Source organism: Etheostoma cragini, chromosome 3, assembly GCF_013103735.1.
Source record: "Etheostoma cragini isolate CJK2018 chromosome 3, CSU_Ecrag_1.0, whole genome shotgun sequence".
NCBI lineage: Eukaryota > Metazoa > Chordata > Actinopteri > Perciformes > Percidae > Etheostoma > Etheostoma cragini.
In genome coordinates, this window is record NC_048409.1 from 6203199 (window position 1) to 6274228 (window position 71030).

General features: G+C 40.4%; 4 protein-coding genes across 8 annotated transcripts; 1 reads left to right on the forward strand and 3 right to left on the reverse strand.

Moving 5' to 3' along the window:
- Positions 1 to 8161: 8161 nt before the first annotated feature.
- On the reverse strand, positions 8162 to 19939 carry apbb1 (amyloid beta (A4) precursor protein-binding, family B, member 1 (Fe65)). Of its 3 annotated transcripts, none has more exons than XM_034867116.1 (15): positions 19752 to 19939; positions 18406 to 19081; positions 16271 to 16476; positions 16131 to 16190; positions 15891 to 15970; positions 15722 to 15788; positions 14769 to 14915; positions 14237 to 14364; positions 13562 to 13567; positions 13288 to 13402; positions 13075 to 13159; positions 11676 to 11756; positions 11401 to 11516; positions 10704 to 10880; positions 8162 to 10486 (listed from the first exon to the last, which is right to left on the reverse strand). In XM_034867116.1, the coding sequence occupies exons 2-15, from the start codon at positions 19052 to 19054 to the stop codon at positions 10331 to 10333; spliced, it is 2073 nt and encodes a 690-aa protein (XP_034723007.1). In that variant the 5' UTR covers positions 19055 to 19081; positions 19752 to 19939; the 3' UTR covers positions 8162 to 10330. The 3 variants fall into 3 exon arrangements, with proteins under 3 accessions (XP_034723007.1, XP_034723009.1, XP_034723010.1); XM_034867118.1 differs by having other exon boundaries at positions 19834 to 19911; XM_034867119.1 differs by lacking the exon at positions 13562 to 13567.
- A 2306-nt stretch (positions 19940 to 22245) lies between these two features.
- LOC117941692 (integrin-linked protein kinase) lies at positions 22246 to 36287 on the reverse strand. 2 transcript variants are annotated; one of them, XM_034866697.1, is made up of 13 exons: positions 36114 to 36287; positions 33896 to 34159; positions 29263 to 29428; positions 26406 to 26501; positions 26194 to 26290; positions 26006 to 26089; positions 25689 to 25774; positions 25469 to 25578; positions 25114 to 25241; positions 24789 to 24910; positions 24531 to 24630; positions 23816 to 23946; positions 22246 to 23672 (listed from the first exon to the last, which is right to left on the reverse strand). In XM_034866697.1, exons 2-13 carry the CDS (start codon positions 33982 to 33984, stop codon positions 23523 to 23525), a joined length of 1359 nt encoding a protein of 452 aa, XP_034722588.1. In that variant the 5' UTR covers positions 33985 to 34159; positions 36114 to 36287; the 3' UTR covers positions 22246 to 23522. The 2 variants fall into 2 exon arrangements, with proteins under 2 accessions (XP_034722588.1, XP_034722589.1); XM_034866698.1 differs by having other exon boundaries at positions 33896 to 34109; positions 36114 to 36250.
- An 854-nt stretch (positions 36288 to 37141) lies between these two features.
- Positions 37142 to 56275, forward strand: rrp8 (ribosomal RNA processing 8). The gene is made up of 10 exons (XM_034866696.1): positions 37142 to 37353; positions 37447 to 37564; positions 38263 to 38521; positions 38669 to 39521; positions 41936 to 42065; positions 42152 to 42258; positions 42351 to 42447; positions 43609 to 43730; positions 47886 to 47892; positions 56263 to 56275. Exons 2-8 carry the CDS (start codon positions 37460 to 37462, stop codon positions 43720 to 43722), a joined length of 1665 nt encoding a protein of 554 aa, XP_034722587.1. The 5' UTR covers positions 37142 to 37353; positions 37447 to 37459; the 3' UTR covers positions 43723 to 43730; positions 47886 to 47892; positions 56263 to 56275.
- si:ch211-149e23.4 lies at positions 45303 to 58587 on the reverse strand. Of its 2 annotated transcripts, XM_034866694.1 has the most exons (14): positions 58372 to 58587; positions 55511 to 55831; positions 55053 to 55361; positions 51647 to 51934; positions 51415 to 51553; positions 50907 to 51079; positions 50514 to 50795; positions 50072 to 50383; positions 49685 to 49969; positions 49399 to 49561; positions 47478 to 47638; positions 46879 to 46954; positions 45609 to 45636; positions 45303 to 45457 (listed from the first exon to the last, which is right to left on the reverse strand). In XM_034866694.1, exons 1-14 carry the CDS (start codon positions 58436 to 58438, stop codon positions 45308 to 45310), a joined length of 2754 nt encoding a protein of 917 aa, XP_034722585.1. In that variant the 5' UTR covers positions 58439 to 58587; the 3' UTR covers positions 45303 to 45307. The 2 variants fall into 2 exon arrangements, with proteins under 2 accessions (XP_034722585.1, XP_034722586.1); XM_034866695.1 differs by lacking the exon at positions 51647 to 51934.
- Positions 58588 to 71030: the final 12443 nt, after the last annotated feature.

Sequence of the window (71030 nt, forward strand, 5' to 3'; positions counted from 1 at the left end):
AACGCAAAAACACTGCAGCTACCGAGTGTTTAAGGCGTTTTTTTTGGTATTTCTCTTGTAACTGTCTGTTTAATGTAAAGCTACAGCCAGCAGGTCATCTAAGCTTGGCTTAAAAACTAGAAACTGGGGGGGGGGGGACCTGGCTGTCCCAAGATGACCAAATCCACCTACTAGCACCAGATGTCCCTCCCCTCTCACTATTGTGGCTATCGGGGCTTAACGTCACCCATGATGATTGCGATTGATATAAAGAAATATGTACAAGCCAGAGCCCTTGCCCTCTATCCCAGAATAGAGAGGTGGTGTAGCCCACCATACTCCATCCATGACACTGCGCTCTGGAAGTCTGGCAAATAAACACATTTCCCAAACTGTATAACTACTCCTTTAAATCTTAAAGTAACAATGGGAGATGTTAATGAGGAAACAAAGCATTTTGTCTGTATCTGTAACAACTAGGGCTGGGATCACCAGACTCCTCTCGATACGATAGCATATGATATTATTGCGATTTTAAATGTAATGCAATATGTTGCAATTCCGTTTTCAAATTATGACCCCAAAAGAAACCGTTGTCAACATCTGTTTTATCTAAAAAAAAATCTGTTTGTTCATCTCACTTCAATTTTATTGTTGCAAAATGCGATTGTCAAGCAGGCAAACTGAATAACACATACTGTATATAATAAAAGATCCATCCTTGGCAACTGTGTATTGATACAGTATTGCTACTGAAAATATCGCGATACCATGATGTATCGATTTTTTCCCCCCGACCCTAGTAACAACCTCTGTAACATTGTTGGAGTGTTTCAACCTTATTTATAATGAGACATGTCATTTTCCACTATGTCCAATCATAGAATATTACAGCTGGGCAAATCCCAATCATCACACAGTATGAATATGAATCGACTGTGTGTCAGCTCAAGTTTAATGATTAAAGATTGCAGTGACATGGTATTGCACCAAATGTAAAGACCATTCATCTCCAGAACGATAGTTACTATTCGTCATAGCAACCACTCTATCATGGAATTTGACACATTTTAATAGAAAGGGCTGATTTGAGGAGAGAGGGAGGGGCCAAGAGGCGCCAAAGAAGTAGATTTGTCTTGGAACAAAAAGGACTTGTTGGTAGACTCATAGGGATTTCCACTGCAAACAGGTCTATGACAAACTCTAAAAAGATGAATTTAGCGGTAACTGGTGGGATGATCCCCCACAATGCATCTCCTTTCTCTTAAAAATTCAATATAACCCACATGTTGTCCTCAGGTCAAATTGACCAGTTTTCCTCTATCAAATGTTCTTATTAATTACCCAAAATAACATGATTGATTCCACCCAACGCTCTCTGGCAAGTACAAATCTCTACATACATTAATTTTGGGGTCTCTTATTTAATGTTATAGCATTTGAATAAAAAAATTGAAGCTGTTTCAAAATAGTATTGGAGTAAAAGTTGACATTCTCCAGTCCGATTATCCATCAACATTCATTCCTTTAATTTTAGTCTATAAGCAATTCCTAATTTCTGCTTTTCTAACTCAAACATAAGGTATCATTTCCTATAAATGAGGTTTATTGACCATAGATTCCAAAGATAACTCTAAAACTAATACTTAGTGTTAAAAAAGGCAAAAAAGTGAAAAAACACTGGAAAAAAAAAGCATCAAAAGTGTTGAAAAAGAAGGGACGAAAACCTAACAAAAAGTTAAAAACATTGATAAAAAGTGTTGATTTTCTATTTTGGTTGGAAGACAACACAAGTGTTGAAAATATGGACTATCCCAAAAACTACAACCAAACGAAACATTACATAGCCAAAGTCAGCATTGTTTACTCTGAATATACAGTATCCCAACACACAAACATTCTCTAGATTCTTTTAGGACATTAGTACAACCTCCAAAGCAGCAGGTAACCAGGAAACCAAGGTTGCACTGTTGTTGATGTTTGCTCAACGGTGTTTTAAGCCCCCAACGCGGACTTCAAGGCACCTAACCATCGCCTAACCCTGGTGCCTGAAATCAAGCATCTTTCTACTTCCTTGTTTTCTTTGGCTTTTTCACTATTTCCTAATACGATTTCATAATCGTGTTTTTGTGCCGTCTCTTTAAATTCCATATTTTCTTTTTGTCATTCTGTAGAGCAATGTGACTCCTGTGTGACCAAAATATGGGTTGGGGGTAGACACTGATAAAAATATCAATTATATTATTAAATATAAAAAAACACTAGGAATTACTAGCGGTGGAATGTTACGATCATTTAGCCGTGTACTGTAAGAACTTATTGATCACAATGTTGAACTACATGTACTTTACTTAAATATTTCCATTTTGTGATTTTATACTTCAACTGTTCTACAGTTTAAAGGTACACATTTTGTCTCCGTTTTACCAGCTATATATTAATGGATTAGTATCAAATAATCCGATTATTTATATATATATATATATATATATATATATATATATATATATATATATATATAAAATACTTACTTTTTCCGGTGTATAAAGAATACATGGTTTAAGATTTCTACATAAGAACTTTTCTCTCCAAGCCATTTTTCAATAAATATTTGGCTTGTTACTTTTTCCAGGTCAGAGGAGCAAGTGGCAATATACACAAATATCAGAAAGATCCAATGGGTATAAATGGAATAAAAAGGTAAATTATGGAATATATGCATAAAATATTGTTGAGATCATATGAATAACCTCTTTCCAAAACTCTTGTATTCTGGCACCCCCCCGGTTCTGTACTTTTACTTACGTAAGTTTGTGAATTCAGGACTTTAACCTGCAATTGAGTATTTCTACACTCTGGTTTTCTCACTCTATCAAATGAGACATACATCTTTCCATTATGGTAATATAATGCTGTCACTATGCACTGCTTTATAAGTGAATATAAAAGATTTTGATGTGTTCAGGGGCCAATGTATGGTCATATTATTAGCAAATATAAATCATTCTACATGTGAAAAACATCAATAGGCTTGCTGGCCTGTAAGAAGAAAATCCCTAAGGTAACCACCCACAGTTCATCCTAAGCATTCACTGGGCTACATGTACGGTTAACGTTAAAACATGATTTATAAAATCATGCATACAATTATTTGTATGGCTTAGTATTCTATGCACTAAAAAACATATAAAGGCTTCAGGCCGTTCTACACATTATTGTGAGCCTGATTTTATATGCAACTTCATTTTATACAATATTTGTAGTAGGTGGCCCCTGTGCATGCTCTGTCTCAGTTAAGGGGTCCACATTGAAGACCCCTGGTCTAAGTTATGGTTTAGATTGTCATGCAGCATCACATCCTGCCTGGCATGCAACAAGACAGCAGAGTCAGTAAAGACAGTGGCGGCTCTCAGATGGCTGTGGGCGCTGATCGGCTACTTAGCTGTCCCTGATCCGCAGGAATGGCTGGAGGACCACTGGAGAAATGATTATGCAAACACCGGTGGGCTGCTGGCTGCTCCCACTGGCAAAGCAATCACTGAGTTATTTGGGGGAGAATGAATTACTGAACATTTTGAGATTAGACCGATTAATCCCTAAATGAATTGCTCAGGGCGTTAATAGAGATTGTACCTACATTTGTGTCTAGAATGGTTTGTCGTTTTTCTCGATCACCTGTCATCTCATGTTTTTTTTTTTTTTTTTTTTTTTTAGGTCTCCCATATGATTATGGCTGTTATAGGACTGTGGAAGCAGGAATTGTTTTTTTGGTAGCATAAAAAAGTATTATCCTCTCCTCTGTAGTCGATCCAACTCAGTGCCTTCACACATGTCCTGTGGCTGCATTTGATTTGCTGTGGTCCTGACCAAAGCTCTGCGCTGAGTTGTGTCGTTTCCGATAACCAAGAAGCTCAGATCTCTGCAGAAATGGGCAAAACAAACAACAAAAAAAGCAGCAGAAACCGTAACGGGTTAGGAGTGTTGAAATAGAGGCTGCAGAGGATATGAGAATCTAGTTCATAGGAGGTGTATTGTTGCAATATGAATCAGTCAGAAAAGCCGGTGCCCTACAGGGATTCCCATCATCCCTCTCAGACCTTGATACCAGCTTGGAGACGGAGCTCTTTTAGCACGCCTGAGATTGGTGATTAGATTGAGCCCAGCAGAGGAGACACAAGTCCTCTCCTCCACACCGAGAGGAAAAGCAATGTTCCACAAGACTACACATTCATTACTCAAAATAAATCTCCATTTAACAAATGCCATATGCATAATTAGGCTATAGGAATAATTATAACTGTAATTAGTTTCTCCATGGGCCGACCTATGTAAATTGTGATTGACAACCGGCAAAAGCGGAGTGCATAAATCTGTCTTCAGAGATACACAGGCACACACTGCAACACAACAGCACGCATCGGAATACAGAAGAGACAAAGGGATTCAGGGCATTTGGGCCTGTAAACATGCCACCACCGCACATTCATAATCCATGTATACAAGACTGTACACAACCATTGTATGTTTTTGTATAAGGAATAAACAGTCAAAGAACAAATTAGATTACACAGTATGTAAACTCAGTTGCAGGATAATAAAGTGCCCATATTATGAAAAAAAAATAAAAAAAATCTTTTGGGATCTGTGACCAGCTCGCAAGCAGCTGCCAGGTCCAAGCAGTGCACTTTGTTCTTCATGCTATTTTACAGTCAAAACAACCAAAGTCTGCTGCCACCAGAAAGGAAGGTCTGGAATAAATGACACAAGTGATGTGTTTACAATTATAGGATGTAAGAACTGAAAGGAGTAGCTCCCCTTTAAAGGAAATGTAAATAAAGACCATGTTAGGTCTCTGGTGCTTCCACACGCATGCAAACTAGCCATGCTGTTTGGACTGAGACTCGGTTTCTGAACGTCCTCTGCCTTCAGTCTCTGGGTGAGCTGTTCAAACTCTGCACGGCTTTCTACGTCACTAGCCGAGACAAGGTGGCTAACCGTAGAATGCTAGCTTGTTCTCAATGGCAAAACACTGCTACAACACACACTAATTCACCATAATCTTCAAAAGATCTACTTCCGGTCCCTGTTCTGCAGGTATTCTACAAGTGTCCCTCGTCTAGAAGAAGTCTCCCAGATAATCCTGCCTTGGACTGACCAAAGTTGGAGAAAGTTATCTAGCTGATGTGATCTTACCTAGCTACTGAGCATGTGCAACCCCAACAAAGATAGTGTAAAAGTGAGATGTCCCACTCTGTAGTTAAAACAGAGACCTAAACACACAGGGTGAAAACAAGATCTGCAGCAATGTGCAGGACAACAACAATATGTTTTTTGAAAATGTAGCCATGTATACATTTTCTGTTACTTCAAAATACAATTATGAACCTGAAAATGCGCAGAATATGGGTGCTTTAAGTACACCTACAATACATTCTAAAACAACAGTCTACCTTGATAAAGATGGTAATCTTCCCTTTTTGCTGAAGCGTTTGTCTCCTCCTATTGATGTAAATGAGATGGGCAGAATATTAGAAACTCAGTATAAATATTAAAAGCGGAGTATAAAACAGCACAAACAAAACTACAGTTTCATAAGGACCCTTAAGATAGATAAACACTCTAAAACAGTGGTAACAAAGCCAAAAAGACCGATGCATTAATGGATCGTAAAGACAGATTTAAACAAGACTAAAGCTGTGTCCCAATTCCATACTACATACAGTAGGAGTACTATACTTCACAGTAGTACATTGTTTTTGCAGTCAGTATATAAGAAATCAACTTACTTACTGAAAACCACAGCTTTGCTCCTGTCTGATAGACCAACATCAAAATGTCCTCCTCAGGTGTCCCTGGAACTCATCACCATCAACAAATAGTTTCCACCTGAGAGCGGCTCCTCCCTTCCTTCATGCATTGCATTGTGGGATAATAATGTCAATCAACAGTAGGCTTGTATTCTTTTTAGTAACAGTACTGACTGTTTTCATTGCACATTTTAGGCAACACAATGCTAATGAAATGTATTTAGTTGAATGTTCGGCGTAACATTTGATTTAACATATTTTATTCCTCTTTTTATTATTATATTTACTGTTTTTTCCCAAGATACATGCTGGAATAATGTTACATAATGTCCTATTTTCAGTGGATTTTTCATTTATTTTGTATTACTTTATTTAATATGATGACAGAAGGTGCAATATGTAGACGCTGCTGTTGAACTGAGGTATAATCAGACATTTCCGTTTACAGGAAAGTAGAGATATCTTTTGTTAATTATAACTTTAGCTTTGGTGATACATGTTCTGTATTTGACTTTTCAATGTCCCATGCTTATTAAAAGAAAAACACTGCTGGAAATTCATATCTATGTTCTCATCCTTGCAATAAGAATATAGAGACAGGTATCGGTTACACAGTGAATATTGAACACACTTGGATACATTTCACCTATACAAACTAAAGTCAATATGTCAGCTAGGACAGACTAGGTCTCGGTCTATCTCTTCAAAAGGAAGCGATTATAGCCCGAGGCTTGATCTGTCCTGCTGCTCCAGGATCCCGGTGGCACGCCGGCAGTCCTGATATTGGCGTGGAGACAGTGGAGCCAATTATTAGCAGTCTGCGGCCACTGTGGATTCCACTTGATGTGCAGCTTTCATCTCCAAAAAGCCATCTCTTAGGAAACAATAACCAGCCCTGCCCATCCTTTTACACTCCCCAGGGGGAGGAGGGCGTTGTAAGGGGGGGGGGGGGGGGGGGGCAACACAACAGTGCTGATATGAACGGAACAGGTGATGGGATCATGCTCTGTGTGGCTGCTCTGTCAGTTCATATGGTAAAACCAGTGTCCAGCAGCTTTAATGCATAGGCAAAAACAGCCAGGCAGGTTGTGTGCAGCTTCTTTTACATTTTAATGGAATGGCAGATAAAGCAGTTGATAGAAAATAATAGCTGGTTCCAATATGCTGGTTCGAGATGAGTCAGGTCTGCGCAGAATCTATTGCCGCCCGTTGCATGCTGGTTAGATTTGTGTCCGACTTGATCTGACGTCATGCACACGCGGGCAACGGTACTCTCACGAGATCAAGGCTGCCGCGGTTCTGAGACGCAGGCAGCGCAGTTGCTTTTCACCGACTGCTAGAAGCAGGCGGACCCAGGGCATGCTGGGAAACGCCGGCCTCTCAGCTGATTTAACAGCTTTAACATTTTTCAGAAGACTCAACATGACGTTTTACAGTATATACACTTTTAAATGTTTTTGGAAACGGCTGGAAACAGTACACTTTACAGGCGAGGTGCAGTTCATGACGATTGAGCATAATAATAATAATAATAATAATTTTAAAAAAAAGTATGCTTCCACAAACAGAAACCAAAGTAGCCATCTTTAGACTATAAGATCCAGACCTGCCCTTTGGAAACAATCTCTTCACTTGGCTTCACACAAACTAAGGAAAAGCTCAGATATTAAAAGACCACAAGAAAACCAGTTCTGATATGTTCACATTTATTGTGCAGTGACTTTTATATACATCCATTTTATACACCTAATTTACATGAACAGAAATAAATTAATCTGCTAATGTTTTTGAACTCATCTGGCTTTAGTGTTGCCACTGACTGGACACAGCAAACTTTAAAAAAGGAAAATAACTCCAAGTGACACATGAGTGACATGGCAGTAATATGAGTCAGTGCAGTCATATTATCATTAGTTTTATATATTACACATATAAAGAAGCAGTTGGTAAGAGTTTTAGTGTTAGTTAGTAGTTTAGGTCAGGCAACAGTGTCACCCTTCTTCTCAAACAGGACTCCTTTAAGATCCATAGGGTTAGAATAGAGATTATGTATTCTGTGGCTAGTACTAAAGTACTAAATTTATCAAGCACTCTATTGAGGATACTTCTGATTTTAGCCTTCTTCTAAACGTAAAAATTAAATTGAATACAAAACATCTAGAGTGATTAAAAAGTTGTGAACAATTCAATGCAGATAACAGGTGAAAGACTTAAAAAAAATTTTTTTTAAATGGCTTTATTTTAGACCATAGATCAATGGTTATGCACCGGTTAGACTCAAACATTTACCACAGACAGTCTCACTGTGACATCAGCGTAATATAGTGGACACGTTTTTTATTGAGAAATCACTGTTTCATAGATGTACTGTTTGACTTTTATTCAAAGTTGTATTTGTTATGCATGTCTATACATTCTTTTTCACAATATTTGCTGTTATTTAGTTCTTATTTGTTGACTTTTTTTTTTTTTTTTTTTTTTAAATTGAGAGCCTGAGGATATCTAGTAAAAAGCTACCAATATCTCCACGTGGCCAAACAAAAGCCCTGCAGAAGTTGGAATTAGGGCTGGGCGATATATCGATGTATTGATATCGCGATATGAGACTGGATATCCTCTTCGATTTTGGATATCATTATACTAAAATATAATAAATTACAGGCTGCATTACAGTAAAGTGGTGTCATTTTTTTTAACTTACCAGACTGTTCTAGTTGATTATTTACCTTTACGCCACTAAGTCATTGAATAAATTCTGGTGATTATTAAGCTAAAATCTGTGATTTAAAAAAAAAAAAAAAAGTATAAATAACATTTTGTTAAAGCACCAATACTCAACCATACATCTTCCGCAACATCGGCATTAAGGTATTTGGTCAACAATACAGTGATATTTGATTTTCTCTATATCGCCCAGCCCTAGTTGAAATTACCAAAGAATCTTACAAACTGCATCTTTAACATTAAAGATGACTATTACTATTGTGCTACATACAGTATTGATCACTGACAGACACAAAGATAAAATACAACTTGGCTAATTAGTGTTTTCTTTAACAAAAGTAAATCTAACCAACTAATGTGAATATAATCTTAATGGTGTACATTGTCAAGTGTGGAAATGATAAAAACATACATTAACTGGAGCGGGAACCCACATAAGTCAAAGTGTGGCAAAAGGGGAGAAAATACAAATGAAAACCCCATTAGAAATCATCTCTGGGTTTCCCCCACCATACAGTACACACACTGTAAAACATCGAGCTGCTCTCATCTTTTCAGTCTGAAGGAACTGACAGGAAGCTAAACTTTCTACTGCTAGCTCATGATAATCACGGACACTAACTAGAGTGACATGCCTATGATACACGGAACAACACATCGACTCCAGCCTCCTCTTACCATACAGAAACACGGAGAAAGAATTTACAGGATACACCGATGGGTCTTAAGCACTAAACCGCTGCAAGCAGCAAGAACTCTAAGCTATCCAAACATGCAGCTTGTGGTGAGTTTCTACAGTACTATTCAGTAGTTGATGGCGGTAAACGGCTGTGTGAAAACCCAGAGTTAGTTGTTTTTTTTGTTATTACTATTATTTCTATCACAAGATAATGATTTGAAACATGGCTCTGTTGTTCCAATAGCCTCGCACCCAATCTAGCCAGACTCTCTCGTTGAAGTGAACAAACAAATCACGAAGGCAGCCGTCGTATCACCACACCATACAGGAACATCTGATTATTGCACACTAGCACTGAACTTGCAAATGTCCATGCAGAATGTATGAGGAACACACTACACTCAAATCAGTGGTTGCTCACTATGTGACAGATGACCATACAGTTCTTTGGAAGACTAAAATACGTTGTTTGGGGAGGGACAGGGACATATGACTACCTGGCACACTACTGTGGCGCCATACAGCGCTTATTGTACAATCTAAAAAGGTGGTGGTGGAAAAAGTGGTGCAATGAGGTGTTAGAAAGTCAATGACACTGACTGACAACCACTGTGTTACATGATCTTAGAGAAACGCTGGGGCGTTAAAGATGATAATTGCACCGCGGACGAAAAGGAAACAAGACCATTTCCGTGAGTGAATCGAGCAACCTCCTTTTTCGAGTAAATTCTAGCATCTTCAGTAAATATATATATATATATATGACATCCATATCCGACATTCATAGCGTTGTTTCTGTTAAAACACAAAAATAGTTAAGACTCACAGAAAGAATCCCAGCAAAGAAAAGAGAGACAGATGCCTGGGTTTCACCTGTTAAGAGATGGAAGTTTAAAATGCTTGTATAAAGTAACAACCCCGACAACAGCAAAAAAAGAAGAGAGAAATTAATGCAATCTTTCCACACACAATCTCCCTCCCCCCAACAAACTACTCCACACACTAGACTAGGGACTAGACAAGTGAAACGGTCGTAAGGCGAAACTGTGGCAGAAGGATGCGAGAGGGAGAAGTGACATAGAGAAGGGGCTGTGGTGATGGACCTTGTGTGTAATGGACCGGGGATCATCTTCACTCAAACTCAAGGGGATTGGGAGCCAGACCTGTAGCTCTTAAAGCTGCCCAGCAGACTCTGCACCCCCTTCTTGACCCGTCGAGCCACAGAGTCGGCGGGGGGTGTGGGCAGGCAGGAGGACAGGCTGGGCGGGCGTGCATCCAAACATTTCTGGTAACGAAGCTGTAAAAAGAAAACACACGCGGCATGAGTGGTGTTTTACAGCCACTAGTCTAAAACTTAAAACACAGGCCTATTAACGAGGATTGACATTTATGCCAAATTAGTCTCAACTTTTGGACTTGACAGAATTAAAGCTTAAAATGTAATAATGTGTAAGTCATTTACGTCTGCACCTCTTCTCTACCGTTCTCATCTTATGTATTTGTTTACGACTCACCATGCATGCCGCCTGCACAGCCTCGCTCAGGCTCGCCGCGTTGGGTTCGCACCAAAACATGTGACAGGTGTAATCCCCGGGACCCTCCGCCATGATGAAAGCAAAGGCGTGGACGTCCCGTCCCACACCCATGAAGGACAGGAAACGCACCCTGCACTCTGACAGCACCTCCTCGGTCTGGGTGACGGAAACAGAAATGACAGAAAAATAATGACGTGTACTTTGAAAAATGCAGTCATCGTTCTCAGGGGATTAAAAGTGTGAAATCTGTGTGATATATGTTCAACTGTTTGGAAATAGCTGGGTAATTGTTCAGAGAAGACTACAGACATGGCTGTTTTATTGGTATTGTTTATTTGTGAACTTGAATGTCATCTTCTGGGAAGAAGACTGCAGTTACAAGAGAAACTAGATGGCAGGTTTATGTCCAATTGATTATAAGTTATTGTAACATTATAATTTATGTTGTTAATAAATGTTTTAAAATTTGACAAAGTAGTGCGGTAAATTGGAAACAAAGGGCAGATGTATTGCATAAATGTCTAGTCTAAAAATTGCATCGCAACTTATGCTTAAAACACAAATAAATGTAAAAATCAAGAATGTAATCGAATCGTGACCTTAGAATGGAAAATCTAATCGAACGGAAACTTTGGAGAGTCGTAACACCCCTGATGTTCAGTTTGTTGTCCGTTACCTGTTTTGAAAGTATTGTGAGGGTGGCTGGTGCGATATTCACTGAGACAGGAGTCCAGGCGTATTTATCTTTGCCATTAATTGCTGCCTCAAGCGTGTCGTTGATTATATCCATACCTGAAAAAAATGAGAAACACGCAAGCACATTATGCAAGACATTAACTTTACCAAAGTCATAATTACAATCAGGAAAGAACAAAGAATACTTCAGGTTTCAAGGCACTACCAGCCAAAGTAATTACATAGACCTTTATATATTTGAAAGGGTTTTCTTACCAACTGGCTTGGCCACAGCCTCACAACCAAGGTAATAAACCTGGAAGCGCTGTAAGGGTTCATTTTTCGGAACAGGAAACTCTGTTGAGAAAGAAGAGAGATTTAAGTGATCCGTTCCCACAGTTATAAGGATTTTTAACACTAGAACAGCCACGACGGTCATTTTGAAATTTATATATGTAATGACTTTGCTGGATAAAAAAAAAAAAATAATAAAAAAAAAAAAAAAAAAAAAAAAAAACTACAATCCTGCTGGTACCTGACTTTGCCTAACAGATTCTATGTTTCCATTTAAAATTGTTTTTATACACATTACACAAAAGGCAAAGAAAATAAAAATCCCTTTTACCTATTTCGGCCATTTTGACCGCTCAGATTTTTGCGGTATTGTTTTAATCTTTCGCGTGGTTGAAGATGTATGTTGGTTGCTTAGTAACTGTCAGTGTCCCTGTCAGGGAAACGTCATAAGCGGTCTCAACGCTGCTATTCAAACAGGCTTTTAGTTAGACGTGGGGTTTTTTATGGTTTTGTTTTTATGTTTTCCATTTGTTTTTAAGTGTCTTATGCATTATATTGTACTTTGCTGGTATTGTATTACATTTTACTGTGAAGCACTTTGTGATTTTTATCTGTGAAAGGTGCTATACAAATACTTACTTGTAAGTACCTTACTTACTTACTCAAGTAACAAGTGTGGGCATCGCCGATAGGCCACAGGCAAAGCCAGAGTCGGTAATGCAGGCTACCGCAATAAATACGGCGGGAATGGACTCAGAAGGCAAGTTCCGGGCGCTAGCTCTGTGAGAGGCGCGGTACATGTAGCTAGATGGCCGGTGGCTACCTACGGTTACATATAACTTTATACATCCTCGGACTGGCTGGAATCATTGCACACATCCTCTCCAATGAGTGCAACCGCAGTAAAATATTCCGGAGGAAGTTTAGGCAGCAACTGGCAGAGGAGCGGAGATTAGAGAGGAGAGAAGGGCAGCGGCGCTCCGTCCGAGCAGCGCAGACACCAATACGGAGGCATTGCCAGGTTAGGTTAGGTTATAGATGTTCAAATAAGATACTTTTAGCTAATATTTGCCTGTTATGAGTAATGTTGAATGAATTTTCATACCATATTTTTAAGATACGAATGTAGCTTATGAAATAATTACATTTTAAAAAGCCATGATATGAATTATTGAAACACCTGCGCTACTCGAGTGTGTAATTAACATTACATTTTTGTGTTATTTTGTTTTTCAAAAGATGTCCTAACACAATCCATGCATTAATATTGAAATTAGGTATTTATCATGTCAAAATGACCGCTCACGGCAGTTCTAGTAGTTATGGAATCCCGGCACTTCTAGTGTTAAAGTGTAAAAGGCCATGAAGGTACTCTGCTTACCTTCAATGGGGATGGCCACAGGGTTACCCGGGTCAGAGCTGAGCCTGCTCACCCCTGGCTTGGTCGCCTTTCTCTCCATCATTATCTAAAGTCAAAAAAAGAGGGAGGAAATATGTGAAATTCCAAGTAAGAAACTATGGTTGATCATAAACTCAAAATACTGCATGGAATTCGTAATGGAGGGAAAAAAACGTAAATCCAATTATGGCTGACCTTTGAACACATCTCATGTAAGCTGGTGGCTATGTTCTTGGCAGGCGAGTCACAGCGGAAAACATGACACTTCAGAACTTGAGTCAGGTTGTCTCGGGCCACATAAGCAAAATCCCTGCAGGTGAAATCAAATGGAAAATGCCACATTTACATGAAGGATAAATACAGCATAGGTGTGGGAGTTTGAACAAATATATGCTTATGAGCACATGAAGCGCACACACATACACAACAGCACAAAACTATAATTGTATAAAGTCTTAGTAATTGTTACCTTTCCCTGTAAATGATGGAAAATGCAGCATGAAAGAAAAAAACACTATTGTTAGAACACAGCGAGCCAGGAAGCAGGAAGAAACAGTCAGTTATCTTTGTCAACAATGCTCTGAACAATCCAGCAGAGGGCAGCAGCTTGCAATAAAAGCGCACAGAGTACAATGTGCTTGTCGTGGCACATTTCTGTAGGAATGCCATGCCTTGGAGGCGGTACATTTTTTTTTTTTTTTTTTTTAAACGGGAATCAACCATTTAATGCAACAGGATAATGGCAGAACATTCAAATGAGTGAGAAAAAGCCGGTCTGTCCCATTTGACAAACATTGCCTGAAGCTAAAATTGAATTTAACTTAAGGTGTAAATTAGCCATAATGCATCTATTATGTGAAAGATCTGACAGTTTAGTTAATTGTTAACAGATCTACTGTAATTGTGTTTTCACTGAGCACCTCCACGCGATTACAAATATAAATATAAACTAGAACATGAACAAAAAAGGATTTCATGTCAAATGAAGAATATATGGTTATTCAAAACAGTACAATCCTAACTAAATGATCAAACAAAGCCTCTGTGAAGCGTGGGTTGTTAAAAGCAAATGTAAGCAGCTAGAGATTACAAATCACGTGTAGTTCTGCCATCTTCATGTTGATCTTGTAGCGTGGGTACTGACCTGCCGTTGTCTCTGCCAACGCCCCAAACACGGATGCTGCCAATGGGCTGAGCGTGAAGCAGAGTCTGGCCCAGTGGGTCGATCAAGTTCATGGTGTCATTCTTCAGGACCATCAGCATGTCCTTACCCTGTCACAACACACACTCTTAGTATGAGCAGCCTGGCTTGGTCCCATTTCAACTACCACAATCATTTGTGGACTGCTTTAAAGTTACAGGTAAGAAATCTACGCATGCATTAGTATACTTTCAGCTGTTACGATTTGAGGCAGTTTGCTACGATTCAAATATGAATTTAGCCATGGAAACTTATCTTAACAGCCCCAAAAATTCAACCATGAAAATGTATTCAGGCCTTCCCAATGGAGGAATTAAAAGTGATCAATCACTTTGGTTGGCAATAATCACCAAATACACCAACGCTCAAAGACATCAGAGTGTGGTTTATTTAGGAAACATTTTTCAACATCAAAGTGGACACAACAGGAATTGGTGTGTGTCCTTGTCTGTGTGACTCAGTAAAATCCCCTCACCTCTCCCCAGATACCGGCAGTGTCATGAAGGTTGTGTTTGTGATAGGAGAGCTGCCTGATGCAGTTGTTGACAGCAACACTGCTCTTGCCGGGAACCATGTCCTCCTCAGACATCTCTACCCAGCCCAGGGAACGCACTGCAAAACACTGACGATACAAATATATGCAGCACATTAGTACAATACAGGACCGCACAAAGAAGGTGAAGAACCATTTAGTTAAATCACGGCGGAATTCGGTGGTGTGGTGGATCCTCTACAGAAGGGGTCTTCAACATGGTTTAAGCCAAGGACCTAAAGACTTTATCCATACCTTTTTTTTTTTACATAGAATACTAAGCTTTTCAGAAAACTGTTTGCATGATTTTGTAAATAATGTTTTAATGTATAAAAATTTTTTGGGGGATTTGGTTTTTTTTTTGTGTCTCACTCTGTAGCTAAAACAGAGAGATAAACATGTAGGGTGAAAACAGGATCTGCAGCAATGTGCAGTACAACAAATACATGGTGTTTTTTGAAAATGAAACCATGTAAACCTATTCTGGTACAACCTCAAAATACAGTTATGAATAGGACAATCAGCATGATATTGGCACTATAAACAAGAATCCTTAGAAAATGTAACTGTATCTGTGAATGGCCTTAGTGACTTGACTATAGGCCAGTAAGTAGGGGGGATTTGTATTTGCTAATATACGTTCAATTAATCTTAAGCCTTTTTCAAATTTTTGAAACACAAAAAATTGGAGAAATCCCTGTGGAAATAGGTCACCCTTTGTATATGATCAATCCTAAATGTTCCATAACAGTTTACAGCCTCAGACAGTGCAGTGCCGAAGAACCAGTTCTGAAGCCAGCCTTTTGTCTCAACAGCTGTGACATTATTCTTCATACTCAATCTGGTAATAAGACACTCAACATATTGGAGTGATCCAACATAAAACGCTGATTTACCTTAGTCTCTAAATCTGTGCAGAGTGGAGCGAGCTTCTCTTCTTCCTCAGACTGGGAGCAATTGTAACTACAATGAGAGAGAGAGAGAGAGATGAGGATAAGCAACAGAAAGCAAATAAGAACAGGTGACAATGTACTAAATAATCACAAAACTTTTAACAGTACACACTTGAGGTTGATGGATGCATAGCGTAGAGTTGCCCCTTCAAACTCCTTCAGACTTTGATCAGATGCAACCTCTCCCTCCTCCTTAAGACACAGCCAAGAAGAAAAACAGTTAACGACGGAAACATTCAGTTTTGTTAACTTGACAAGACAACCCAATCCAAAAGCCAAAATGGGAAATGATGCACAAACCCATCTTCCATGTACTTTGAGTACACCAAATCATTTTCTCGCCACAACTTACATTCCACAGTTCCCCTTCGCCAACTCCTTCATCTGTGCTGGAAAGGTGAGCCCAGGATTCCTGGAAAATGTAAAACAAGATATTAGTGTCTACAGACTCACCTGCCATTTGCCTTTATTCAAGCAAAAGTGTTGCCTTACCTCAGTCTCCTCACAGGGTGTAGTCTCCAGGGACATAGTCGAGGACATCATGGAGTCACCAACTTTCCCCAGGGGTGAAGGAGGCTCCCACTGGGTGGTGCCTGTGGGGATGTGCCAGTAGTATGTGCCTGATGTATCTCGCACCCTCATCCATCCTGAAGGCAGGTCCGTGTCGGTCTCAAAGGCACTGGAATCCCAAAAGGACTCTGAGAGGCAGGGAGCAAAGGAGAAACACACAAATGGAAAAATTGTTTAGTGTGTGGTTAAAAAAAAAAAAAAAAAAAAAAAAAAGGACAAAAGATTCTGTAAAATATATGGTCAGCAGTAAAATAGTTGATTCTTAAAAGTGGCTAGATATGGTAATTGACAATAAGATAAACTGTAATGTAAAAAACGGAATAATGATTTACGGTGGCCAGCAGTTTTTTTTTTTTTTTATAAATTTAAAGTGCCTATATTATGCACATTTTCAGGGCCATAATTGTATTTTGAGGTTGTACCAGAATAGCTTTTCATGGTTTCATTTAAAAAAACAAAGATATTTTAGTTGGTTTACATTGCTGCAGCTCCTCTTTTCACCCTGTGTGCTGAGCTCTCTTTAGCTACAGAGTGAGACATCTCACTTTTATTCCATCTTTGTTGTGAGTTGCACATGCACAGTATCTAGATAAAGACTACTATTCAGTCAGAAGCAGAGTATGAGGGAATGTCCTGACAGTACCTAGGTAAGGACTACTAGCCAGTCAGAAGCAGTGAGGGCGAGCCACGCTAGCAGCTAGGCAAGCATTTCAAAGTGACACATGTTTGTCTCTGAAGTAAAGGCTGGACTACAACAGAGCTGTTTGGAGCAGTTGGTGAACAGTGTTTTCTGTTGGAGATGGTAAGGGGGAAAGTCAAAAAGCATAATATGAGCACTTTAACAACCAACAGCACAGCTGTATCTTGTTAGTTCCAAGCATCGGTGATTGTTTTGACTTAAACAATATTACTAAATAGTAGTACAATACTGATGCAGTTAGATTATTACTATACTTGTACTATATTTAGCTACTATAATATTACTGAACACTGATACTGGTAAAATGAGACTGCACTGACATCACCAACCAAAATATCTAACCTGACTCACCAAATTAACATTGCACAAAAACAGACAATGGAAATTTTCTCCAATGCATAGATTTAAGCCTTTAACTCCACTCAACTACAAGATTATTATAATGAGTATATATTAGTTGGAAGACATTAGAGATTTATCTTTAATTTGTTTTGGGAGCAGTTAATGACTAGAAAAACAATATAGATACAGTTTGTTTTGTATTTCAAACAAACTGAAAGTCTTTAAACTGAAAGAAAAGGGTGCAATCCATGAATTTAACTATTTCACAACAAGTACGGTACAAAATAAAGAAGCAAAAAAAAAGATTAAAAAAAAAGGTAACTTCCAACCAAGCCTGCTTTTACTGGTAACACTTTACTTTGGCTCTCCCTATTTAGCATTTACAAGTAGTATATGAGCATTTAATAAATGGTTTCTAACACACTAAAAGGACATCATAAGCCAATATAAGAACATCTAGTATTTTTAGTAATGAAAAGTCAGCAAATTATAACTTCTCCTGACAAGGTACAGTTGATAGTATTACAAATTTCTTTTTATTGTCATTCTTTAGGCCCTGTTTTTCACCAGGCTCCACTTATGGGGGCTCACTACAAGAGGATTAAAGTTCCTAAGTACATTTAGAATATACACTTACTACATTATAGTGTGTTTTAACTCTTTTACATATTTATATATACACTAATAAATTCTAAAACCGGGTTCAAGTGTTGCCCAGTTAGCAAATCCAAACTCTTTTAAATATTTATATATACTAATAAATACTAAAACTGGGGTTAAGTGTTGCCCTGTTATCCAATCTGCACTTCATTTACTGGATTCTCAGTGTATAAATGAGAATATTAAGACCATATACCAAAGTTTACGCCATGTATTTTCCATCTGTAATGGTATGTGGTTTCCGTGCATCTTGTTGTCTATGAAAGCAGACACCCACCCACTGCTCTTTTAGGCATGTCACATGTTGCACTATGACATAAATGTGTGGCTTCTAACTCCATGCCCGTCCATTTACCTCTGTTGCCATTTGGAGAGCTGTCAGCTGGGTTGTCCTGAGACAGTGCAGGCCAGGTGGACTCTTCATCATTTGGTGTCCCATTCATGTTGGAGAACAGGAGGCAGGCATTTCTCCCCACAACACTGCCCTCTCTCTGAGACTCCACATTACCCTGTTCTTCTGCCACCACCTCTCCTCTGGTATCACCTGATGTTTGTTCTTCTTCCTCCTCCTCTGATGTCTTTTCCTTATCTTTATCATCTTCTTCTCTCTCTTTATCTTTCTCTTCTGTAGACTCCAGAGTGTCGATAAGAAGCGGCTCATTGAGGATGTTCTTGGACTCCTCCTGACTAAGACCAGGGGTCATTACTATTTTGGGAGACTTGGTGTGCTCCTCGTTTCCCTGTTGTTCTTCCTGAGTGCTGTTCTGGTGAGGGAAGTCATCCTTGTTCCCATTTTGGCTGATATTGCAGTTATGGTCCTGGTCCTGTTGGTTCTCTGCTACTTTCCGCAGCTGGTTCTGGCCTTCTTTCACCCACTTGGCATTGTTTCCAGTGGACTCCTGGTCGCACCAGTGACTGCTGTCATTCAGCTTGTTCTTTAGCTCTTCATCTTGTTTTTGTTTGTTCACAACATAAGGCATATCTTCATCATCACGGCCACCCATGTTCACTTTCCATGTACGTTAACAGCGCTGATGGAGGAAGAGGGTGAGATGCATTAGCATTACCGTTAGCTTGCTAGCAAGCAGGCAAGCAATAAGCAAAATGGTGAGATTTAGAAAGAGTGTCTCACAAGTGTTAGTGAAAATGGATTGTGGCTGCTCGCTACGAATAAGTTCAGAAGCATTAACCTTGTCAATCGCTAAAATGTGCTAGCTAGTAACATTGGCAGCTAGCTACAATTTTAGCTAGTAACATTGGCAGTAAAAGCAACTAGCTAGACACATTTCAATCTGGAGATGGAAGTATGTTTCTTGTACGTCTATTCTGGGTTGGCCATTACTGCATTTACTTTCACTGTTGGATTCAGCTGGCGAATATGAAACATACTTCAGAAGCTTCACTTTCCATTGGCCAACACGACGTTAGGCATTGAGTTCAGTGCATCATTTTAGATTAAGTAAGATGATTGTTAACTAACATCCAATTTTAGAAGCAGACTGCGTACTGAAATACACTGATATTAATCGGATGCCGTCGCCTCAGCTGGAAATAACGGAATCTATCCGCCATCACGACCGCCGTCATCTTGGCTAGGCTAATATTAGCTCCTCAGCTAGCTAGCTAACGTTTCCCAGCAGGAATATCAAAGCAAAGCGGTGACAGTGATTTATCATCCTCATATTAAAATGTTTTACTTACCAGCTCCACTAAAGCCCCTGTTTTCGAAATATGCTAAACTGTGCGAGCTAGCTACATATTTCCATCAATCGCGAGGGCTTACTTCGTTTCTAGGTGGTGTTTTCTGTCAGTGGGCTTGACTAGTGATGGAGGGCGAACCTGCGTCACGCAATAACGTCACGGCCAGAGCTCTCTGGTGCCACTCAGGCTCAAAGCAGGAGGAGAACTTCATGAAATAAAATTTTTCAGACTGTGTTTGGACATCAGGTGCTGTACATTAATAGCATAATCAATAAAGCACACCATATCTTCCTTGCCAATAGCAATATCTAACATGTCTGATACTCATAGGCATGAAACCAGAGGTGGAAAGTAGGCCTACATTAACTAGAGTAACGTTACTTCAAGTTCGGGGTAACTCGAGTAGGCCTATTTCCATTTGATGGAAGGCAACTTTATACTTCTATACTCTATTTCAGAGGGAACTATTAAACTTTTTACATCTTAGATTACTAGTTACTAGATTATTAATGAATCAACTAAAATATTTTCATATGTAAAGCAAGTGAAATAAGCTCCAACTGTTCCAGCTCCAACATTAAAGTGAAAGATTGTACTTCATATTCGGAAATGGGCCATTCTGCATAATAAGTACTTTTGATAGGCTACTTTAAGTAAAGTTTGATGCTACTTTTTATTAATGTGAGATTTTGAATGCAGGACTTTTACTTGTGACAGTGTTTTGGCACTGTATTACTACTTTTAAACTCTGAGTACTTTTTCCACAACTGCATGGAACAAATGGACACATATACCTGAGCCTATTTATAGTCCAACTATTATTTAAAAAGCACCCTTAAAGGTCCCACGGCATGAAAATTTCACTTTATGAGTGTTTTTAACATTAGGCTAATATGAATTCCCCCAGCCTGCCTATGGTCCCCCAGTGGCTAGAAATGATGATAGGTGTAAACGAGCCCTGGGTATCCTGCTCTGCCTTTGAGAAAATGAAAGCTAAGATGGGCCGATCTGCAACTTGCCCCTATGAGGTCATAATGGGCAAGGTTACCTCCCTTTTCTCTGCTTTGCCCGACCAGAGAATTTGGCCCATCCATGAAAAATTCCCCCCCCCTCATCAAAAGCTACAGACTCAGAAATGGCACATACTAAGGAAAGCTCATTGTGGGACTGGCTCTAGTGGCAGTAATTCTGCACCAAGGCTGAATTTTGGGCAAGAGACTTCAGATGTAGTATGAGTGGACCAATAAGGTCGGAAGCATCCAAAGAGCTCCATGTCATGGGATCTTTAATGAAGTGTAAAACAGCTTTAATTATGGTTACACTAAGTTTACTAATGGTTTATAGATATGTAAATATTAATAGTAAAAAAAACTCTCAGGTAGACAGGTTGTGAAAAATCCTTTTTTGCTTGTAGTTATCTTTGAACAGCAAGACACGTGCATAGTTTTTAGCCTTGGTTTTTGCCAACTTTAATGGACCATTTAATCTCTGACCTTATGGAAAACAGTTGCAGGGCAGGGACCAGTACTCTTTAGCTTTAACTATTCATTTACATGTCAAACCTTTTACTAACTGCTTATATATGTATAAAACAATAACTTTTGACTCAGCAGCTATAGAGATTTTTCACAACCTGGCAGCCAAAAAGGAAACAATTTACCCTCATATCATTCGTTTAATTCTACACTCTTTCTAAAGGGTTAGTTATCATAAAATGGAACCAAAATATCTTACAATATTTACCACTATTTATAGACATTCGTCAAAAACGACTAAGATGTTAAAAGTTAGTTTGGAATGCATTTCTTGATGACTGATTTATTAACAAACATACTTAATACATACAAAATAGGAAATTAAACCACATTAGGACTAAAATTTTAAATTCGGCAAAAACTAAAAACTGACGCTTTACTATTTCAGTATCAGAAAAACACAGTACTGATTGTGGTTTGAATTCAATCTCATAGATTACAGGGATCATTTTAATTAACTTTCTAAAAATGTAGATATTGTAGCTATTTACTTCTTAATCAAATAATTAACTAGATTTTTTTATATGCAGTTAGGCTAATGACAAAATATTCAATATTTCTTCCATCATTTTCCTGACACACCTCTTTAGGACGTAGGGAGCTAATTGGAGCCTTACTCTAAGTAATACAGCTATTCCATATCATTTTTACTCCATATCCCCATTAGTCGTTGATTGTCAGTAATTTTGGCAATAAAATATATTTATACTTCCCCAAAAAACATCTATGCCTTTTGTGTTGCTATGTTTTAGTTATATTAAAAAACTTAACCCTACAACAGGATCCCAAAAGCCCTATTTTATGTTGAATTAAGTATCAGCAGGTAAAACATCATTGCCCTGATTTTGATGTTGCTTTTTAATGCCGTTTCACATCATATAATTATTCATTTGGAAAGTTTACAATTTGCCCAAATAACCCAAAGCCTCACATTCCTAGGAATTCACACATTCAAGTTGTCAATATGTTTTCATTTTAATATACTTATATATATAAATACATACATTTGTATAAGTCATTCTTGATTTTGGCTTCAAACTGTGATTCAGCACAAAAAAGCAAGCTGGTGGAGGCCCGTAGACGATGCAGGTGGAAGAAACAACCCATGAGATTGATATAAAGTCAGACGTAATCTAGAGGACCAAAACAATAAAAACAAGTGAGAAAACAATATGACAGTATGCAGGATGTCTACACCACCCCTTAATGTCCAAGTCACCTTCTGTTGGCGCATTACATAAAAATAACACTTGAGTTAAGCACAAAGACTTTTAGACATCTTGAAAAGGACACTATACTCTTTGTTGAAAAGTACAGCTAACACAATACAACTGTTAAGATTTTGAAGGGAAAATAATGAAAATAAACTAGATTACAGTCATACATTTGAGTAATCCAGTTACATTACATCATTGCAATTAACAAGACATTCAGAAACCTTGCAATTAATTTTGAAAGTAATCTTCCCAAAGTTAAAATTATCAACACAGACATTTTTGCTGCACCGAAAATAAGGTTACTATGGCCAGTTTTACATAATTTTCAAGTCAAGCTCTAAACATTACGACACAGCCAAGCTGAAAGATACAATACTGCTTAGTACTCTCACAGGCACCACTCATTCATAAACATTTTCTTAATCTTAAATGTTGTTTGAATGCTTGGTTTCAGACATTTGTCATGCTTTCCCAGTTGCATACAGTTTGTTACACAACACAACAAACATTATATTTTCCCCCACAAGACAAGCTTTGAGTTAATATGTTATTTGTTTTATTAAGAGCCACCATTATAGAGGAGCAGATTTCTTTCAGGGTGACTTTTTAATAGTGAGCCCACTCCAGATAAGAAAAATAAGGCCTTAAACCAACTGAAGCAGTGCAGCAGACTGTCATGCTGATGTCCACAGGTTATTCAGTCTAGACGATTGAAGACGATTGTACTCAGTCCATGTGATAACAGTTTAGAGAATTAACATTCAATGCGAAGACGGCCTCAACAAGTCAATGACAAAGATGAAGACACTAATAAAAACTTCATATCACATTGAAAACAACAACTTAAAAACAAGTGACTGCTGCTGAGTTCATCTCAGAAGCAGAAGCTACTGTGGCGTTGAATGCAACAGTAGAGTAAGAGTTTAAGGCATTATTGGTAAGCACCACACCACCATACCAGAGTGATATTCAAGGGTGAGATATCCCCTAATTCAATACAGGAGGGCAGGGGAGGTTTTTCACTTGTCCTGCATTTTTTCCAGAATCGGCACAATCATGTCAAATTTAGGCCTCTTTGCTGGGTCTTCGTTCATGCATATCTTCATGAGCTTGCAAATGTGGGGCGAAATGCCGGGTGGGATGGTGGGCCTTAAACCCTCCAAGGCAACCTGAGTAGCACAACAGACAGAAGATCAGTACTGTAGAAAAGATATTCTTGAATGCAATAAAGCGATGAGTAATGGTTTGTTTTTGCCTGCAAGCTTCTGTTACTCAGCAGGTAATTTAATGAGCGAAAGATAGCTCTGCTGACCTTCATGCCTATTTCCATGTTGGAGAGGTCAGCATACGGCACTTCCCTGGTCACCAGCTCCCACAGCAGGATGGCAAAGCTCCACATGTCTGCCGACCGACGGTTAATATCTTCTGGCTTCTTCTGCAGGGCTGCAAAGCACAGAGTGCAACAAGTGAAGAGCATGGAGAGCTGAACTTCACAACAACAGAAATGAAATGCAGAATTGTACAGTCAATGCACTTTACTTGTTAAACACTCTCTCCATCTGGTTAGATGTTACAGAGACATCCTTGCTAAAGATAAGGCCTGTTAAAATGATTCACCTTAGCAACTCTGTACATGTGTGCTTTATCAATAATAATCCTTTCTGCGCTCTCAATTTCATAGCTCACTAACCACTATATATAGACTGTATGGAGGCTGTTTCTATGGCAACAAAGCTCCTGAATTTTAATGCAGTCACCAGCATGATGCTCCATACACTGCTCTGTGGAGTTAAAAGCTTGTCTGTGGATTGCCATTACGGTCTGTATCACTGCAGCTGCAAATGTTCCCTGGCTATGTTCACATTTTGTAACCAATTTATGGTTTTGACTTGATTTTACTGTATCTCAAGGGGAAATCAGCTGTAGATTACATTTGGTTCTGAGACAGTCTAGAGTTTCCTGCATCCATCATTCACGCTCAAGCTTCAGCTGTCACTTTGGGTCTGTGCTGTATGAGTGATGCCTACCCTCAGGGGCTACCCATGCAGGCGAGTACATCCTGCCAGGACACTGGAAGGAGAACTTGACATCAGCCATGCTGATCCTGGCTGTCATGTCTTCATCTATCTGTGGAAACAAGGAACACTGACTGAGATGTCACTTTAAAGTGTAACAGAACACTTTTCTGCGGTTTTTCTGTGTTTTTAGGATACACAATTCATTTAAAATCCAGTTTGTACTTGTATGACCCAGAGTGCTATGTTGAAACCACAACTTTATCTTACCACGACACTCTTGCTGTTAAGATAGTGGCGAGGGATCAGGGGTTCAAGTGTGTGTAAGAAGGCCATTCCACAAGCAATATCCAGGGCAAACTTCACTGCCTGCGTCTGGTCCACCACAAAGTCTGACAGCACAATGAGTGACAAATAACAGGTTTCAGCCACCCTTACTTTCAACACATAACAGGATGACAGTGAAATGTCCACAGTACAAAAAGTGATGGGCAACTTAATGACAAATACGTAAGTGTAATAAATCACAAATCCCTGCAAACCACCCAAAAATGGTGACAAGTACGGACTTTGTGAGCGGAGTAGAAGTACTCACTGGTGCCTTCATGCAGCACGTTGTAGAGGGAGCCATAAGGCATCCAGTGTGTGATGATGATGGGGTGAGGGGCGGGGGGAGACTGACATGCTCCCAACATGGGTAGGACATTCGGGTGGGAAAATATCCTGGGATGGCGCCCAAGAGGGAGGGACATGGGAGAGAGACAGACACACAGACAGACAAAAAGAGACAAACCCACAGAGGATTTGACAAAAACAGACGGCTTGTGTTAGATGCAAACCCCCCCAAAAAAGAATACATAAAGTGTGGCTCAACAAAATGCAAACAGACAAATGAGTGACAAGAACAACAGATCATAGAGGCTGCAGAAAATTCCGGATTGAATAATAACCTGAGTTTGGGATATTCCTCATTGAAGTCTCTGCTTTTCCTTGTGGTCCAGTCACGAACTTTCAGCACCTTAACAACAATCTCATTTCCTTGCCAGCGCCCTTGCCACAGCTACAGACAAAAATTAGATATACAAAAGTTGGAAAGAATGACATGTACCATGACCATGCAGAATGATAAAATAATAATACATAATAATGAAAGAATAAGCTCAGAAGTACCTCTCCAGACTGGTTCTCATTTACTTTAGCCAAGAGAGAGAGCTGTTTGTAGTCAATGCCTGCATGTTTGTTCAAAGTGCCATTGCCTAAAAAAACACAAGATGGAGTTCAGACAAATGTGTGTCTATACAGACAAAAAAGCAATGGAAATGTCAAACACCACGTTTAAATTGGTTTGGAAGCCAGCAAGGAGCAGTTTCACCCATTCCTGCAGCACTAAAAGCAAACCGACAGATGGAAACTGGTCAGCTCATAAACTGGTTTGTGTGTGTGTGTGTGTGTGTGTGTGTGTGTGTGTGTGTGTGTGTGGGACTTACGGGGTCGAGTTCTGGTGGTGCCTTTCCAGAACGTGTCCTTGAAGGGAATCTTAGTCAAGTTCTGTCCGCTTTTCTCTGCTTTTTCTGGATGATGAAGGGATATGCGTGCAATGAGAAAAAGTGAACACCGAGACTATCAAAACAAGCATCTGAACCTCAAATAGGGAGAGTATAGGGAGTCAGGATACCTCTGAGGAGTTCACGCAGGTGGGGTTTGCCTTTGTCCAGGGGAGTTTCCCCATATTTGTTACAGATGCTCACCTGAGCCCCATTCATCACGAGGTCCTGAGTTTAAAGGACAGATTGATGTCAGCGACATATTTGATTGTTAATCATGATGGGAATTACACATAAAAAACAGATAAGTCTCAGCTTTAATACCACCAGGGGGCGCACAAACCTCAGCCACTTGGTCTTGGCCCCAGAAGCAGGCATAATGCAGTGGTGTGTTCCCGTGTTCATTGGCTGCATTAGTGTCTGCTTTGCACTGGATCAGCTGAAAGAGAAGCAGAATGAAATGCTAAGCAAGGCTGCTCATATCTTTGTTTGGGCTGTATACAGGGATGAGTGTTAATGCTGCCAACAAAAATCATGGAAGTTCGTCTTGCCAATGGACACATACCAGAGGTATTGAGACATGCCTAACATTAAACTCAATAGTTGTCTGGCAGCAATTCTAAATCAGACACCCTGGAGCAGAGGCCTCACTTTATGGAGTATGATACACTTCGATACAAGAGATCCTTGTATTTCTTTCTGAGACCAAAGTTAATATCTTTTAAACAAATACAATAGACTGACAGGTCACTTTGTTTTTCTGTTTAACCAACCAGATCAGCTGTTTAGCAAAACCTTCTGTAATAATTTTGCAGTCACAAGCAAACCAGTGGATCACAAAGCCTTTAAACGGGACATCTTAAAAGGAACCCTGCACGTGATTTATGCTGCATTGGAGCTTGTTCAGCACAGACTCGGATCAGTGAATGATTCCCTGTATTGTTGGCTGAATTGCAGCTATGGGTTGTGCACAAATTGTGCTTTTAAATGGTCAATTGTTTTAACCTTGTTGGTAGATGAAAAAATGGCCACAAATTCTCTACCAGCAATAGTTTCAGCTGTGCAGCTGATGTATTTGTCCTTTAGCTACCCTCTTATGGTATCTTAGAAAAACAAGCAAGTGGGCGAACTGACTCTCCCTTGTATTTCATACAACAAATAGCTTGTTGAAAGAGTAGCAGTAAGCAGTCCTTCAGGGGCTTGCATAAGTTTACATCCCCATGCTAAAGTTGATTAAAAAGAGGAATATAAAACATCTTTGGAAATTGATCTCAATGCCCCAATTCAAAACATTTAGGAAAATACAACCTTTTAAGGACACCAATTTTCTTTGTGAATGAATAATGTATTGGAAATAAAAATGTTCTTCCTTAAAATACAGGGGGCATAAGTATACACACCCCTGTGTTAAATTTCCAAGAAGCAGACACATTTTTATTTTTAAAGGCCAGTTATTTCATGGATCAGGTTACTATACATCCTGATAAAGTTCCCTTGGCCTTTGGAATTAAAATAGCCCCCCCCATCATCATATACCCTTCACTATACCTAGAGATTGGCATGGTTTTATTTCAGTTAACCTAATAAATGGTTTAACTTGCAATGAGAGATGATCTTATGGAAACTACCCCATGCCTATCTCTATGTGTGGTGAAGGGTATGTGATGATGTGGGGGGGCTATTTTAATTCCAAAGGCCAAGAGAACTTTATCAGGATGTATAGTATCTTGGTCCATGAAATAACGGGCCTTTAAAAATAAAAATGTGCCTGCTTCTACGGGAATTTAACATAGGGGTGTGTATACTTCTGCCCCCTGTATTTTAAGGAAGAACTTTTTTTATTTACAATACATTATTCATTCACAAAGACAATTGGTGTCCTTACAAGGTTCGGATTGATAATGTTTTTGAATTAAGGCATTACAATCAATTATCCTTAACACTGACAATTACTAAGCCTCCATCAGCCCTTCTTTAGTTTAAAGTTGCTTATGGTGGAACTGCAAGAACAGACAAGACCTTTTTATTTAATTGCTGTTCAGGTGACATAATTTGAGGTTTCATAAGATCCTGCGTTTATGAAGCAAACTTGAAGAGATCATCATTTTGGCTGGTGAGATTTTAACACCGTTGTGCAACGTAGAGGATGACACGGGAGTGGATTTTCACTCCTGTCCCGTCCCACTCCCATAGAAAGAAATCTTGTCCCGTCCCACTCCCAGACCAAAGTTTAAAAACTAATCCCATCCCATCCCGCTCCTGGTAAATTGAGTCCCATCCCATCCCGCTCCTGTTTAAACTGACTCACGCTCCTGTACAGCTCCCATTTGACGGCAATTTTCGCTTGATGAACGAAGCGATGTTTGGCTGATTCTTTCCCGAATTTGCCTTGCAAGTGTGCCTCTTCAGACCGCTCGTCCCCGAATCACTTGCGTACTTGACTAAGACTAAGCATGTCTTACAAGCAGCGGACATCGTGCAATCACCGTCACATTCTACTCTCATAAACTTAATTAATATTTCAGACTTTCCGACCAGTTCTGTGAACTTAATAGACATGTCATTACTTCTGACTTTGCGCTGTAAATAATTTTTTGCCACATCGACTTTCTCCGCGGCTGTTAGCTCACTCCATCACTGCTCTTTGAATTACGGCGGTAAGCTGTGACAAAAAGACCTGATGGCTTCTGGGACGGCTGGGTCGTGTAGTTATTTTTTAGTTGCGTTACATTGTAGGCGTATTAAAAGGAAAACTACAAAATGGTGCATTTACTTTTTTTTGCATTTTAGGTGCATTTAGATTTTTTTGTCGTCTTTGCTATTGGTAGATTCCCGCTCCCGTCTGCTCCCGTTAACCATTTATCCTGTACCGTCCAAATCCCGTGATTAATAGTAAATATGACTCCCATCCTGCAGGAATCCCACGGGAATCCCGTGACCCGTGGGATTCCCAAAAAAATGTCAGCCTCTAGTGCAAAGGAGAGATTAGTGTTGGTTTAACATTTCAACATTAACAATTTATTCTGACAAATGGACCATAGAGAGAGTGGGTCAGGTTACAATGACAGGGAGGTAGCTCCTATATTGATAATCATTAGTGAGAGTTTTACAGCGGAGTTACAGGATGACACCAAAGTAAGCAGGTAGGAACATTTCCCAGCATTGCTGTGTGCATGCGCCAATGTTTACATGAACCCTACCTTTCCCACGATGTCGCGGTGTCCGTGGCTGGAGGCCAGGTGCAGAGGCGTGTCGTCTCCACGATTCATGACGTTGATGCGAGCCCCTCTCATAATGAGCATGTCCACCACGCTGGAGCGACCCTCCCTGCATGCCCAGTGGAGAGGGCTGAAGCCGTGGTCATCTCTACAACCAGGGAGGAGAAATCATTATCAACACAGATTTTACGAAAACCTTCAGCAGGACAGGCAGAAAGGTAGGGTTTACTGCAGGGTTGTCGTATGAGATGCAGACCGCATTTGTTTTAGCCAGTTGTACCTCATAAACTGGCATCTGATTGTTTATCTGACACTACAGCTTTAACGTTGTTTTAGGCAACATAATGAGGAATTAGTTGTTCATGTGTACTTCTGTCATTTTCCTCAGAAAAAGGAAGCTCAAGCAACTCGGACTAACAGCAAATAGGCCTCCGGTGCAACTCATTCCTCTTTGTCTCAGTGATACTGGCAGCGACACATGATGGATATCTGATGGCAATAAAGACAGAGATTAAAAAAACTGTAAGAGCTGAGTGACAGAGAGTCAATCAGGAAAAGAAACAAAACGCTGAGTGACAGAGAGTCAGTCAGGAAAAGAAAGAAAACACTAGGCTGAGTGCTGCAGTCCTTATAAGGCCCAGTGAGATTTCCTTCAGCAGCGCTGCACACGCATACACTTCAGCTGCAGTGTGTGATTGTGTCATTCTTCCTTTCTCTGCCCTCTCTGTGGTCACCTCCTCCTCTCATACTAAGTTTCCTCCCTCATCAAAAATCCCTATTCCTCTCATTCAGATCATCCTCTCCCTCTCAGTTTTACTGAAACGGCTGGACTGCACTGATGATACATTTCTTCTATATTCTTTGTGGGCTTTATTGTCAGTGACAAGACACAGCACAATCCTCCAGTTAGTAAAGTTATGCATTTGCTCTGAAATTATGAGCAGGAAGACAGCGTAATAATATGACCCGAGAACTGAGGGGGCATTATGAATCTGCAGGAATCTGAACTCTGTTCATGCAGCCCCCCCCCCCCGCATCAATTTCCTGGCCTTTATTCACACATTCTGCAGAGCTCTGCTCAAACCAGCATCAACAGCCCCGCAGAGACGCCCCCCCCCCCCCCCCCCCCCCCCCCCCCCCCCCCCTCATTCCCACAACACATATCTATCTGTGCATCTGGGTGAACTGCTGCAATCACACCAGATCTGCCGGCGTGCCATTTCCTCTCAGACCAAAAGGCCAAAATCCTAACGACTAATTAGCCTAAGTTAATGAGAAGAAAACGCCCCAAAGACTCACTTCTCTGACTTTATTAGTTTCTGTGTTAAGCTTGAGCCTGTTTAGGAAAAAAGGAAGAGTTCTAAAATGAACGGCTTTATTCTTTAGAAGTCAGACTGCACTCATAAACATTTTACTACAACTGCTCATCTGTATGAGCTTCAATTCACTTTTTGCAAATAACTAGAGCTGAAACTAGTAGTCCAGTTATTGGTTAGTCAATCGGCATTAAAATCAAACTGCAACTAATTTGATAGTTGATTAATAGTTTAAGTTTCATCAATCAAAAACTGCATTCATTATCTCTCTGGGTGGAGTTTTTCCAATGTGAGGATTTGATGCCTTTCACTGTTTTCTATCAATTTTATCTGGCTATTATAATACCATAACCAGTTCTGGTGTGTTGGTTGACTGAAGATCATTTATTAGAACTAAAAGGACAATCCTCAATCCACATACAACTGCTGAAAATGTACTACTGACACATCAAGTGTGGCTCAGGCCTCCGGTTTCTGTGTGTATTTCTATTCATGGGGCCTTCTTATAGGATAGATTTTCCCTTTAAGCTAGCTCCATCCCCACAACCCCAAGGCACTGGAGTGCCAGGGTTTTCTCCTGCTCAGCCCCGCCACACTGGCTGCGGTAATTTATTTCAGGCACTTCCACCTGCCAACAGCGCTCAGTTTGGCAGAGGGAAAAGCTAGAGGAAGACCCCTGTCTCAACCCTCCATGTCTCTGCCCCGACATCCCCACCGGGTCATATAACCAGCCTCAGGGGAGGGAAAACTAAATTCACAGAAACACCTAAGAAATTAAAAGAACAATGCGCCAATGTTTTCACATCGGAGAAACTGACTGTTTTCTTTTCTCTAGTTCTGTCACCTCATGAAACATTTCGTATCGCTGAACATAAGAAGAGCTGAATTTATGGCACTGAGGGCAGACCCTCCACTCTGTAACGTTGCTGTACAACTGCAAATAAACTAATTTCCAACAGCTCCAACAGAGTGATGCGTCTTTTCTAGCTACATTTTTGTTGATATCATATATCAATAATTTAAGCTTATAAACACAATGTTTTTTAACCAGGACCTTTGGTAAGTAGCTCATAAAAAACTCACTTTGTGAGAATAAGTGGGCTAAAGCTGTTTTCAACATTTGAAATAACAGCTGAAAGACATCAGTATTTAGGTAAATATAAGTATCAAATCAGACTCAGCAGCAGATGCCCTATATGAAAAGGCCAATCAGGGCCAAACAAACTTGATCAGGATATCCCTAAACAATGTATTTGTGGCCAATATATTATCTTCTGATGAAAAAAACAATCGTTAATTTTCTGATATTTAAGTCTAGGGGTGTCACAATGTTGACGCAAAGAGGCAGTGTGAAACATATTTAGAGAAGGCCAAAGAGGGTGGCTATATTGTAAACATTAAGGATGATTTGTTCAAAACTTTGCAATTTACTCGTGTAAACTTGAGTGGAGGGATCTAATACCACTGGGAGATGAATACCGGAAACACATAAGTGGAGGAGGGGAAGCTGATGTGCGTCTCACTCACACACACACACACACACAGTCTTGTCATGCATACCTCTTCCAGTCCTGCCCTACTACAATAATGTCTCTCCCCCCCCTCTCTCTCTTTCTCAGTTTTGGTAGGTGGTAGATGGTTCCCTCGAGGCCTGTGTGTTATTCCTTGTATGGAGATTCAGCATTCCACTACTACTCTCTGAGAGTTACATCAGTGTAAACACACTGTCATCGAGGAGCACAGCACAATTCCCAGTGAGGATCTGATGGTGGAGATATAGGGAGTTTACTGAAATATTAAAAGGAAAGAACTAGAAGTTCTGTCGAGAAATAAAAAGGCAAGGTTAAACGTCTTTCCACCACTGGTGGAGATATATCAACCGGAAAAGAGACCTTGACATGCAATCAGCTAATGGAGTCACATGTACGGATCTACATTGGCTTAATCCATCTAACCATCTAAACAATGGGATAATTAAAGAAAAGTAAAAACAAAGCGCAAACAGAGTCAATATCCGAGGGCCTCAGATGGCAAAAACAACAACAATCCCACGTTTTCATATTCCCACATTATGACTTAGTTGGACTAAGTAGAGTACTTCTGTTATTGCCTCTTAAACAAAAACATGATTCATTCTCGCCATTGTTACATATGATATTAGAAGGTAAGGACATTACTAACTTTGCAACAAGTAATCAAAGAAAATAAAATGGCAACCACTGGTTTATTTGAAACTTAAGAAACTTGACAGCAACGTCCTTTGCAAGCAAATCATTGTTGGTTTTTAAACCCAACCCAACTTAGTAATGTGCTCACTGCTTAAACCTTCTTACCATAAATGTACAAACAGTAAAAAACAACAACAATATGAGAGCAGTTCCAAGGTACACAGTAATCATAAATAAATTGATTAATTTATTCTCTCTTTGCTTGCTCTGAAAACAAATAACGGTAGTCTTAATCTAGGACTGAGGAGTAACAAAAGGAAGCTTTCCAAGTGGCCATCACTACTTGCCTAGCAAGCTCTGCCAAGTTTTTTCTTTACAGGGAATACAGCAGCAGCCCAGGACTGACCGATGATCTGCATGACAGATATTTAGTGTAATAAACATGTCAAATCGTACAGAAGCCTTCAGTATTCTGTCCAATTTTTTTTTTTTTTCGTCTGTAAGGCCTAAATTCAATTGCAGCAACTTGTGACTAAATATACCGTAACAACAGGTTTCCTGTCCAACATCAGACTTTTGAATTTCTCTGCTGTGGCATCAACATGTGCCCAGAAGGAAATGGGTTCAATCGCGGGCCACAATCTCACGAGGGACTGAAAAGGCGGGCTATCAGCCTGCACCAGAAATTGGGTTGGAGAATGCAACATTTAAAGTCAGCCATGACGCTGCAGTGAAACAGAAATATCCTTGAGGTTCTGATTCATGTTGTGGCAAGTTTCATGCAGATCAAGAACAGTTTTGCGAAAGTAATCATTGGCTGAAAAATATAAATACAGGAGAAAAGAGACCCTTGTAGTGCCTCGCATCAAAAAAGTGCCTTTTTTAAATCTTTACCCACCCTGTTAAAACACATCCTCAATGACAATGAGCACCTGCTGGATTTGAGTTTATTAGTGCTTCAGGGGCCTATCCTACTTTGATATTGCATCAAATAGATTAAGTAAATTAAATAAAGAGAAGTCTAAATCTAAGATTAAATGTTCATGTAGCCTTAAACAGAAGTGATATGTAAATTCTGGATACTACTAACATCCTGACAAAAAATCCAGTAATACATAAACCTGGACTCACCCTTGATTGAGGTCATTCTCTGTATTGTCCAACCATAAGCGAACTGCCACTGCATTGCCTTCCCGGCACTGTGTGAATATATCATCCATTTTGGCTGGTGTATTCTCCTTCTCTTAAGGTGCACCCGTGGGAGTAGATGCAGAATTGAATTGGGACAGATGAGAGAGGCGACCCGAGGGGTTCAGCAGGGTCCTGGCCAGCATCAGTCCCTCATCTGAGACAATGAGGGACACAATCAGAGAAGCTCACCCACTCACAGTAATCCTAAAAAAAAGAGGGGACATGAACGGGGAAGATGGTTTCTTAACACATTTCAATCTCTATTCCAGATGATTACCCCACTCATTTGATCCTGTTGTACAATTGTGCTTTTATTTTGGATTGCTTTTGCTTTTTGTAAAATGGCTTCACAAGTAAAACGTGTTTGGATTACTATTAAACCTAAAAAGAAAAAAGCCAGGCAACCAAGACACCTTGAGGTGAGTAATCTTATCCACCCATAACACTGGCTGGGTGTGACGTTTAAGGCATTGTGACTCACAACAGGGTTGTGACTTGCACCATGTACACCATGCTAGATAAACATCTTTATCCTGTGTCATGCCAACTTCTGTATTTATTATTTTATTTGGCGCTGACAGGAGTTAATCGACAGAAAATTATCTGCAACTATTTTGACAATGGAAACGTTGTTTGAGCCATTTATCAGAACGCTGCTGCTCGGGTCCTCACTAAAGACCACACCAAGAGACTGGATCACATCACTCCAGTTCTAAAGTCTTTACACTGGCTTCCTGTGCCTCAAAGAATTGATTTCAAAGTACCTTTGCTAGTTTATAAATCACTCAAGGGTTTAGGGCCAAAACACATTTTCTGATCTGCTACTATACTACGAACCACCCAGACCTCTCAGGTCATCTGGGACAGGTCTACTTTCTGTCCCCAGAGTCAGAACTAAACAGGGTGAAGTAGCGTTCAGTTTCTATGCTCCTCATATCTGGAATAAACTCCCAGAAACCTGCAGAGCCGCTGCTACTCTCAGTTCTTTTAAATCAAGGCTGAAGACCTTTCTTTTTGATGTTGCCTTTTTTTAAATGATGTTCTTTTAATGTTTAATTTCTTATGCTGCACTGTAACTTTTATTCTTGTGTTTTATGAGTCTTAATGTTTCTATTTTTAATTCACGTGTTTTATCTGTTTTTATTTTTTTTACTGATTTTGTGTAAAGCACTTTGAATTGCCCTGTTGCTGAAATGTGCTGTACAAATAAAGCTGCCTTGCCTATCAGACAAAAATGAACGAATGCATTTCAATTCTCAGGATTTGCTGCTTTTCTCTGTCTTATGTGATATTATGCAAAAGCCTATTTGTGTTTTGAGCCACTGATCAGACAAAAGCAATCTGAAGAGGCCAGCTTGAGCTTTCCTGCACTTCTGATGGACAATTTATTCAACAAAATGCATACAGGGGGATAATACAGTGTGAATGAAATACTTCCTCAAGAATCACACAGCATAACAACTTTGCAAGACATTACTGAAGACGACAGATTGTGACAGGGTTAACAAAAGGTGGCCTGAAAGCAGCTGGGATCACAATTGTTAACTTGCATGCACAATATTTTGAATAAAGAAATAACGTTACATTTCAAACTTGATGTTTGAATAAGAACACTCAAACTTAACAAGGTATAACGTTAGTAGACGATAACACGATTATAATGCGGTGCAATTTAACATGCCTTTAATCTTTTGAGGTTGACTCTGTGAATTAGTGGGATTTGTTCATGTAGCTAACGTTAATGAACACAAACATAGCAAAAATCTGGCGTCCCAGTATAGAGATGACCGTTAACCATCCTCTGCATTTGCAGCAGTCTGACTAGCTGCACTGCTATCTAGCTAGCTAACACAGAGGAAAAGCTTATTTAAGTTAACTGAATATCCCTTCAACTCCTGTCAGTGCCGCCGTTTGCTTTCATTACACTCGACCAAACTACAATAAACTAAATTAGCTTTACACATTAGCTAGCATCCGCGGGTTGGCAAAACGAGATACAGGCTAACAAGCTAACGTTAACCAACTAACGTTATTCTGACGCAGACTGTCTCCGTTTCTCTCATTTGACGCTGACTTGACTGAGACACTAAACAATATAAATTGGTGGTTTAAACAGTCCAAACCAATACTAAATTAGCCTCTAAGACGATAAACTTACCGGGTATATTCGCCTGTTGCGCTGTAATGCGGTTAGAAGTTATTAGCAGCGTTATGTTGTCTCCAGTAGATTGAATGCTGTGGGACGTCCACACCCTCACCGCCGCCGTACGTACGTGGTAACGTTCAGTAGCAATTGGAGGAAGATAGCGCCCCGCCTCCTACAGGCGGCATAGAGAACTGCAGTAAAAAAAATTCACTGCCTCAGGTCATAGACTTTTCATGTAGAGGTATCATCAAATCCTGGGTTACAGGTATGTGCAGTGGTAGAAACTGATGTTTTACTTGCAAATTTAGCAATAAAACAGTGTAGAAATACGGTTAACGTTACAAGTAAAAGTGTACATTCAAAATGCCATTCATGTGAGAAATGTTCTAACATTTCCTTTCAAAGTACATAATATAAATATAATTATAAATACAGTTTAATATGCGGAAACGTGTTTGTCAGAGTGGGGGATTGTTGGAACCATTATGTATTTGAAAGTATGATATTAGTAATGCTGCTATTAGAATTATTTAAACACACACTGTCATTTTTTTTTATTTAGCAACTCTATGTTTATTATTGTCATTCATGTAATTTCTTGAAGCAAAGTCAACCTTGCTTACATACATTTATAAAGTTAATTTTTCGGGCATTTTATGCCTTAATTTTCTGTAGGACACATGTAGACATATAAGGGGATAGAGAGAGGGGGAATGACATACACATGGGGCCACAGGTGGGATTCGAACCCGCGGACGCTGCGTTGAGGAGAAAACTCCTATACGTATATGTATGAGCCTGCGCCACCAATTGTGCTAACCTGGCTACTTTGAATCTATAGATTGATGATGGTGGTAATTCAACTACTTAATAGCTGTACAATGCACTACTGATAAAAACGGTATTGTTGTGATTGTTATTATAATTATAAACAAAAATGGTTAAATGTGGTAGTTTACAAAATCCTCAATAACAGAAAATGTAGTTGCTTCGAACAACACAACCACAAAAAACTTCATGTCCAATAGATCTCTGGTGTGCTTGCGTCATCAACATGCGACTGTAGTTCTGTTTTGCTTCCTTTCCGCACATGAGAGAAACCAACGTGGCTTTTGCTTTTGACCAGACATTTATGCAGTTATTAAATGTAGTTACATGTTTATTACAATTATTTTTATACAAACACCATAATCTACGAAACAACTCGTTTGACAAGTAAAAAAACCCGTTTTTATGTCGCATAGATAAACTGGTGAGTAACTGAATTAGCAGAGTTAGCGCGTTGATAGACAGAGTTTCACTCATCTCAAGCTGTGTTTCACATTTAGGTGTGTGTTTCTTCCAGTCCTCCTGGAACCATGTTTAATGAGAATGAAGACTGGAGTGACGAACAAGACGCCCAGGTCCTGAGCAAGACTGTCCTCAGAAACACCCAGAAGACTAACAGCAGCACAAATGTCAAGGTAAACTCAACTTCAGCTCAACGTTTAACGTTACCAGCTGCTAGTTGTATTCAAATTAAATCTACCCATACTTATACTTACTGTAAATACTTCAATATCATCTAATGGTGTGGTATATGGCACCATAAAGACACATGCTATTAAGGCAATTTAACAGCCAATTGTTGTTTTACTACCATGATTAGTTACTTTGGGAGACAGTAGGCTACAGATAGGCCTACACATGATCAAAGTGTGGACACACACACACACACACACACACACACACACACACACACAAAACAAATTTGATTGACTATTATAACACTGTCTTAATTAGGGCTGAACTATTTGGAAAACAGTACAAAAGTATTTGGACTGATGTTGCAATTGATTTACAATATAATATCGGAGGGGATTATCATTTTTGCCTCATTATTAAATATAAGATATTTTTCTAAAGTCTGTAGAATACAGTTTGTAGGCCAGGACATCTCTGCAGCCCCACAATACTTGATTTGAAATTGTATTTTCTTTCTTTAACAAATATTGCGCCTACTGCAATGTGGATGTTACACCAGTCCATATTGCGATTTTTATATTTATTTTAATACATTTTTCAGGCCTAGTCGTAATATTGGACAGTCTTCAACATTTCAGTTAAATTACTGGATTATACCATCTGATGTATGTACTATTTGGATGTATCCCCTAATCAGTCCATGGTGGTTGGGAAGAAGAGCCTGATGCGGACTCTGCAGACATTGGGCTCAGTACCAGAGTGGAAGAACGACGACCATCAGCAGTCCAGTGACAGCGAGGCAGAGGTCCCATCACACAGTCAGAAAAGAAAGAAGAGAAGGAAGAAACGAAAGAAAGCGGAGATGACAGCAGAGCACCAAGGGAATGGAGACTTGGATCAGACTGTTAATGAGGAACAACATTTAACAAAAAAGAGGAAGAAAGACAACAAATATGGTGAGTTATTAACTGCTTAAAAGCTTAGATTTCATTTCACTTACATTTTAAAGTGTTAAGTATTTAATAGATTCTGAACCAGAACAATGCTAATGTTCACACAATTTAACTTTGATGATGATTAACATGTTTTCTGTCCTTCTTCAGCGTCTCCGAAGGTAAAAATCCCGTCTACGGGTGAGACAAAGGATAAAGAACTTACCACATCTGCAACAGTGAACATAAACAAACCAGAGAATACAGAGAAACTGAGCAGACAACAGTGGAAAAACAAAATGAAGAACAAGAGGAAATGTAAAAATAAATACAGCCAGAATGATCCCAAGATGGAAGTCAATAAAGCCGAATCTGCGGAGCAACTCAAGCCAAAGGAAAAAGTCAAAATGGATTCATATAGCAGCAACAGTCAGACACCAGCAAAGAAAAAGCAAAAGCAACGGAAACCACAGACCAGGAAAGACACGGAAGAGGACACTGAAATATCCGGTCCAACTAAAGCACAGATGCACAAAGAGGAAAAGCAGCAAATAGGTGGCAAAGGGGAAAAAGCTGCAACAGCATCTTCTGCTGATGGATCAAAACAGAAAGCAGATGAAGGTGAAGTGGAGATCACAGGTGATGATCACCACTCCTCCATGAAAAGACCTGTGCCGAGCAAAGAGCAGATTCTGAAAAGAGAGAAGCTGCGGAAAATGCTCCACAGCCAGGAAGCGGTGCGACAGGAGAGTCCCGCAGAGCTGAAAGACGAGCCGGCGGTACCAGAAACAGAGGTGAAACAGGACCGCTCGGCCTCCCTGAGGTCCCGCATGGAGCAGCGGCTGGAGTCGGCTCGTTTCCGCTACATTAATGAAGTTTTGTACAGTACGTCCAGCGGCGAGGCGAAGCGTATGTTCAAGCAGGACCCGGAGGCCTTCGGGATCTACCACAGAGGATACACGGCGCAGGTTCAGAGATGGCCCGCCAACCCAGTGGACGCCATCATCTCCTACATTCTAAAAAAGTGAGATATTATGGTCAATGTAGTATTTTGCATGCAATTCAACATTTTGGATTTCTTAGGTTTCTCTGAGGAATGCTTTGTCTTTCAAAAGTTCTTTTTAGAGATCTCAACTGCATATCAAGGTCTTCTTCAGCAACTGGAGCTGGCTCAGGTGTACTCACATGCAGGGCCTGAAATTAACACCCAACCACCCGCTAAATGCGGGTGAATTTTGCAATTGGCCGGTAACACTGTCAATCTACCTGCCACATTGGCAGGTAGCCAATGAGAATTGAGTGATTAAGATGCGTAACTATCAGTAAACAGGGTACACAGTTGCTTACTTCCTTTTGGTAACAGTACTTTTCTCTATTTTGATTTCCTATGCAGACAGTAACCCCTCAGTGTAGGCGGGATTCTCAGCTGATCGCCAAACTAGCGTGACATCACCTTCAACGCAACACTCATTGGCCACCAAGCAATCAAACGTATGCACTTCGTCAATTGTAGGCTTAGTTTTGCGAAAGTTTGTCCAATACCATTTTTCGTTTCCCAATACCAATTCGGATACCTGAATTTGCGTATCGGCTGATACAGAGTACTAATCCAACACCAGTGTGTCATATTTTTGATTATGTTTGAATAGTTGTATACTACTTGTATCCTTGTATGGATGTGATAGGATTTCCATTTCCATTTCCTTTGTTGTCGGTCCAGCTCAGGTTAAACTCTTTGTGAAACATGAACACAAATAATGAACACCACAGAACTTTCCTTTATTATCTAGTTTGACAGAAGAAGAACATAAATAAATAAACTACTTTAGTGTAGATTTTCTTTAGGTCTTTATTATGTGGTATCGGATTGGTGCATAAACTCCGGTACTTCCTGATACCAGCGTTTTGTTAATGTTCCGACATCGGAACATCTCTAGTTTTGCGGGCTGCCATTTAAAAAAATAAGCTGTGTCGAGTGAATAAAAACAATTCCCGGAGCTATTTTGTCACACACCTCGTAAAAAGATAACGCTTATTTGTGATGGATTTTATTTCAGCCATTCTGAAAAAAATCAAAACCTCTATTGATGGACAACCAAACATGCGTTGAACTACAAAGTTCAACGTTTGGTGGAGCCCTGATTGAATACAATCATCACAGCAGAAGTCGGTCATGACTGAGACATTTTTTGGAATTTTTCATTAATTTCCGGAATTGGAGTGCTTTGTAAGCTTACAGTATCTTTAGAAAGAAATCAGTACTTCACAAAGACAGGAGTTTCTGTATCCTTTCAGCTCAACATCTGCACCATTCAACACGTGTGGCGATTCATTTGATTCACCGGGTATACTGAATTTAGATCCTTGCATTGATCAATGCCGATTCATAACATACATTGTTACAGACACTTTAGTGTCAACCTCTCAAGACATTAACAGGGCCGTCTCTTTACACCAGGTGTAAAAACCATTACATTTCCTTCACATTGCTTCTTGGGGGTCCAAAACTCCCATTATCTACATCATTTATCTGCAGTATACAGAAACTATCTTCCATTACTCTGCTGAAGGCTGTCAGCGAGGTATAATGCAGGAGATAAAGCTCCACTGTGGGTGTTGAATTGATGCTTAATTTGGCTACTTTGCCTTGTAAATGTCAGCAGTTTGGGGGAAGATGAGCAGTGTTGGCTGTGTGTGGTTCTATAAATTTATAGAGTGCCCATATTTGGCTCATTTTCAAGTTCATAATTGTACTTTGAGGTTGTACCAGAATAGGTTTACATGGTTTCATTTTCAAAAAACACCATATTGTTGTTGTACTGTACACTGCTGAAGATCCTGTTTTCACCCGGTCTCAGTTTCAGCTACAAAGTGAGACATCTCACTTCTTTAATATCTTTGTTGCACATGCTCAGTAGCTAGGTAAGATCACATCAGCTAGATAACTCTTTCCTCAACTTTGGTCAGTCCAAGCCAGGATTAGCTGGGAGACATCTTCTAAACGAGGGACACTTGTAGAATACCTGCAGAATAGGGACAGGAAGTAGTTCTCTTGGAGATTATGGTGAACTAGTGTGTGTTGTAGCAGTGTTTTGCCATTGAGAACGAGCCAGCATGCACTCGGCTAGTGACGTAGAAAGCTGTGCAGATTTTGAACAGCTCAACCAGAGACTGAAGGCAGAGGATGTTCAGAAACCTGTATCTCACTCAAAACAGCATGGATAGTTTTTTCCAAGTTTGTATGCATGTGGAAGCACTTGAGACACAATATAACACCCCAAATCCCAGAAAAAAGTGGTTTACTTTCATAACATGGGCACTTTAAATCTGCATCGGTTCTGTGTTGATTGTAACTTTGAGTTCCTTTAAAGGGGAGCTACACCTTTCAGTTCTTACATCCTATAATTGTAAACACATCACTTGTGCTGTTTATTCCAGACCTTCCTCTCTGGTGGTGGCAGACTTTGGTTGCGGTGACTGTAAAATAGCGCAAAGCGTGAAGAACAAAGTTCACAGCTTCGACCTGGCAGCTGCTTGCGAGCTGGTCACAGTCTGCGACATGGCCAACGTGAGTGTGTCGTTTCTCTGCGTGCCAATTCACGTACAGTCTGTGTGATTGTTAGAAAAATCCAACCCCATTCTCTGTGTGTGCAGGTGCCGCTCCGTGACGGCTCCGTGGACATCGCTGTGTTCTGCCTTTCTCTCATGGGGACCAACCTGGCAGATTTTCTAGCAGAGGCCAATCGTGTCTTAAAGAAGGGGTAACATATGTCACATTGATGCAGTACAGGCACGGCAGCTTTGTGTGTATGTACACTTTATGCCTGTATAACTGTTCTCACCTTTATTGCAGGGGAGTCCTTAAAATAGCGGAAGTGGCGAGCAGGTTCGAGAACGTACGGAACTTCATCTCCGCATTGGCAAGTCTGGGATTCAAGATGGTGTCCAAGGTGAGGCAACAGACAAGATTTTGAATATTAACCAAATTTGTGCATGCGTGGTCACAGCTGTTTTAAAATGGACATAGTCTATTCTCCTATTATGAGAATCCATCTAAAGATGAAGCAAGTACTTTACATTTTACTTTTGTTTCTAGCTGTACAATCTTAATAAAAGATTTAAGTACATGCAACAATATGTATTTCATACCGCTATCGTAATTTCTTTTTCCTTTAAGAAGTAGGCTCGTTCAAGATGAGCCAGCTCTGCGCAGAATCAATCAGCAGCGATTGCCTCCCGTTGCATGCTGGTTAGATTTGTGTCCGACTTGATCCCGACTTTGACATCATGCACGATAGGCAACGATAACCTCACGAGATCAAGGCAGTTGCTTTTCACCGACTGCTAGAACTAGGCGGACCCAGGGCATGCTGGGAAATGCCAGCCTCGCAGCTGATTTGGTTCAGAATCAACTCAACATGATGACGTTTTATATAAACTTTTTAATGGTTGGGAATTGGAGGGATTTTAACTGCTAACTTCGGCCCATTCATAAAGTTTACAGAACCCTTGTTGCGTGGCCGATAGTGATGTTTAGAAGTCGGAGACTAAATCTGTTCAGATTATGGTCAGACTACAGTCTCTTAATTAAAATCAGAAACAGATCGCATGTTAAGCATTTTAAAGGAGCTACTCTTTCATAATTAAAATAACTGGAGCTGATAAATGGGTCTGATGAAATGTTATTAATTCGGAATCGGACCACAGGGGTTATGTCACTTCCTGTTCAGCCAGAAGGCTGCTGGAAACTGCTGGAAACTGTCCAACTTTACCGCAGCTTTGTGTCACCGCCCCCGGTTGATGCCGCCTGCTCTCGAGGCTTGTCTTTTGTGTTTGCTCAAAGAATCCATGAGTAGCTGGTAGCTGCAGCTTTCATGATTTCTAGCATGAGGCTGTGGTGTTGCGGGCAGGAAACCTCAGTTAGAGCAGAATATTCAGAAAACTGGTTCATTGTTGGCAACAAACAGACTTTGTTAAATCTATTAAAAAGTAGGTGAACATCATTTAAACAGCTCAATCTGAATAAGAGTTAACCACACGTAGTGGAGGTATCTACCCAGTGGCTGACTGAATGTAAAGAGGGACTGATGTTTTCTTTTTTTCTTTCTTAGGACACAGAAAATACTCATTTCTACTCCTTTGAATTAATGAAGACTGGAGATGCTCCAGAAAAGATAAAGACATTTGGACTGCAGTTGAGGCCATGTGTCTACAAGAAAAGATGAATAGGATTTTCTTTTCTTGAAAAAACTAAACCCTACCATTATGTTTGTGAATGTGCAGCTTGGATGTACTGTTTTCCTATGCAGTAGTTGTACATTTGTATCTAAATGTATTGTTTTTGTGTTAAGTGTGTAATTGTATTGCAACATTTTGAAGCCTCTGTAATTCACGGATTTGAACAGAGCTGAATTATATGCAATATTTGTACATGATTTTTCATGTAATACAGGGCTCAATGATCATCTGCCATTACTATCCAAACGCATTCAGGTTTAAGATGTGCTGATCAAGGAAATAACACTCTGTGGTGTTTGGTTGGAATGAAAATGAATATACATTTTTAGATGGCACAAAATATACACTACAGGTCAAAGGTTCGGGGTCATTTACAAATTTCCATTCAATGCCATTGTAGACAGAATACCAGTTGATCTGAGTGGGTGGCTGATATTTAATGCAGTATCTACATTGTCCATAACCATTTACCCAATTTTCCAAAAGCACATTCTGTTTAGTAATCTGATATCATTTTTAAAAAACTAACCAGAAAAGGATTGGAGAACCCTTTTGCAATTATGTAAGCACATAATGTAATGGGAAAACTGTTGTCCAAGTTAAAAAAAACAATGCAACTGATCTCGTCTGGTATTCGGTCTATAATGGGGTTCAATGGAAATTTCAAAGTGATCCCAAACTTTTGACCGGTAGTGTACAAGCTGACAAAACGTGTTAAAAAAAGAAAGAAAATAAACTTTTAAAATTAATCGGTTGTGACTGTATAATATGCAGGATTACGGATTTGCATTTTTTTGTGGTAAAGTACAGTGGTTGTGGCATTAAAACCCTCCATACGTGGAAAATTACCGTTTTAGAATGTAATATTTTTCACTGCTTTAAGAAATTCTTCACTAACTTATTAATAGCAAATAGATATTTGAGTGATTCGGAGTTCAACATTTAAAAGAAGGGGTATATTTCCATATATAATGACCATAGGCTGAGTGATTGGGACTAAAACCGGATTCACTCGGTTGTGTCTGTGGAATCATTCGCCACCAGAGGGTGTAACGGCACTGCAAACGAATGGGTTAGGGTTAAAGATGAGTAACACTGCATCTGGATCATGAGAGTTTATTAATAGTTACTCCGGTCGTCACAGCAGATGGTCCTCACTGATTTAGTAAACCAAAGATATCACAAGGACAGATGGTGTGAAGCTTAGGTCAAAGTCATCTCTGCTATACTGTATCTGGAGATGTGTTGCTTGTAGCTCAGTATAAGGTAACAAATTCAACAAAAACAAAGTTATTTGGATGATTTAATTGACAAAATACTATGAGCATTAAAAAAAATGTACAAAATTCAAGTAAGATGAAAAAGTGCAAAGGTAATGTTAATGCCAATCAGTCAAAACTAAACACCTTAAAAAATATTTCATATTTCAGTACATAAACTTCATTTCTAATGCTGAACTCATGAAAATACACTGAAATTATAAACAATGCTGCACTTCCAGTAAGCCTTCATATCTAGTTTTGTGCATATTGTAAAGCAGAAAGTGTAATCCAAAGCTTTTTCCCCCCATTTTCACACTGTGCTCTTGATATCAATGACTATGGCGTAACTGACCAGCTGAGCGTCTTCCTTTTTGAGGTTTTCTGTCACTACTGGCTTCTTCACCTCAGGCGAACCGGGCTCTTGCATCAGAGATGTCAAAGCCGAGATAGACTCCTGTTTCTGAATTTTTATATAACATATATACAGTATATTAGGAAAAACATTGAGTGTTAATAATAAAAATGGTGAGCAAAACCAGAAAAAAAAGGATGTATTCAGAGGATATATGAACATATTTAAAAAAAAAAAGGTAAACAAACTTGCATGTTACCTTATAATGTGTCCTGCCATTTCTTTTGCTGTGAAACAAAACAAAAGGATTGTATGAATCATGTCAATAATCCTGTTTTGAGTTGCTACTTGTTTGAGTAACTTGCAAGGCTGAACACCATCACTAGGTGGCACTGTGACGTAATCTCACACACTGAGCTGTGTTCAAATGGGCGAGTTGCAGCTGTGAATGCGTTATTCTACGGGAACAACAATGGAGACGAGTGGTGACCTGAGGCCTCATCATGGATCTTTGCTTTGAGAGGCAGCAGCTCACTTTGTACATTATGACCTCAATGACATCAACTTAATGAAGACCCACAGCCGTCAAAGTGTGCCCAGTACTGGAAGGGGAGGGTGAGGGGTTGACATTGGTCCCAAAATAGTTTTTCCTCCCATGGAGTCATGTTTTCTTGTTTACGCCTGTTGTAGACTGTGCGACTGACCTTCCCAAATTAGCCTGACAGGACTCTCCCACTGGAGCAAGGGATACTGGGACAGAGGCTCTGTCAACCAATGGCACCTTGACCAAATGTTCTGACCAGGGAGCCGGGCCTATTGAAATAGCTTCTGAACCTCTGTTATGCTTTGCAGGGCCGCTTGATTCACAGCAAGGCCTGATCTGATCCTGAAAAACCTTCTTGAGAGAAGTTAGACGCGGCTGTGATTGTGAAAATGTGGAAACTTCTGCAGGCTGAAACCCATAAACAGTTTTAGGATTGTGAGAGATATCCCACATCAGTCGTAAAAGACGAGTGACTCACTGATTTGTTCCACAACAGCAATAAGATTAAGAGATGGGTTTGTGGATTTTTGTCATTGATGAATGGCAGCTTCAATTTCATTATCCTAATAACTTGCGAAGATGTGGACTTTTTTTTTTAACCTTTTACCTTTGCTTTTGCTGTGTGGCATTGATGATAAAAGGGCCAACAAACAACATTCTACTGCAGAAAAGTGCCAGAAGTAACACTGTTAAAAGCCAGAGCAGGAAACTGGAAAATAAATCTGTTTATCTCACAGACAGAGGGAACATTTTTTTTACCTGTCTACAAGCAGGTCTGCGGTAGCACAAACACCTGTCTGTTACAACCACATTGCTTCCTGTTTGTGAATAACAGCATTATACTGGGGTTTTGGTGAGTCGGGTTAACGATCCGCGCATCCTGTTTGTCTCGTATTGTATGCCACTGGCAGGGTTGCCCTCATTTGCCTGTCAACACATCACCTGCCGAGCTGCAACCTGTCACCTGTGGAGGCATTTAACTCACCAGCACACCCAGAGGGTGACGGCAAGGATGAAGAGGATGGCCAAGGCCGAAGACGCACAGATCATGCTCGCAAGTGCTGAAACACAAACATAGACTCAGTTGTCAAAGCCACTAAGTCTCAGCAAACATTGTATTGAAACTAATAATTTAATTCAATTGTATTTATAGTGTCATGTCATCAAGATTTTTATTTGCCATATGTGCATACACAAAACAGTCTATGCACATAGGAATTCTTATCAAGTAAAAAAAAGTAAAGGGCAAAGAAAAGCACACCGACTAAAACAGAAAAAGATGATACAAGGTAAATAAAATAAGACAATGACACATACACAGAAGAGTGCACAAAATATAATGATAAGTTACAAACTGTAACTGTGTGAGTGATACTGTAAGTTATCCCAGGACACTTTACAGATGAATAAGGTATAGACCCCACTCTATAGTTTACAGAGACAAACCATTGCAAGAGCAATTGCACTTAGAGCTGCCGTGGTGAGGAAAAAAAACATACCTCAGCATGTTGATATGCTCAGAATGTCTGGTGTAAACAAGACACTCTGATTGTAGGTGGAAAATACAACATGGTAAGGGCTCACCAATGTGCTTGTCCTCGCTTGCCACCTCCACTTGAATGCGGACTGTGGCTGTGTGGTGATAGAAGGACGCCTGGCAGATGTACAGACCTTCTTCCTGTTCTGTGAGCGCTGACTGGAAGACCATTGCCACGCCATCCATTTGGACAAATGAGCCATCACTCCTGAAACACAGATGACTTAACTAAGTTTGTCTCAAAATTGTTGCTCAAAGATTTGATTTGTCTTATTGTGGACAAATCACTTGAAAAAAAACAAAAGCCAACAGTGTTTCTGTTGTTTCTGACTTTGCTACTCTGTCTGCACCCCATTACTTAAAGGTCCCATGGCTTGAAAGTTTCACTTTTTAAGATTTTTAACATTAATATGAGTTCCCCCAGCCTGTCTATGGTCTCCCAGTGGCTAGAAATGGTGATAGGTGTAAACCGAGCCCTGGGCATCCTGCTCTGCCTTTGAGAAAATGAAAGCTCAGATCTGGAATTTTGCTCCTTATGAGGTCATAAGGGCCAAGGTTACCTACACTTTCTCTGCTATGCCCGCCCAGAGAATTTGGCCAAACCATAAGCGAGAAAGACATCATGGCTTTCAAACGAGCAAAGTGGCAGTTGGTCAAGGCACCCCCACCCCTCCTCTAAAGCTACAGGCTCAGAAATGGCACGAAAGCTCATTGTGGGACCGGCTCTAGTGGCTTTAATACTGCACCAAGGCTGAATTTTGGAAAAGAGACTTCAGATATGGCATTAGGGAACCACTAAGGTCTGTAAAAAAGCATCCAAAGAACACCACGTCATGGGACCTTTAAGACATAAATGTTAAAAATTGCATCAACAAAATGAAGTTTGTATTTTAAAAGGCTCGGTAGGCCTAATTTCCTAAATCAGTTGGGCGCTGTGGTTTTTAGCAAATGTTACTAATAATACAGTTAAAGTTAATTCACATTTGGTGCCTTAGTGAGTATTCACAGTAGGACGTGGGTGTGGAACTGACTCAAAACCCCACATTTTAATGGTTCTAGGACAACAAAGAACTGTGGCACAAAAAAAAAAAACTGTATCAGGCTTTGGCCACCCCAAATTGTTTGTTTTGGTTGTGGTGGTTTGTTGACAATAAAAATCTATAAAATATCTCCAAACTGGGTGCCCAGATAGCTCAGTGGATAGAGCAGGCACCCATACATAGATGTTTACTCCTCGACGCAGAGGGCTGGGTTTCAACTCTGACCTCCGACCCTTTGCTGCATGTCATTCCCCCGCTTGCTCCCCTTTCCTGTCTTCAGCTGTCCTGTCAAAAATAAAGGCTGAAAATGCCTGAAATAATAATAATAATATCTCCAAACTTATACCTTAGTATCAAAAGGATACTGGATGCTAGATCCATGTTATAGAAAAGATCTAGTTTATATTTTCTGGTTGATAACCCTCGGAGTGTGTCAGTTCCTTTAAAAAGATGCTCTGAGCAATGGCACGCGTTTTTTTTTTTTTTTACTTTTTCAAAGTCAAAGTCAAAGTCTGTTTTATTGTCAATTTCTTCACATGTCAAAACATACAAAGAGATCGAAATTACGTTTCCCTCTATCCCACGGTGGAGACATGACATTTTTAACCGATTAGGTCCACAGACAAACATAACATTCAAGTAACCAATATAAAAAGTAAAAATAAGAAGACAACAACCTTTTTTGTTGTGGGTTGGGGGGGGGGGTAGTGCGCAGAAGCACGGAAGGGATGGCGAAAGGATGGGATGAGGAGGAGGGAGGGGGAGAGCTACCCTCGTTTTGTTTGAAATTACTTTGAACGTCACCCAACATCACTTAGAGCAACTTTAAATGGGGGGGGGGGGGGGGGCATTGAATTTTGTGCAGCACACTGAGCAAAAAGGTACTTTGTCTTAATGATTAGGTCCTAGATATTAGAGGATACACCACCTTCTGCAGTCAATGTTGTACTCTGGCACGTTGCCTTCAACTCGGAGCAGTACTCTCTGGTTGTGATGATTTTCCTTGAGAGCCAGTCTGTGTACGATTGTCTCACCACTGTAGCGGCTTTGCAGAGGAGTTGTGTGGTTTAAGACTTTCACAGAGGAGATATCTGCAGAAAAGTCAGTTGAACCTTGAAGATGAACCTTGTACCTTTGGATCATTGAATGCATCAATGTGAATTACTCCATTTGGAGTAACTGAAGTGCACAAGTATAGTTTCTGTTAAACTCACAGTATCTGGGGATGTGAACGGTCTTTTTCTCTGTGGCTCCATTTTCAAAATGATACACACAGGTCAGGTCCTGCCCCTCATGATAGGCCAGAGGAAACTGATAAGTCAACCTGGCTTTAATGACACGCCCTTCATACGTTGAGTGCAGAGATGTTTGGCCTTTGGCATTTTCTGGAAGGACCCAGGCGAGGTTGGTTCCGACACCCTCGCCTCTGCAGTCACACACTGCCAGCCAGAGGTGAGAGTCCTCCTGTCTCGCCACAGATACACTCAGCACAGGGGCTTCTGAAAAAAAGAAAACAAGGGGGAACAAGAAAGCAGACGAGCAGCTGTGTGAGTTTGCTTGGGTCGCAGAGTAAAAGATCTTGAAGAAAAGAAATCACGTACTGTGCACAAGAATTTGTAATGCTCTTTTTTCAGGTGCCTCCAGGCTTGGGTGCTCCACCCTGCAGGTCACATTCTGACCAGAATACAAAGAAGACAAGAAGTGTGCAGAGCTCCGGGCCCGTATCAAACCATCAGCCTGGACTTCCATCTCAGACAGAGATACATGAACAGAACTGATGCTGTTATAACCGTTTCCAGCATGCCAGGTTATGGTTGCTGCAGGGGCAACGCTGTCCACAAAGCAGTCCACCTTTGTGTACTCCTCACCATCCTTCCACTCAGTGCTGGAGTTGATGGCAATGTGTGGGCGAGCTGCGTGGGAAAGAGAAGTTACACCACAGTAGTTTCTTTTGAGAAGAAGATAGAAATATATGGCGCTTATACGGCCAAGTATGTCCACTACTCGGACAAAATCATCCACCGCTTGATTTGTCGAACATACCGCAATGAGGGAGGGTCATGCTTCTGTTCTCTGGCTCCTCAAACGCAGGGTGATTTATCACACACACTGCAGTGAGCTCCCAAGGCGTGCAGGCAGGGAGGAGCAAGACTCCTTTGACAGAGTGGCTTCCATTATGAGAAGTGAAATTGAACCAAGACACTCCAGACACACCCTCTGGTAGAAGCCAGGACATGTTGGCTGCAGGAACAGCATCAGCTGCTGAGCACTTAATCACCCTGTATCCATCTTCAGTCTGCAAATCCACTCGTACTGTGGGAGCAACTGAGAGGAAAGAAGGTTCCACATCAATATTTCAGTCAGACAATGCCGAAAATTCTAAATGTAGACGTAAAAGTCTTTTAAAAAAAACAGTATGCAAAGAGGTTCACGTACCAGGCTGTGTATGGTGAGGTTTGACTGTGACGTTAAACGTAAGCGTTGCATTCAGTTGGTGATAGGAGAAGACGCATTCGTACAGGCCGGCATGCTGATGCTCCACAGGACCCTGAACTATGAGGCTGCTGTTGCCAACCAGCTCCACGCGTTCAGGCAAGGGCCCATCATCTCTGGAGGGAAACATGAGCAGGATTAGAAAGAGGAATTCATACTTCTTTGTTAATATTTTACCAATATTAAAATATGACTGTTATTTCAATCAGGAAATAACATCGTCTCAATCTGGTTCCTGCCGTCTATCCCTTGTGGTCTGGTGCCACCAAACTTGTCACCACATCCTCCACAGGGTATGTAGGTTGTTTCAGTCTACACATGTGTGAGTTTCTCCTCTTATTTCCCTTTTTAAATTATTTTTTTCTCCCAAGTGAAAAAGAGGGGAGAAAAAGGAGAAAATACAATTATAGGACAGAATTTGCAAGACTTTACAACGCCAAATATTTCTCACTTTTTGCAGGTAACGGTGTAATGTGGCACATTCCCAGTGACCTGCAGGCTGATGACCGTGTCACTCTGTCCTTCCTGCAGCTCTAAAGATTCAGGGTCTTGGAAGTTATCCCTGTAGCTTCCCAGCTTTCCAGACAAATCTAAGAAAAATAGAAAGCACATATGAGTTTTCTGTAACTTCTGTCTCATGAGCATCAGCAGAGATTTCAAAAGGTGAATCTGATAATACTCACAAAACGATGGCAGCGTTATGACTCGGGACACTTTGTGTGTAAATTTGGGGTGGTCAAACACACAGGTGACATTGCGTCCCTCGTACACTGTTACAGGGAGGAGGACTGAGCTTGTTTGCGTGTCTGTGTCTGTGTCTGTGCTGTACTCTCTCTGCAGCTCTTCGTCGGTGTTCAAAGCCAAGGAAATGTCAGCGTCAGGTCTCCCTCCAGATGAAATGCAAGAGACCACCCAGAACTCAGTTCCCCCTCGTTGTACCATCTCTGCTTTAATTGTCACATTTGGCCTTGCTAGAGAGCAGGAAGAAAAGCGAGAAGAATCTAATGTTTTTATCCCAGCAAATTAAAAAGTCAGATATCAAGTTGAGGCTCAGAGTGTTTTTCTTGAGTAGGAAGCCAGGGCCGGATGAGCTGAATGTTAGCTAAACACAAGCCATGAGGGCTTTCTGCTTGGGGTTTGGAGAGTGCTGATTTAGGCTTATCACCTGTCCCATCTGCTGGCCGGGCTGCAGCTGAGAGCAGATGTCTGGCCCAGCTGCTGGCCAACCAAAGCTGAGAGAACTGCATGCTCTAATGCATGGACCAGCAGAGATCAGAGTCTATTATCAAATACATTAAAGTTGTGGTGTCGGACAATATCCAGCCATCCCTAATGAGTTTGAGAAGTGGGCTTGGGTGTTGGGGATGCGTACGTAGGCTTAAAGTGAGTTAAGGAGACCATTAAAAATTGTCATCTGTTAACACCTACAGTTCTGTGTGAATTTAAAACCACTGCAGTTTGAAAATTACTTAAGCTGCAGTACTTCAGTGGAGTGTTAATGTATCACGGACGGAAGAGCTGGCTGGCCTGGCTCGTGCTAATGGGTTCGTTATCGTATCGATCTGGACGCTCTAGACTGCTTAAAGTGCCTAAAAAAACAATACTTAAAGCCATAGTGCACAGTTTCTGTCGCCCCCATGAGGAATTCTAAGTAATGACAATAAAACTGTCGGTGCATCCACAGTCCGTGATTGCGGCAGCGCCCCCTCCCTCCTCCCCGCAGTCGCAAAAAGCCAAGAATGACATGGAGGATTCAAAAAAACTCTTCAGAAGAGATAATTATCTTCGCTTGAATTTCTGCGCGGGAAAGTCGCCGGACGCCAGAATTAATATAGCCATACTGAGAAATACAGAGAGAGTTGTGTGATTATCTTAACTAGCTTTGCAGCAACATATTTGGCAATGGCTTGAATGGAGCGGACCCTCATTTATTTTAAAAAGTTACGCACAAAAGCTTTAACTTGAGTAAACCTCTTCAAATGCAGGGGAGCCAACAAGCAGCCTGTGACCACTTGGGGGCATTTCAATTTGAATCTGACAGTAGTAGAGGAAGGGCATTTTATGAGAGCATGATCAAATTGAAATGGTCCTAACGAGCGCCATCATGCTGCAACACACAAACGCATTAACTTTGTTGGTTTGGACTACCATTTTGCCTCATGTGTGCTGCAGCTAGTGCATGTAACATGGCAACCAGAGCCCACATATGGGATGTGAACTTGAACATTGATGGGTCATAAGTCAACTATAACTAAAAAATGAAAGAACGTTTTGCTGCTTTCTCATCTTTACTAGTTAGATAGCCAGCTATAGACTGAGAAAAAATATGAAAATTTAACTGTTCCATTTGTTTTTATTGTCTATCTTTTATGGCATGTGCTTAAATGATTGTTGGGTCTTCAAGGTTTTACAAAAACCATGACTTCCTACCAGGTTATGAACTATGTTCTCACAAACAAAATGGCGGAGCAACATTCCAGTGCACTGCGACAGCAGTACACCACTTGTTTTTAAATCTCTGTTACCAGCTGTTTCTAAATTTGGGTTGTTCTATGTGAAAAAAAATGATGTAATTTTAATCTGGATTATCTGATTGTTGCCGACACAACATTAGCCCGCATTGCCAGAACTATCTTCACAGTAGTGTCAGCGCTTAAGTATAGTCTAGATACACCGCCAATCTATTCTGGAATAGTGGAGAAAAAACTCTGGATTGTTTGTCCTTTTAACCAATCTCCTGGGCGGAGTCTACTTGCAAATTAGATAGCGGAGGTAGCATGAGGGGAGGGACCTTCGAACGTGAGAGACGCCCAGGATGTCTGGCTTTATGTAGCAGCAATGTACATCCACACAGCCAGACTAATACAACAATGACATATTGCCTAACATATAACATATACAGGGTAACATTTATTTGGAGACTAGTTTCTGGCCACCTGGTGAATGTAAATCCAACATTCTCTCTCTTTTTACTTTGTTTTTGACACCAACTCATGACTTAACTGTACTATCCGGCCTTTTAGCTGCTAAATAATACACTAGCTTCACTAGCGAGTCACTAACTGTCTGTCTGCTGGTTAGTGCTGAGCTTGTATAAGTGAACCAAAACAGAATAGTGTGGATGGACTATAAAACCAAAACAATGACCTGAAAAGATCCTCCGCAGAGCTGAGAGAAACTGCAGAGTCAGGTCATAATTCTCTGTGGACTTACACTACGACTGACCCCTTTTTCATTTGATCCACTGGTTATATAAAAAATATATAGATCACAGCAGCTTTAACATTGTCAGGGTACCTAATTAAAGTCTATGGAACAAAAAGTTTTGGAAGGTGAGTGTGCTGGACTTCGAGTTCCTTCTCACTTAAGGAAGACACAAGGATCCTCTACCATTAATAATTCATGGTACGTTGTTTCAAGACTTAAAATTTAAAAATGTTTTTCTCTACAACTCAACTTATGTACACTACATATGAGTGAATGTTTTTGTTCCAAAAGACAATTATCTGTAGAAATGCAGTTAGCAAATTGCACGTTGGTATGATATAGTTATTAATTGCTGCTGCATTACGTTGTTGCATTAGTTTGACAGCAGTAAAAAGAGTGCATTCCCACATGAATGCATTGAACTGTACAACGTGATTTATGGTCTGTCACTATGTACGTGGAACAGAGTAGGAAGGAACAGCTAGCAGGAAAAAAAGTTATTGTGTAGTGAGATGCTGAGTCATGATGCATGATTACATAACTGACTGGTGACGCAACACAATAAGTCACCTCCGCGTTATTATGGAATCCAAGCAACTTCAAGGCAAGACCCCCCCTTCAGTAGAATTCACACACTATTGGCAAGGTGTCCATGCTTATGCAAGGTAACCTTACCCTATTTGATAAGCTCCTATCCCCTGACCAATTGGTTATCCTAATCTTAACCACAAGGTTGATGCCTAACCCCAACCAATTGAGCTGCTTTGTAGGGCGGGACTTGCCTAAAAGTTCCGTGGGATGCATAAGACGCGTCACTTCCTGGTAACACAGATGGACAAACACTAACAACAATGACACACTCAGCTGCAAGTGTGGGCTTACTGTAGGTTTCCACCCTGGCTGTGGTGAGTTTGGGGTTTTGGAGGGTTGGGTGTTGGACCGAGCAGATCACGCTGTCCTCTTCCTGCAGATGGGTGGGGAAGCGCAGGATGCTGCTCAGGGTGGAGGTTCCGTTTGAGTGTGCGGTTTCACTCACGTTCACAGTGTAAAAGTAATCTGAGGGAGGGCGGCCTTTGACCGACCAGCTGATCTGAGGAACAGGCCTGCCACCGACCGCGGAGCATGACACCGACTGGTATTGAGAACCGTTTATGGTCTCTGAATTCACCAGGATCTGCACATCAGGCCGAGCTGTGAAGGAATTAAGCAAACATGTCATCCTTGTTAAAGGATGAAGGCATCAAACTGGTATTGCAGCAGATAACTTTAAATTATTGCAATCTCATCAGGCAATGGGGAATGAATAAAAGAATAAGACACACATTATTGGCTTGGTTTACCTACTACTGTGAGGAATAGGCTGTCAGAAATATCGTCTTCCTCTGTTTTAAACTCGCAGATGTATTGTCCCTCTACTTCCACACTGGAGACATTTATCTGAACTGTGAGGTTGGTAGGAGAGGCTGGCTTTGAGAAGTCACTGCGGCCAAATGGTTTGCCATCAGTAAATCCTGCCAGTCGCTTGGATTTAATGGAGTTAATCTGGCGTTTCCACTGGGCGCTCAGAATCTCATGCTCGCCCAGATATCTACAGCTCAGGTAGGCGTCCTCTCCCAGAACTGCTGTGAGGTTGTGCGGGATCTCAAGATTTGGGTCTCGATCTGGACATGAGACAATGAAAAACACAACTTTTAACAACAATGAAAGGTTGTGAGTTTACTTGAACAGCCGTAAGCAGAAGGTGACTGCAGTTGACAGAAAACAAATTGGCAAGAGAGAAAACAATAGAAAATCATTTTTTATTGTTTAAGTACAAAAGGATTATCAGGCCATAGTAAAAAGAAATGAACAGGAAACTGGATATTGAAATTTCAAGTTGATATTGTAAAATGCATTGTGAAAATGAAAAATCCTAAAATAGAAAACTTTAAAAAGTGAATGCAAAAGCTTAAATGCAATTTTTTAGACTGAAATGTGCAATAACAATGGAAAGTCATTAATGAAATTAATCATTCAAATATAAAGTTATACTTTTTTTCTTCTTCATTTTGCTCTGTCCTGTTTACAATTTAATTTTCCATATACACTAAAGTACTTTGTTGAATTTTTTTTAATTTTGACCTGATGGTGACGCTAAATCAAAGGTCAGGCCGTTAACTAAAGTTGTTAAAACACATCCTGAGGGGAACATGAATATCTGAACTAATGTTCACGACCTCCATCCCACACCTGTTTCTGTCCCTCAGATCCAAAAATGTCAATACCATGGAGACGCTGGAGGAAAAGTCAGGGGATCAGCAAAGTCAGTCGGCGTCATGGATGTCTGTCTACAATTACATAGCAATCCATTAAATAGGTGTTGAGACACTCAGTTCGGACTAAAGTGGTGGACCGACCCAATAACGAACTAACGTCAGTGCCATCTGTGCCACTAGCATGGCTAACAAACATGTAACCCAAAAACTGACAGGAAAGTCCAAGTTATATATAGAGCCCTCTGACAATCAAATGGCTGAAGACAGGAATTGATCTTTGTGCACATAGTGGCACCTGACTATTGCAACCTTGTCCCCTTAGTGTATATTAAATAGAGGACTCCATTATGTTAAAGGTCCGATGACATGGTGCTCTTTGGATTGCTTTTATATAGACCTTAGTGGTCCCCTAATACCATATCTGAAAACTCTTTCCCCAAATTCCGCCTTGGTGCAGATATACAGACACTAGAGACATCCCACAATGAGCTCTTTACTATGTGCCATTTCGGAGTCTGTAGCTTTTGAGGAAGAGAGGGGGGGGCAAGGTGGAGGCTGGGGGTGGGGCCTTGACCAACTGCCAGTGTCCTTGTTTGAAAGCCATGATGTCTCTCCCTCATGAATGGGCCAAATTCTCTAGGCGGGGCAAAGCAGAGAAAGGAGAGGTAACCTTGCCCATTATGACCTCATAAAGGGCAGATCGGCCCATCTGAGCATACATTTTTTTGAATGAAACCAGTCCAAAAGTTAGGCCCAGATCCATATCTCAACTGTAGAGAAACCAGCCCCAGTTTGTTTCCAGAGGAAAAGACATTTAATAGAAGCTGACATGTTTTAAAACTTGCAGAAAGGACAGTGTGCAGACTCCAATGCATACAAAGTCCCTCTCATCCTGCTTCCTCTGCTAACTTTATTAAAGTGCACTTGAGGACACAGTGTGCCCCATCAGCCAGCTGAAGCCAAGAACCCCTATTCAGCTTTATATACATTATGAGTAAAATGATGCTGCTGCACTGCTTCCTTGCAGACCACGGAGCACACAGCCAGCTGCTGCAGTCTAAACTGAACTGTTTGCATCAAACACTATAAAGCTGAAATGCTGTTGGTCTTCCTATACATCACAGCAAATGGAAACAATGTGGAGAAGCCTCCAAAGTCTTTTAAGAGGAAAGGGCACAGAGGGAGAGAAATAACTGTGCTGGATCAGTGCAATTATGCCTTGTGGGTTTAAAATTCATTTGCCCTTGCAAGTTATTGCCAAAATAAATGTCAGCCAAGCATGGAAAAGGCACACCTTAAGGATACAAACTAAGTAATAACTGAGAGAAAAAAAGATCAGTTATTCATGCTCTGCATCATATTTCCTGAGCCCCAGGAGCTTATTTTTCTCACCAAACAGCAACCATTCAGTGGTGCACAGCAACTCTTCCTTCACAGACTGGGGATGTGGTAAACAAATAAGACTTTCAACTTAAAAAAACTTTTTCACATGTTTAAACTTCTATCTCCAGCTGGAAGTCCCAGTGACAAAGACTTCACCTAAAGCCCATCTGTAGGACATTTAAATAAGTGTAGGCTGCAGAGGGTTTTCCACTGACAAAGAAAAAAACTTTACAACCCTCATATATTAACTTTTAAAGCCTGTAACGGACCTAATGTGGTTTTAGGTGACACCGCTGGTCAATAATAATGAACTGACTACTGGAGTGACAACACCAACATGCCATCAGCAATATATTGCATAAATAATTACTTACTGCCTTCAAGATGCATCCAGCGTGTGGTTTTATTGCCCGTGTACATTTATAATTGGACTAATCACTTAGGAAAACCATAGCAGCACTGTTCAGTGTAAATGCCACAGGTTAAACAAGACCTCAAGGGCTGGTAAAATAGGTCCATAAACAGCTGACAGTCACAGATGGATTATAACCCTGAAGACTTACCCAAAATTTCCAAGCAGTGAGCAAAATTTAGGAGAAAACCCAAAACCAACAGCTCTGAGCATCCCATGATGGTGTCATCGAGTGAAACAGAGTTGGATCAACTGACTGTATAGCATAAGGGTATTTAAAGTGTGAACGTGTGTTCTGTGGTTTATGGTTGGAGGTACACACACACACACACACACGTACACACGCACACACACACCTCTAATTCACTTAGAGGCTGTGTGTGTTTCTTTTCCCCCAGTCAGACGTACTTGCAAAGTACACACTTTGTGGGGAAAACTGAGGACAAATGTGGGTGAGAAAGGTATAGATGTTTTGCAAGGGGGCTCAGCGTTGCTGGTCTATGTTAGGTTGACTTTTTTATTTCCTGTCAACTGCTGAGTCATCGAGACCACAGGTGGATGACAGTGAATGGAATGACCTGACAAAGAGAAATTGCCATCGCTGCCAACACATTTAGATTTTGTGCGGTTTGCAACGGCTTTTTGAATCGCGATGTGAAACTGCCAGCCGTAGTGAGACATTTTGTAGCCTGTGAGAGTGGGTTTTACAACAAATAAAACTGATGTCTCATGCTCTCTCTCTCTACCACACGCACTAGAGCAGAGTCAATCATCGGGAGGGCCTCCACCACACAGACATCTCTTTTAAAAGCCTTTAAATTGCCTTTTGATCCAAACACACACACACACACTTCCCTTAAAATGCTCCATTTATAGCCACAGGCACCTCCTTTTGCATAGTGAGTGGCGGAACTCTTAAATACACCTTCAATTTAGGAGTTAGACACCTGAAGCCTTATGTAAGAGCAGAGAAAGGACCATATTAAGTAACATTCAGGGGCTACCTTTTGTCTGTGCAGGATCAAATTAATGTCTTATCCTTTAAAGTTAATATAACACACACATTTCACCCAAAGTTCTATGTGAAAGTCCTTCAAAAGGGTTTTAAGAAATTGGTATCCAAGTGTTAATCATATCTAGCTTTCTTATTAGGTTTCTTTTGTGTCATAAAACAGATTGAAAACAAGATGAAAGGAAGCAAATTTGTTTAATCTACATTTACAAATCAGCTCCTGAACCACACAGATTGAGGGGCGGGGGTTTGTCCGCTCGATCTAAAAAAGATTAAAGCTCTGATTACTTCCAGTCTTGCTCTGAGAAAGGACGATCGTATCTCCGGAAGGTAAAACACAGTTCAGTCCATTACTGAAGTTACATGCAACACTTGATTTTGGAGCGCAAACACTTCACACGGAGTCAAGTGTGTCTCTTAAAACCCGGTGTAATCCCAACCAACAAGCAATCCTTATCCAGATAATAAGCTGAAGGGGTTATTTCCTGAAGTTGGAGGTGGAGTTTGGAGAGGAAGTGTGGATACCTTCAGTCGTTTCCGGGTGTGTCCTACTGTCTACGAACTAATGCATTTTACTGACAATGAATTGTTAACAATTCACAGACACAGTACTTATAGATTTCACAGATGTACAACTGGTATCCGTTTCACCTTGCTGGCTTACTCTTCATTACTGTGTCTTTGGACACACAAGCGGAAAGTCAGCTGGAAAAAAGGTAGTTGGTGTTCAGCCAGTAATAATGTGTGTGCAGTAAAGCACAGGCAAGCCTGCATGTGAAGGGTTGTGTGTGGAAACCTACTTAACTCAGAGGAACCTTATCATCACTTTCTTCAGAGGAGGAAAATTACTGATCATCTGCACCATCTCTTTCTCACACACACACACACACACACACACACAACACAACACATACACACACACCTCTCTGGGCTTTCTATCTTGAAGTACAATTTAATACTACTCACAGTTGTACCAGATGTGTATTCTGCAGCCCAGAGGAAGGACAAACCATCCGGTACCTCAGAGCACATGTTCACTCCTGAATAAAAAAAAGGTTTTAAATAATGGGCCTCAAAGCATATAAGTGGAAGTGATGACGCTGATTATATAATAATATATTACTCTGCTGCGCTGCTAGCAAAGCACGGACAAGTTTGTGAAAAGCCCGGTGACTATAAAGCAGATGATAATGCTACACTAAAAGCCACCACTACCAATACAAAGAAGAAAATATGTAGCGGTGACCACAATTCCACCTATGGAGTCAGAGTAGCGTTATGGTCACCGTGGACTTCCTGCGACGAGCTAGAATTTGGTTTTCATTTCCACCATATGGTCCAGCCAGGCCCCCAGGAACACTGCGCTCAGCCTTGCAGACAGTTCTTTTTTTCCTAGATGTCAGGTGTAGTGCAACAAAAAAATGCCCCTGACAGTTAGCCCAAAAATGATTTTACCCGTAGGCCATTATTGTAAACGTGATGTCTGTAAAACTGTTGACAGCACACCTGAAACTACAAATGGGCCGAGCGGGAGGAAGCTTCAAGAAGCCTGGCCAGAAGTGGTCTTCATGGAAGGGTTACTGCCAAAAAGCCATGCCTCCGACATAGAAACAAGGCCAAGTGTATTTTTGCAAGTGTATCTATAATTGATGCAGGTTTGAAGGCAAAGTGTAGTAACACCAAATGTTGATGTGATTTACATTTCTTTTGTTCGCTCACGTTGCATTTTGTAAATTGATAAATGAAATAAGTTATATTTTTAATAGCATTCTTAGATTTCAGCATTTTGTTCACACCTGCCTAAGACTTTTGCACAGTAAGGTATATATCTATTTTATTTTATTTTCACTTTTGTCATTACTTGACGATGACTTAGCCGTCTAAGTTTGCCATTCACCTATTATATACCAAAGGTGGTTTACAGACGTTTGATCGATTGATAATGCATATACAGTAAGGACACTCCCAACTTAAATCCATTGGCAAAGCAGCCTGACCTTGTTTTTAAGAGCACATAATGGTTACTGATGCGTTTTATCAGCTCCTATAAAACATTATACAGCCATGATAAATCATAAACATTTCAATAATGTTAATGTATTGTTGTCCAACAACCTTCTAAAGTCACATTACTTTTAATGGTTTTCAAATGCATCATTTACAAGGACTTAAAGAGAAACGTTTCTCACGGTTGCAATTCTTGATGAATCAAAGTTTTCTATGAGCACTCTGTTGTGCTTTTGTAGCGTTGGGTGACTCATACTGAAATACTGAGTCGTATTTCTTACAACTGTTGCCTGAAAGGTAACAGTAACGCTTGCACTTCATGTGATCCAATACAGAAACCATATTCTATGCAATTGCAAGAATATTAAATGAGTAAAAATAATACATTCAATGGTAACAAATGGTTATTTAGTTCATGGGGGGGGAAAGAAAATCACTAAAAACAGTGTGTTGGAGATGATGCATTTGATTTTCAGCTCACGAGCCATTTATGTACTTCAACTGTTGAGGTTGGACTGCTGAGTGCTTAATGGTTATTTAGTTGATGGAAATTACTCAAACACTCATGAAGAGTGGAGAGGCAAATGTGATCATTACAGTAAGTAGAGGCTGGAGCTTGGAAAAGGGTTTGTGAGAAATGATATGGCTTTGAAATACGGTTATGGGAAGTGTAGCTCTTTGTTTTCTCAGGCAAAAATGAAAGCGTGTCCTGCCAGCTGAACCCGATGCTTTGGTGGCTCATGTGAGGACGGAAGGATTAGTCTCGTTCAAGGGTCGAAAAAGCAAGTTGCTGGCGGAGCATCAAGAGAGAATGTAAGTGAAATGGACAGGAGATGGCTCTGGTCCGTGCACCGGTTGTTTGCGACGTGCTGAGCGTGGCTGGGCCTGTGCACCCCTTCAGACCTGGCACCCGGCCTGGTTTCCCCCACCACAGGACTCTATAACCAGCAGGATGGGAGTCTGTGCTAATGCAACCTGTACAACTCCCATCAGGGGAGGAGAGTTAGTGAAGCCCATCCAAGAAAGTAGTGCCAAGTTGATACTGAAGTAAATCTTCCTGATGCCCGAAATCAAGACCTTGTTTACCTGAAGACTGTGGCCATTTATCTCTCACGACACACAAGGGAGTAACGTTTGAATCTTTTGTACTACTTGTCTTGTTTTGATGCACACAAACCGCAAAGCTATCGTGTTGTTGCAGAGGCATAAAGCCACACCTCAGAACCTCATACCACTTCTACTAGTGGCCATGTGAATAAGCTGATCAGGGGTTGCTTTTTAAAAGCTCTTACAAATGCTTGTTTTGGGAAATTTTGCAGCTCCAATTCAACAATTTGAAATGAAATATTGAATTGTTTGCATACAAAATCCATAGAGACTTCTTTGTTTTACACAGCAAGTCAAGAAATCATCATGCAACACTGCTGCCAGATCAGCACAACTTTCCGTGACATCATCTTTCTCAGGTCATGTAGTGTTTGGTGGACACACCTTCAAAGAGGTGAAGTGCCCTTTTTTTTTGGAGAACTGCTTGTAGAGAGGTGACAGGAAATGAGGGGCGAGAGAGATGGAAAACAACATGCAACAAGGTCCCCAGCAAACTTCAAACTCAATCTTGAATCAAAACTGTACTTACAGTTTGTTACGATTACCATCTAGCAGCTGGATTTTTAATGTACAAGGCTTGAGTGAGAGATGGAGGTGCAGAACAACCAAGTGTTCATTCACAATTATGCATTACCCCTACCACGGTATATGGAGGTTTAAGTCTAACCTTGCATCAAAACTACACAAATAAAACAAATACATACACATCTACATTCATACTGTAAAATGTTTTCTTAAGTTACTTTACATATGATGTAGAAAAATAGGAAATCTGAGTTTCAGATTAAGGTACAATAAACTCTCCATGCATTCATAACCACTTGGTAGCTCCTGCAACCTTTACTTTGGTGTGTGTGACATGCTTTGGGGCTCTATGAAGCCAAACACCCTGCAGATGAAACATGACAGCAGAGTTAGGAGGTTTGAACAAAGACATTCCCGTAATTACTGCACAAACTAGTACCGTTTAAACACTTTGTTATTCAATTAAATCATTTAGAGTTAAATAACAATGAACAATTAATTACATGTTGAAATAACCAAACTGTGTGTCTTCTCCTTTCCACGGCCTTCAATCTACAAAACACTCCACATCATTAATACATACCTAAATGCAACAACCAAAATACATGCAACCCCAAATGTCTCGTGTCATTGCTCCATGTTAATGTATACAACTTGATACAGTGCTAATGTGTTTTAAGCCAATCTGTACAATGTGCTACAGACGAGTAATGAAAAGGACCTTCTTTGCAAAGGGTCACCTATCTGTGTTGCACTTCTTCAGGGATCCTCCAGGCCTATTTGCTGCTATTGGGAATAGGGTGTTTTCTCCTGATTGATTTCTACAGGACTCTATTTGAAGGAGGAAAACACTGATATTTGGATAATTCTGCTTACCCTAGATTAGGGTTTTGCAACCTTGGTTGGCACGTGGTAGCATAACTAATGGCACATTAGCAAAAAGTGCGCAAGAGAGTTTTTTGAAAAAGTGTCCTCTCATCTGCACGCTAAATTACCTTTATTTTTGGAGCCACACGCAGGAGCAAAGTCTGTTATTTACAGTAGTTTTATTGACTTTTTCCCCATTCACATTTCATGAAGACCCGCCCTGATCTGTCTCTGATTGGCTAGTACTTGTTGCTTTATTCACAGAATGTAGCGTGAAGGGAAAAAAAGAACACTGCTTCCTCGGGCTCGGTTGATGGCCGGCTTAATGCTAATATAGCACACTGATTAAAAATAACCTTTTATAATGGCGCTTTGTATTAAAAAGGTTGCCGACCCCTGCTTTGGTTTAGGGAAAGGGATTCTGGGGATAAAAAAAAAAAATTGTTACGGTATGGTTAGGGTTTGGCAACTAAAACTCTTAGGGAAAGTTGTGATTATGGTTTAAAAAAAGGCAATTGTTAATTGCAGCTGATGGGACACGACTTCTGACCTCCTGCATGAAAGTAAGTTGGGCTCCACGCCCATCCACATCCTTACTTTCTGCCTGACTAAACAAAGGACACAGTAGTTCCTGTGTTGGTGCTAGACGTTAATCATAAAGTGTGGAATTTTCCAATCTGGACGTATGAATACACGCACCCATGTGTATTAAAGTGCTAATATTATGCTTTTTCCCTTTTCTTTATGATGTTATACAGTATATCTTTTTTGTGCATGTTATAGGTTTACAAGGTGAAAAAGCCCAAAGTCCACCCAAAAGGGACTTACCATCTCCACCAGAAAACACTGTTTACACACTGCTCCAAACAGCTCTGTTGTAGTCCATCCTTAACTTCAGAGAAAAACACTTGGCACTTGGTGGCACACGTTATAATGCTCGCCTAGCTGCTAGCGTGGCACGCCCTCAAACTAAGCTAGTTAGAGCGAAGGCACGAAGAGCTCAGATAGTTGTATCACCATGTCCAAGAGACAATGCAGAATGAAAACTTTACATATGAAAGACAAATTTTGTAACATTTAAATAACTTACCGCTCTGAAAACGTCTTGCTCCAGTCTTGGTTGTGCAGCTGGTTCAGGTTGTTGTGCCTGTGTTTCGGGGTCAGACTTGCAGGTTTGTTGCATCAAGCTTGCTTGTCAGGGCCTGCTCTACTCTGCTTCTGACTGGCTAGCAGTCCTTACCCTTAGTACTGCGTATGTGCGACTCCTACAAAGATGGAACAGAAGTAAAATGCCTCACTCTATAGCTAAAACAGATAGCTCAACACAGGGTGAAAAGAGGAGCTGCAGCAATGAGCAGTACAACAAAAATATGGTGTTTTCAGAAAATGAACCCGTGTAAACCTATTCTGGTATAACCTCTAAATACAATTATGAACCTGAAAATTAGCAGAATACGTCTGCTGCAGATGTTTTTGTGACAAAGTGACACACACACACACTACTGTGGAAGATGAAATATTGCCATTTTTTAGATGCCTGCTGCAGGAGGTAATAAATGAGTTAAAGATGTTGCTTTCGTTGACAGTGAGCTCTTAATTAAAGCAGTGTGGGATAATGAGAGTTCACCCCCTCTTAAGCATGCACTGCACTAATCTCAGCTGACACAACAGAAAATTCACATGCAACCTTAGACCTGGGGGACAAATTACTCTGGCACCGGCCAGGCAGGGTCTGTGCAGGAAGGCGAGCAGCAAATCAATACAGTTTTATAGACCTGAATCATGCCTAAATGTTCCTTCTTAGCGCTGCTACTTTTATCTTCCTGTCTTATGGCTGTTCAGGAGAGGAGAGAGGTGACACTCACACACCCCGACTGCTGTGATGGAGATTATTATGTTTCCATTAGTTGATGTGATGTCTCTATTCTGACTTTTAGATCTGGTTTTATAGTTGGTACCAGTGCTTTCCACATCGCTCTGTACAGATTCAGGTTACAGATGGCAAAAGGCAAAAAGTGCTTGATGCAAAGTTTGTGCAACACGTTTTGGATGCCAGCCTAGCAAAACTCATGGCTGCCATCTACGGGCGCAACTGATGATTGAGAAGAATTTTGGAACCAAAAACACCAATGTGAGTATGAAAAGAATACAAATATGCAATTCAAAGAAATTTATTCTAATATTTAAAAAAAACATGAATTAAGAATTTACGTTTTTTTTTTTTTACACAGACATTGGGAGAAAATTGGGGAGCAGTATCTTGCTCATGGACACTTTGACATATGGATAGTAGGAGTGGGGGGATTGCACCATTAACCCAGAGACGGGTGGAAAGTACGTTTAGTGAAGTACTGTTCATTTTCAATTTTTAACAATTGTAAGATACTTTCTGGGACAATTTCAATTTTATGCTACTGTAGTTTTACTCCTACACATTCCAGAGTAATCCTAAATCAACCAAGCAAGCACAATTTATACTTGAAAACACTTGTTTATGATAAGAAAATCGACTTCTGAGGTGAGTTGCAGCCTACCAACCAACCACACACACACACACACACACACACACACACACTGAGGCCCTCAGAAATCCCTGTGGCGCCTCTTGTGTATGCATTGACCACTCAACCAGTGCATTCCTGCAGCACCCTGTACTGTAGGTCTGCCCATTTTAACACAAGTTTCAACACAATGCCAACAGAATCTAAAGGGGCATTCCCACACTTTCAGCCTCTAAGCCTCAAGGAGAACTCTTAAATGCCGGGGGTTTTCAATAGACACTATTTCAAATAAGCCTTTTTTCCAGCCAGAAGGTGTCTTCAGTGTCCCTGAGTGACCGCTCTCTCTGCCTCTGCCAATAACACACAGCCTGACCTTCCTTTTACCTACACTGACTCAGCATTTGCTGCTTAATGTTAAGTGATTATGCTGCTGGTGACGCCGGTGGGTGTGAGAGGCATTTGTCAAGCATCAGTCCAACATCCTCTTAACCACTTTTTAAAATGCTGAAAAGCTTGAGGCCATAAATCCCACTATGTGGACATGCTGATCAGAAGCTAATTGATTCATTTAATGGGCAAAAGTTAAGGATGAGCAATAACTTCTGCCCTATAACTTTATTTTGAAGCATAAAGTCCCCTTAAATAGCGTATTTTTAGGTTAATACATATTTTTTATGTTGTAAGGGACACATTTCTGGGGGGTTTTGTGCAGTTTTTGCTGTCAAAACTCACATGTACAGATTATGTTAAGGCCTTTATTTCCACTGGACAGATGAAGACATGAAAGGGGGAATGAAATGCAGCAAAGGGCTGCAGGTCGGAGTTGAACTTCTGGCCGCTGCATCGAGTAAACCTCTACATATGTGCGCCTGTTCTACCAACTGAGCTAACCCTGCCACAAATGTAAAGTATTTTAATTAAGAAAACATAGCTGATTTGGTTCTTCTTAACTTTTCAAAGTCATTCATTCATATTTATTATACAGAAAAGTAACATGACATTACAATATAAACGAGCCTGACTAAAGTTTAAAGACTGGTTTTCAGCAGATTCCTGTTCTGCACTAAGAAAACATTGAATGTGGTTACAGCACGTCAGGACAAACTCATTTCCATGAAACAAAGTAAGAAATCAATTAGACTGAAAAGTAAAGTAAAAAAAGTAAAAAACAAATTAAAAAATGAAACTGATTGCAAAAAAATGTAATGGACTCACCTCAATTATGTCATTAAAGAAAGAATACTATACGTAATAAAGGCCAATTTTTGGGAAATAACTGATTAAAATGGACTCAAAAACAAGTTTGGCAACAATTCAGAAATAAGTAGCAGTTGATTGAAGCCACCAATACGTTATAGTATTTGACATGATCTGATACATTAATTTGACTAAATTAAATTTTATGTATAGTGTCAGATCATAACAAGAGTTATCTTAAGACACTTTACAGATAGAGCACGTCTAGACCACGCTATAATTTACCATGACCCAACAATTCCAGTAATTCCCCCGAGAACAAGCATTTAGTGTGACAGTGGTGAGAAAAAAAACATTTTTAGGGAGATACTTGGACAGACCCAGGCCCTTGGAAGGCGATGTCTGAGGGGGCCGGTTGGGGGTATAATGAACAGTGGCAATAATGGAACTAGAAACAGTACTTGTCATAGTTCATGGTGTAGCTGGGCACCGCAGGGCGTCACAGGGTGTAACAGGACGGAGCAGGACGTAGCAGGGCATTGCAGAGCATAGCAGGGTGGAGCAGCACAACCTTCAGTTTACCTTGTAAGACCCTCTGTTCTTGCTTATAATAAGATATAGTTTAGGATAGGATGTCCACACTGTGCTCAAACTCTCCCATGGATATGAGATACAGGAGGTAAGGTTAATATTTGAGAGCAGGGTTTCAGTGACTCAGGCCACAGTCAGTGTATGAAATGGATCTGTATTAAGGAAACTAAACTCATCAATAGGTTTCACATTTTCTGTACTGCATGGCAGCATTGAGTCAATGCTGTGGAGATTCAAGTAGGAATTCAATCTGCGTTTTATTTTAAGGGATAAAAGGTCACAATGTTCTTGTATAGCTTCTGTAATAATGAGGAAACACATATTTGTGATTGGAACATTGTGGCATGGCTTTAGGGATGGTGGTCACCCAGTCCACAAGTTTGGTCCAGACTGAAACATAATATAATTTACAACTATTGGATGGATTAACATAACATTTGGTAAAGACATGTATGGTCCCCTGATGATGACTTCTCCTTTAGTAGCTTAAAAGACTGATATTGGTGAAAGATGAGAGTGAATATTGGACTAAGTTAGTTTGCCAATGCCATATCAACTTTAAAAAGTGTTGATACAGCAATGATGTGTTCACAACTTGTTTCTGCTGCCCCCAAGTGGCCAATAACATCAGTTGTTGTACATTTAAAAATCCCAATTTGCATTTATGCAAACAGTGGCTTCTCTACATTGAGGACTTTCTCAAATCCTTTTCAAAACCATTCCCTTATTCATTTACAAAACAGCGAGCAAGACAGTTGAGGAAAGTGCAAAAGGAGACACTTGTTTGTTTTGAAAAGTTGACCAGAACAAACTGTGAGATAATGTCTAAACCCAGAGACACACTTTCTGCACACAGCTGCAACTGCATGGCCAAAGCAAACCCAGCCAGACCAGACCGCAGGGCCTTCTGTCCTCTCTGGTGGCTTGGTTTGGTTGAGATGCACTCCTTTATTAGAACACTCTCTCCCCCTATGTAATTACTGACTCTCTCCTGACCAATAGCTGTTTAATGACATCTCGGATCTTGGAAGAAAAAAAGAGCCCTAAACTTCTATTTTTAGATTTACATTCCACTTAATAATACTGAGGGGGGTGGGGTATGGGCATTTTTGTGAGTAAAGTTGGTCTGGCTGGAGCCAGACTTAGGGGCCAGACAGTTTTATTGCATTGCGGGATTACTAGCTGGCTGAAATGAAAGTGTATTGTCACGGCTACCAGACCCGTGATCCTCACGGCTGCGAAGGCCCATTGCCTGACCTCTAAAAAGGTAACACAGCCCAGGGGTTAGACATAAAAAACATGCACCTCAGCCAAAATAAGAAATACACCGTGACATTTGCTCTGCTATCACCACAGGAGGCACCCAGATATTCAGCCAATTAGGAAAGAAAAGAGCCCTGACTGTGCAGAATGATGAGCGGCTCAAATCAGGTGAGATTTTGAGTTTGGTCGCACTAAAACGTCTCTAATAAAACTGTTCTATTGATAAAGAGTAACAACAACTACACAAAATGCCACAGCAGCAAATAACAGGAATTTTTAGCTCTTTTTTTTAGAGTTAAAAGTCAAATGTTCTCTACTTTTTGTGCTGAATGGGTTTGATTCTTAGGCGGTTATATACCATGTAATTTGTAGAATGACAGCTGAATTCTGTTTAGAGAATAGTTTGGTTTAGGCAGGGGGTGACTGTATAAATAGGTTGCTCATCTGCATAGAAATTCATTTTCACAGGATTGTCCAGTTTTGTTTAAGCAGAAACGTTGGTACACCTTTTGTGATCTATAGGACTTTGTACATAGTAGTCAACAGAAAACCCTTTTGGCTCCGTCTAAAGGTAGCAGTATAATACCAATTTGGCTTGTTTATTATAATTAAATGGGACTTTTTGTCCTCCAAACTGTAGTCAGGTTCCCATCCAATTGTCTTGCAAATTTTAAAGCTTTAGTGCATATCTTTTTGGTATCAATGAACATCTGTTACTTTTAAGCCATTGCCAAATGAGTTGCTACAAAGCTAATTAAGATCAGCTTCCCACAACTCTCTCTGCATTTCTCAGTATGACTAGGTTCAGAAGATTGTGGCGTCTAGTGACTTTTGAGCGCAGAAACCCAGAGTGAAGATAATGACCTCTTCTGAAGAGTCAATTATGTTTTCATTTTTTTTTTTACATCTCCCGTGTACTGGCTACTAGCAACTGTGTAGAGGGATGGTGGCGCGTGCGGGGTTACGGAAGGCTTGTGTCATGTGGATGCAACAAAATCGATTACTTAGAATTTCTCAGAAGAAAATGCAAATGAATACTTGCCTATCCACTGCCGTTGAATGTAATTTGGCTCCTCACACACTTTCAACCCACATGTTGTCCTTGGGTCAGATTTGACCCATTTTCAGTTTTCTCATCACAAAAAATGGGCCTTCAAAATAAGCTGAAAATGTCAACATTAGAAATATCAACTAACTTTGGAAAAATCATCAAAAAAAGCACCCACAACATTGAAAAAGTGACAAAAATGTCAAAAAAAGCGATAATTTTTTTTCATGGTGGATGGGAAGACAACACAAGGGTTAACATAGCTGTCCAACCAAAAACCGTGCACCCCTGTCTGCTCGGCTACTGTCAGACACGCAGTCCGTGCCTCGTAACATTTTAACAAAGAACGTTCAAAACTGTCTCTGTGGGTCCAGGATGCTATTGCAAATAAAGGGAGAGTGTAATTAGTGCAACAATCAGCTGAGACAATTAACTCACCTGGCACTGCTCATGATCTATCCCCAAACTCTCACCACTGCAGCTGATTGAAGACCACGCCCACCTCCATGTGATAAACAGGAGTTGGTTCATCAAGACAAGATAATTAGGTGGTGTCAACTCTCAAGTCAGAAATCCCTGCAGAAGAGGAACGCGCAACAACATGAAATGTAAATAATGTAGAAAACTCAATGGAAAGACATTTGTTGTGAGACAAAAACTAGCTAGCTAAAGCGTGCCTTGCAGTTGTCCTT

What these genes read in the sequence shown, in the direction of transcription:
- apbb1 (XM_034867116.1), bottom strand. Translation starts at nt 19,054, where the DNA reads ATGGGTGGCCGTGATGATGAAGATATGCCTTATGTTGTGAACAAACAA. An exon ending in CTCTCCAAATGGCAACAGAG is followed by an intron (nt 16,477 to 18,405) that starts GTAAATGGACGG and finishes CCTGCCTCTCAG; the next exon opens with AGTCCTTTTGGGATTCCAGT. An exon ending in TCACAATACTTTCAAAACAG is followed by an intron (nt 10,881 to 11,400) that starts GTAACGGACAAC and finishes TCCGTCACCCAG; the next exon opens with ACCGAGGAGGTGCTGTCAGA.
- LOC117941692 (XM_034866697.1), bottom strand. Translation starts at nt 33,984, where the DNA reads ATGGATGATATATTCACACAGTGCCGGGAAGGCAATGCAGTGGCAGTT. An exon ending in GCCAAGACCAAGTGGCTGAG is followed by an intron (nt 26,291 to 26,405) that starts GTTTGTGCGCCC and finishes CTTTAAACTCAG; the next exon opens with GACCTCGTGATGAATGGGGC. An exon ending in CCTGCGTGAACTCCTCAGAG is followed by an intron (nt 26,090 to 26,193) that starts GTATCCTGACTC and finishes TTCATCATCCAG; the next exon opens with AAAAAGCAGAGAAAAGCGGA.
- rrp8 (XM_034866696.1), top strand. Translation starts at nt 37,460, where the DNA reads ATGTTTAATGAGAATGAAGACTGGAGTGACGAACAAGACGCCCAGGTC. An exon ending in ACAGCAGCACAAATGTCAAG is followed by an intron (nt 37,565 to 38,262) that starts GTAAACTCAACT and finishes TCCCCTAATCAG; the next exon opens with TCCATGGTGGTTGGGAAGAA. An exon ending in GAAGAAAGACAACAAATATG is followed by an intron (nt 38,522 to 38,668) that starts GTGAGTTATTAA and finishes GTCCTTCTTCAG; the next exon opens with CGTCTCCGAAGGTAAAAATC.
- si:ch211-149e23.4 (XM_034866694.1), bottom strand. Translation starts at nt 58,438, where the DNA reads ATGGGATGCTCAGAGCTGTTGGTTTTGGGTTTTCTCCTAAATTTTGCT. An exon ending in AGCCAGGGTGGAAACCTACA is followed by an intron (nt 51,935 to 55,052) that starts GTAAGCCCACAC and finishes CCTGCTCTCTAG; the next exon opens with CAAGGCCAAATGTGACAATT. An exon ending in GTCACCCTCTGGGTGTGCTG is followed by an intron (nt 45,637 to 46,878) that starts GTGAGTTAAATG and finishes TTTGTTTCACAG; the next exon opens with CAAAAGAAATGGCAGGACAC.